The following is a 71,828-nucleotide window of genomic DNA, read 5'->3' as shown; positions in this document are numbered from 1 at the left end:
CCCCGAGGTGTGATTTTTAGCCCATCCCCTTTCTTTCCTCAATCCTCCAGAGACCTTCCCCCATCGTCACATTGTTTAGCCTTTTGGCCCAACAAAAAACTAAAAAGCTTTTGAAGCCCTAGAAAATTCGGTATACATTTTAAAAATGATCTTTAAAGCTTTACTCCAAGAGCTAGGCTCCCACGAAAGTTGGCAGCAGGCAGTTGGTAGGCAGTGACTGTCTTTTAGTTTCATTCTTAGATTTCTCACAAGGAATGTCCAGCATCCACTTCAAAGGCCTAGGGGAGGAGGCCAGAGGGAAAGCAGTATGCACAGAGCCCACAGCTGGATCCATCCAGGTTTTATCTGGAAAGGGTAGCCTTTTCTTAAGTAAGTCAAGGGTCCTTCCTACAGGTCAAGAGTTGTGTAATATGCTCAAAGATTGAGCAAACATTTTTATAGGCTACTTGAGGCGTGAGAGGAGGATGAAAAAGAACACATATGTGTGTGTGTGTGTGTGTTATATAAATGTATAAAACTGTTTAACGTGTGTGTGTGTTATATAAATGTATAAAACTGTTAAACACACAATGACATCTCAGTGGAAATAAGATAGCCTAACCTTGCCGGGCATGGTGGCGCACGTCTTTAATCCCAGCACTCGGGAGGCAGAGGCAGGCGGATTTCTGAGTTCGAGGCCAGCCTGGTCTACAAAGTGAGTTCCAGGACAGCCAGGGCTATACAGAGAAACCCTGTCTCGAAAAACCAAAAAAAAAAAAAAAAAAAAAGATAGCCTAACCTTCAGTGGACCTGTGTTTTAGTTTCTGTTCTGGTTGTTATAATTTAAAAACCTGACAGGCATATCATAGGGTTTATTTCAGCTCAGAGTTTCAGCTTATAGCCCATCACAGCTGGGAAGACACAGCAGTAGAGGCTTGAGGGCCATCCACAGTCAGAAACAGAGAGCAAAGGATGCTTGCTTACTTGTGCTCCATTCATTTTCTCCACTTTTATTCAGGTCATGTACAGGTCTCCTGCCTGGGGAATGGTTCCGCCCACAGTGGGTGGATCTTTTACCCCAATTACCATAATCAAGACAATTCTCCACAGACAGGCCCCTGGGTCAATCTGATCATCTTCTCAGGTGATTTCAGGTTGTGTCAAATTGACAATTCAAACTAACCACAAGAGGGGATAAAAATTGAATTTTCTGAGAAACAACAATCTCACATCAGAGTTTAGAGGAGTGATTCTGTGGCCTAGCACATGCTTAAGATATATGGGTCTCTGGGCTTAAGCACACACACACACACACACACACACACACACACACACACACACACACAACATATACAAATCAATGTAATTAAAAAAAAATTCTATCACCTCCAAAAAACAGTGCCACCAGCTAGAAAACAAAACTTGGGGTAGGGGGAGATTTCCAAACCATAATGTTTGCCTCTAAAAAGGCTCATGTCCATCTCACAATACATAATGCATTCTGCACATCTCCAAGGGGTTCCCTGGTCTTAACGGTTCTGCCCTCTGAGATTCTCACTTCCTCTGAGACTCGAGACCAACCTTTAACTGTGAGCCCCTATAAGAATCAAAAAACCAAAACCAGGTACAGAGGCACATGTTAGTAATACCAGTACTGACTTGGGAATAGTGAGAATTCAAAGCCAGACTAAACAACACAGTGACTCTAAGACCAACCTATCTAATGAGACAATATTCAAAAAAAAAAAAAAAAAAAAAAGAAAAAGAAAAAGAAAAGAAAAAAGGAAAGAAAGAAAGAGAAAGAGAAAGAGAAAGAAAAAGAAAGAAATCAGAAAATGAATGGTGCCCATGAGTTCATATATTTGAGTGCTTAGTCTTCACAGATGTGTGACACTCCTTGAGAAGAGTTAGCAGGTGTGGCCTTGTTGGAGTAGGGGTGGCCCTCTGAGTGTAGGCTTTGAGGATTCAAAGGCCCATGCTGGCCTCAAGCTTTCTCTCACACTCTCTCTGTCTACAAATATGGATGTAACTCTCAGCTGCTGCTCCAGTGCCTGTCCGCATGCTACCATTCATCCCACCATGATGATAATGAACTAAATCTCCAAAAGTGTCAGCGACCCTCCAGTGAAGTGAATATAGAATTAGATCAAAGTAGAACACAACACCTACAGGACAAACATTCAATCCTGTCATTTCACGGCTGGCATCAAGCACACGGCATTGAGACATGGGTCCCAGAGGGCCCTGGGCACACTTATATGGCCTTGGCGTTTGCGGCCCACAAAGAAAGCCTCTCTTAGGCTGACTCTGTTCATTGCTTATGGCTTTTTCCTGGCAGATATTCTACATTCCTAGCATGTCTAACTTCCTGGAGTCTCCATAGCTGTTCAGAATTCACTGTCAGAGCTTCCTACTTCACGGGCGTCCTTTGGAAATCCTGACTCTGCTTTCTGACACTGCTTCAGCCTCTGACACTTCCTTTAAGATCTTGGTCCTGGCCTCCTTGCCCCCGTAACTTGCATTCACCATACACATAAAACCAGCACTAAGTGAGCGATGCCAGGATCTGCCCTCAGCCAACTCAAGCAGCAGCTCGTCCCACTTGAACAATGATTGCTGTGGATTCTAAGCGCTTGAGCGCCTCAAAATGGCGAACTTTTCTAGACATTTCCAGCCAGTGACACTACCCAGAGCTCCCTTCTCCAAGCAGGAATTTGAAGTAAGTTTTAAAACAAATCTTTAAACCTTTGAGCTTGAATTGGGTAGAGTTGGCCAGTTTCAGAGATGCCCTCATTGCATCTTTTCTATTGTTTTTATGCAAAGTACTTGGCTTCTTCTTCTTTTTTTTTTTTTTTTGGTTTTTCGAGACAGGGTTTCTCTGTGTAGCCCTGGCTGTCCTGGCACTCACTTTGTAGACCAGGCTGGCCTCGAACTCAGAAATCCGCCTGCCTCTGCCTCCCGAGTGCTGGGATCAAAGGCGTGCGCCACCACGCCCGGCTGTCTTTTTTTTTTTTTTTAATGTTCCCAGTCTCTTTCATAACCATGACTTCCTTAGCCCCAACTTTACACAGGTTTGTATGTACAAACTATAAATATGTCAAGTCTTTCTGCTCTGTTTTTTGGTTCCTGTTTCTCACTGTAAATCTGGCCCAAACCAGAAAACAATAGCTATGCCGTCCCCCCAATGCTGTAATGCCTTGACATTTATTACATTAGGTTAATTAGTTCATCACCCTTAAATTCAGCCTCCCAAACTTAGGATATGGAAAATGTATAGACAAGTTCTTTGCCAGAATATGACAGGAACAGTCGACTCCCGAGTAGAGTCGCTGTTCTCATCTGAAACCTCACGAGGAAAGTCTTCACTACCAGACTCTCGGTCAGCATGTGGTCTTCTGACCTCCCACCAGCCACATACTTCAAGCTCCATTTACAGCATTCCAGGGTTTCTCTATCATGTGACACTTTCACAGATTCCTCCTGCTGGCCAGTTCCAAAGGCTTCTGACCTTTGGCTCACAACTTCAGAGCTTGCTGTCACAGTCTCTGGCTCTGTTGATTCTGGGTCCCAGGTGAGGCGGACCATCATAGTCATGAGATCACAGGGCAGAGGTGCTCGTGGTGGAACACAAGCAAGAGAAAGGTGGCCAGGGAGAAAGGTAGGAGCCAGGACCAAAATAAGGACCTACTCCAGTGGTCTCATTTCTTCAACTGGGCCTCACCTCCTAAAATGTCTAACATGCCCCAAAATTGTGCCGCCAGCTGTAGATCAAGCCTTCAATTCATGAGCCTTTTTGAAAATATTTCATATCCAAATCATAAAAAAAAAAAAATTTAATTAAAAAAAAGACACAGGCCGGGCGTGGTGGCGCACGCCTTTAATCCCAGCACTCGGGAGGCAGAGGCAGGTGGATTTCTGAGTTCGAGGCCAGCCTGGTCTACAAAGTGAGTTCCAGGACAGCCAGGGCTATCAGAGAAACCCTGTCTCGAAAAACCAAAAAAAAAAAAAAGACACATATAAAGAGCCTGGTAGTATATGTAACATATAGTAGGTATAGTAGGTACATGTAAAAAGGTATAATTGTTTTTTTCTAAGATTTATTTTTTTTTAAGATTTATTTATTATATGTAAGTACACTGTAGCTGTCTTCAGACACTCCAGAAGAGGGCGCCAGATCTCGTTACGGATGGTTGTGAGCCACCATGTGGTTGCTGGGATTTGAACTCTGGACCTTCAGAAGAGCAGTCGGGTGCTCTTACCCACTGAGCCATCTCACCAGCCCAAGATTTATTATTATATATAAGTTCACTGTAGCTGACTTCAGACACACCAGAAGAGGGCGTCAGATCTCATTAAGGATGTTTGTGAGCCACCATGTGGTTGCTGGGATTTGAACTCAGGATCTTCTGAAGAGCAGTCAGTGCCCTTACCCCAGCGCTGAGCCATCTCACCAGCCCGAAATTGTTGTTTCATGGTAAAATAGTGTTATTATAGTTCTACTAGTCAGTTAGAGAAACTTTTCTGATCATGGTTAGGGTAAGGAAAAGGTATGGTGTGAGTTGACTGATGAACTTATGGTTGATCCTGCCTGAACTGGAGGTCTGAAGGACATGGTATTGTAGAAAATAAGCAAATTCTCACACACTGTTGTGATGACCTATTGGAATGCTGGGGGCATGTGAGCAAAAGACATTAAAATCCAGAAAATGAATGCAGTAGCATGCCCACTGTTACAATGTTTAGCATGACTCTCTAGGGAACGGACATGCTCAATAACTATGTAAATACAGGTTTGGACAAACGCTGGTGACTTCTCTTACAAAAAGTGTCCTGCAGGGGTGGTCTGTGTGAATGAAAATGATCTCATCTCCTTACACGAGTTTGAGACCTGGCCTACAGCTGGCGGGATGATTTGGGAAAGAATAAGAAGCATGGTTTGGTTGGAGATGTGTCACTGGGACTAGGCTTGAGGTGTTCAAAGACCCATGCCATTCCCAACGTGCTCTCTGCTCCCTGTTTGTGTACCAAGGCCTGAACTTTTAGGTGCTGCTCCTGTGCTGTGCCTGCCTGTCGGATGCCACATGTCGCTCCTTGTCATGATGGTGATGAATTCCTCTTCCTCTGGAACTGTAAATTCTGATTAACCACCTCCTTTAATAAGTTGCCTTGGTCAGGATATTTTGCCACAGCAGTAGACAAATAGCTAGTACAGCAGGTTTGTGAAATACTAAATGAATGAAAATCAAACCTGAGACCTATGAATGGATTACAGCTAGGGTACACTGTGTTTTTACACACAAGATCTTAGGAGATCACCCCCAACTTTTCAAGCTCACTACAAAGTCCTGAGGCTTACCGAGTTCCGCTTAGGTATTTACCCTTTTTAGCAACCCAGGCAAAAGCATTAAATCAAGTTTCATTTCTGCTCTCCTTCAAGTCCCCATTTAACAAGCCTTTCTGGCCGGGCGTGGTGGCGCACGCCTTTAATCTCAGGAGGCAGAGGCAGGCGGATTTCTGAGTTCGAGGCCAGCCTGGTCTACAAAGTGAGTTCCAGGACAGCCAGGGCTATACAGAGAAACCCTGTCTCGAAAAACCAAAAAAAAAAAAAAAAAAAAAAAAAACCAAAAAAAAAAAAAAAAAAAAAAAACAAGCCTTTCTCACAGAGAAAAGTATGGAATGGGAAAGTCACATGTTGGAGCCTGGAGAGTCCCTAGGAAGGACACAATAATGTCCATGACTAGCACCTTCTAGTTATATGAAGAAGCAAGTTACAGCTGGGTGTGGTCGTGCACACCAATAATCTCAACCCTTCAGAGAATGGGATGGGAGGATTACAGTGAGCTCAAGGCCAGCCTGGGATAACATGCTAAATTCGATGTCAGCATGGGATACATATGAATAGCCTATCAGTTAAAAAAAAAAAAAGGAAGAGAAAGGTAGGAAGGAAGGTAGGTTGAGGACAGTAAAGATCTATTTGTGCAGAACCTACTGAAGTGGCTGAATGACATCAACTGCTAAGTGTCAAGGAAATAAAAACACACCCAGACAGTAAAGGAGCCTCTGGAGAAATTTAATAGATAAAATAAAAGACAGCAGGGAATAAATGTTGAAACCAAAAATACATGGAGAGAGAGAGAGAGAGAGTCAGAGACACAGAGAGAGGAATGATTAGGTACAGGCTGGGTGCTGGCTTTCATTCAAGGTCATTGTTTCAAAAGTAGGAATGATGGCTATTTGGCTAAGAAGAAAGATCATTTTCAAAGACTGAAAAGAATGTGTTTAGTCAGAGACCAGCATCTCTGGCCAAAGGATTACAAATGGAAAACAGATGGAAAGGAGGGGAGGGAACTACCTAGACAGAACTGAGATGGGCTTCCAGGTATGACATCAAAGAGGGTCTGGGAAGTGTTTCAACAGAGAGAGAGAGGTTCTGGGTAATTCTTAAAGATGACTGGGAAAGACATCACAAACAAGCTGTCCACCCTGTTTTTAAGGTCAGGATTTCTCATCAGCCTAGAGCTCGACCATTGGGCTAGGCTCGCTGGCCCAAGAGCCATAGGGATTCTCTATTTTCTGACTCTCCAGCATTGGAATTACAAGGATATACCACAATGCTCGGCTTTTTTACATAGAGTCTAGGGACTGGATCTAGCTCCTCATGGTGATGTGCTAAGCATTTGCTAACACTTCAGCTCCCAATTTTGTGTTTTTGACTTTTTTCCCTTTTTTCTTTGTTCCTTCTTTCTCTCTTTCCTTTTCTATACATATATGTTGATATCTGTCTTCTCTCAGCATTGCCGTGCATCAGTCCTCATGACCCCCTGCATATATAGAAATTTACAGCTGTTCAGACCCTTTGTATGTAGTGGTATACAGTTACCTGTGACCACACCCTCATGTACTGTAGATTATCTCTAGGTTACTTGACACCTAATGCTATGTAAATTCTATGTAAACACTTACTATATTTCCTTGCTTTGGAAATAATAACAAGAAAAAGCACCTCCACATATTCATTAAGGACAACTTTAAAAAAAATTTATTTTATTTTTATGTATAGAGGTGTTTTGCTTGCATGCCTGTGTGTTCAATCCCACACAGGCCAGGAGAGGGTGGTGGATTCCCCAGGATTGGAGTTAACAGTTTTGAGCTGCCATGTGGGTGCTAGGAATTGAATCTAGGTCCTCTAGAATTGTAGCCAGTGCTCTTAACTGCTGAGCCATCTCCCCAGCTCCTTGCAATTATTTTTGATCTACACCTAGATGAATCTGTAGATGTGGAACCACATCTATGGTGATGTCTCTAAAATATAAATTCTCTACAAAGCAGATCAAGACCAGGAAAACACATGAGTGTAAGCAACTTTGGCAAAAATCATCTTATTGTTTGTCACAAGAGTTAAGACTTAGAACAGCCCAGAGTCATGCTAGGACTACAGAGATATCTGTCTATCAACAGAGTTGATTGACTAATTGTCTTTTTCCTATGGGTTTTTCTATATAAGGCTTTTGTGATTTTTCCTAATGGAATCCTAACACCGCCCCCCCCCCCAACACACACACACAAACAATCTGTATGAACAACTTGCATATTTATATTTCCTTTGTCACATGTTAGAAATATTTTAGGTTAGGGACTAGAGACATGGCTCAGTGGTTAAGAACGCTGGCTGTTCCTTCAGAGGGCTGGGTCTACTTACTTCCCAGCACCCACCCACATGGTAGCTCACAACTATCTGTAACTCCTGTACCAGGGGATCTGACGTCCTCACATAGACACATCTGCAGGCAGAAAACAAAAGCACATAAAATAAAAATAAATATATATATATATTTTTTAAAAAGAAACATTGGGCTGGAGAGATGGCTCAGTGGTTAAGAGCACTGACTGCTCTTCTGAAGGTCCTGAGTTCAAATCCCAGCAACCACATGGTGGCTCACAACCATCCGTAACGAGGTCTGGCGCCTTCTTCTGGAGTGTCTGAAGACAGCTACAGTGTACTTACCTATAATAAATAAATAAAATTTAAAAAAGGAAACATTTTAGGTTTGTTTCATTTTTCTGTTTATATTCTTATTTGATAATGAGATAATAAATTTCTGTTTGTTTTGTTTTGTTCTAGGGTTTTGCTGGCCTAAAACCAAGATCATTCTGCCTCAGCCTCTTCAGAGTGCTGGGATTATAGGAGATATGAGCAGTAATAATAATTTTTTGTAGTTAATTATATTCTGGTTTTTAACATTGGGATGTTCGTTGTCAATCGTAAGAAATTTGATAACTATTTGCTAAACCTCCTCTGCTTCTACAGTTTGTTTTTGTTTGTATTTACTAATATGGCTGATGCAATATCAATATTTGCATTACTTTCTTACACCTAGCAGAACAGATTACCTCAAGTCGAATGGAGCACATGATGGTTTGAGTCTGAAATTGCCCCCCCCTCCCCCAGTCTCATGTTCTAAATGCCTGGTCCCAAGCAGATGATGTTATGTTCGAAGAGAAAGAGGAGCTGTGTGTTTTACACTGTTTAGGAACTCATTCCATTCAAAGCTCTCGTGTGTGTGTGTGTGTGTGTGTGTGTGTGTGTGTCTGTGTGTGTTTGCCAAGAAAAAAAATGTGCTTGTACCCCAGCAGTGGTGGCATAAGCCTTTAATCTCAGCACTCAGGAGGCAAAGGCAGGTGGATTTCTGTGACTTCAAGGCCAGCCTGGTCTAAAGAGTGAGTTTCAGGACTGCTAGATCTGAGCAGAGAAACCTTGACTCAAAAAATAAAATAAACCCCAGGCAGCTAAACCTCTAGAGAGCTTTAAAATGCTAATCTAATCACATCTGGTGATAGACTGTCAGTCCCAGAAACCCTTTCTACTCTATTTAAGATAATGAGCAATGAACTAGGGGTCCTGTCCATTTACAAAAATGTATTTTATTTTATTTTATGGACATTGAACTATTACTTTTATGCATCCTCTCTATAACAGCAGTAATACTACCATTCCATTGCCTAGCTGTTCCGGAACAGTCAGGGCTATACAGAGAAACCCTGTCTCAAAAGCAAGCAAACAAACTAACAAAAAGAACACAAGAAATAAAAACAAAAATGTGCTTGTATGTGTGTGAGTGTGCATGATGCAGGTGGGTAAGTATTCAGGCCGCTGTGTGTGTGGGGGGGGGAGGGGGGTCTGAGGACAACTTTGAGGTGTCAATTATCTCTTTCCAACTAACTTTACGTAGATCCCAGAGATTGAAGCAGGTCACCAGACTTGCATGGCAAGTGCATTTACCTGCTGAGCTAATCTTGCTGGCTCCATTGGTTTCTATTTTAATTAAACAACAATGGAAACCATGTTTATCTTATAATAGCTTGAACTTTCAGGGAAGAAACAAAGAAAATGAGGCAGATACAAGTAGACAAGGGAACCATAAACTATAAAACTAATCTCAAAAAAAAAAAAAAAAAAAAAAAAAAAGGGCCGGGTGTGGTGGCTCACGCCTTTAATCCCAGCACTCGGGAGGCAGAGGCAGGCGAATTTCTGAGTTCGAGGCCAGCCTGGTCTACAAAGTGAGTTCCAGGACAGCCAGGGCTACACAGAGAAACCCTGTCTCGAAAAACCAAAAAAAAAAAAAAAAAAAAAAAAAAAAGGGTTGGTAGATTAGTAGATCAAACTGAATGTCAGGCACTTGTAGACTTAAGGCTCTTTTGTCTTTGGTACAAAGCCTAGAGTCACTACTGCTTGTATTAATGGCACCTATTACATACCACACCTGGCCCTGAAGCTGCTCTTAATTCATACAAAGTCGAACAGCTTTGCAAATCACAAGCAAATTCACACTGCAAAAAATACAAATAGCAACATTAGGTCAATAAAAAAGAAACCTGCATTATTCATTTAAAATTTAAAAATAAAATTTTTTAAAGTGCTCTAAAGTTTCTTCCAGGAAGCTACAGTGTTATGTAAAGTTTTCGGAATTTACTTTATGAGAAGATGATATTCTAATTCCAATAGAACATTCAGAACATTCTGCTAACACATAGATTAGATAACCAGCTGTAAAAGGCCAAGAGCTGAAGCAGACACCCACCCCCACTTTCTTAGAGCCCGTCAAGGCTTCCTGGCTTTCTGGAACATTCCTTCATCTCAACATAAAACACAAATCTTTTACTTTTGCTTTGTTTGTTTTGTTTTGTTTTCTCTGCTACACACCTCAGGTAGAGATTCAGAGTACTATCTGATATGGCACCCCACATGCAAATATATCCCAATAAATGATAACAAATTAATTAGCAAATACACATGATTTAAGCAAAAGGCCAGCTGTGGTTTTTTTGGCTAAAGAAAATAAGCCAGGTATATTTAATTTACAGGTAAATTACGTGTCCAAGTCAGCTGTAAGGAAAACTGAGACCCCCTTCTGGAATGAGAAAGAGTGTCGGAGGTTGGGAGCAGAGGGAGGCTGTTTAAACACATTGGACTTTAGCAGACGATCTATTTCACAATGTATTGCCAATAAGTTTTTAACTCTCTTGCAAAACTGATGAGAAAATCAGTTCAAATAAGAAAAAAAAAATGTTGAGTTGTATAAACAGTACTGTTTAAACATTAAAGTGTGTGTGGGGTGGGGTGGGGGGGGTAATGCCAGGCCTTTGCCCCAGTAGCTGCTGCTGCTGCCATGAACAAAACATTTACTATGAGGATTTGTTAATGAAAATCATGCAAAGGGGGCTTGCTTGGTTTTTGTTTGTTTGTTTGTTTGTTTTGTCTTTTGCTTTTTCAAGACAGGGTTTCTCTGTGTAGTCCTGGCTGTCCTGGAACTTACTCTGTAGACCAGGCTGGCCTCAAACTCAGAAATCCACCTGCCTCTGCCTCTCGAGTGCTGGGATTAAAGGCATGCGCCACCACAACCGGCAAGGGCTTGCTTGTTTATAGGACTCTTGTGTTTATCCTTAGGGTTTCATTGTGCCCCGTGGCTATAGGAAGTAGGCATTGGATTCACTGGGATGAGGAAATATAGGGAACTCTATTTCAAATGGGCAGGAGAAGTTTTAAGTCGAACAAAGGCAATGAAATATAACTCGGTTTGAAATAACTTACATCAGGTCTAAAACCATGATAAAACAGCAACTGTGTTAAACTTATCTTGGTTATGTTTCCTATGAAGGAGCATAAGTAAACAATTGCTTCTTTTCAGAAAATGATCAAATCAGATTGTGTATATCATTGTATTTTCAACTGAAACAGTTTTGCCATCTCTGTATCATCTGAGAACAATACATTAAGAGGAGACATTAATTTTAGCTCATGGTTTCAGAGGACTCAGCTTGTGGTCATGTGGCTCTGTGTTCTAGGTCTAGATAGAAGCAGAATAGCATGTTTGCACAAATAGATGGACAGGGGCTGCTCAAATCATGATGAACAAGAAGCAGGGGTGCAGGAAGGAGCCATGGCGGGAATGACCCTACACGATACACCCCTAATGATACTTTTCTTCTATCCAGATCCTAGCTCCTAGAGTGTACACCACTTCAAAACAGAACCACCAGCCCAGGTCCAAGCATTCAACATGTAAGTCCTTGGAGGACATTTCAAATTTTAAGCTGTAACATTCTGCTACGAACCTCCAAAGGCTCATGGATATATACATACATAATAAAAATCTATTTAGTCATCTCCAGGAGTCTCCAGATTCTTTTCTTAGTTGGTTGGTTGGTTTGGTTTTTAAAGACAGGGTTTGAGAATTCCTGCCTGTCCTAGAACTTGCTCTGTAGACCTTAAACTCACAAAGATCCACCTGCCTCTGCCTCTAAAGTGCTAGGATTAAACCATGTGCCATCACCGCCCGGCAAGTCTCCAAAGTCATAAGAAGTCAACTGTTGAAGAGTTTATGTCTCAATACTCAAAAAGAAAGAGAAAGAAGAAGAAAAAAATTACATTTGTACCAAGGCTCATGGGCTAGAGAAGTAGCTCAACTGGCAGACATTTGCCTAGCATGCATGAATCCCTGGGGTCTAACACAATCACCACATAAACTGGGTATGGTGGTGTGTGTCTGTAAACCCCTGGAGTTTAGGGTCCTCTTCTACAACATAGCAAGTTCAGTGCTAGCCTAGACTATATGCAACTCTGTCTCAATATATATAAAACAAGACACAACCATACAAAGTAAATAATAACTTTTAAAAAAAGGAAACAATGATGACACAGACAGAAGAATTAGGACAAAACAAGATGCAAATCTAGCAAGGCAATCATGCAATTTTGTAGCTCTGTATTCAACATCTATGACATATGAAAGAATGGTGTAAGCTCTTACAGGCTGGGGCAGCCTTATCCTTATGGTCTTGCCATTTACAGCCCACATAGACGTTGTCATAGACTGACTGGTGCAGAATACATGACCACACTGTGAACCCCTAGAATGTATTATTTACTGAAAAAACCTGATTCTTAGTTGTGGTATGGCTCAGCCCTAGCACACATCTTTAAAACAAGCTCTTTCTGTTTATTGTAAACAGGGCTGAATAAAGTCAACCTTAGGTCTAGAGGTGGAGCATGCAACCAGTTGAAGGGGAGTGAACATAGAAAAAAAAGCACAGAGAGTCAGGAGTCAGGAGGGCAGAGAGATGAACAGGAAGTAGAAGGGAGGAACACTTAGTTTGAGGAGTTTTTGAGGTGGAGTGGAAAGAAGAGCTTGCTTCTCCATTTGGGACACTGGATGAGGAGGAAGGTCAGCTTGCTTTCTCTGCTTCTCTGAGCTAGCAGGCTTTTACCACAGCATTTGGCTTCCAAGTCTTTTTTGGTAAAATCAAACATTTGAGAGTCTGGTAACAACCACAGTTGACTCTATTCATTGACTACAGCCTTCATGACAGACATGCCATGTTCTGGGGGGGGGGGGGGGTGCTTCACTGTGTCTTAGGCTTCATCTTCGCAGATCTGTATGCCAGACTGTCAGCACTTCCTTCAGAGATGTTGGTTTGCAATACGTTGCTTGATTTGGCACGCCTTCCTTTGAAAGGCAGATAGCAGCTTCCATGACCCTGTGGCTCTTGCACTCTATATGCTTGAAAAACTAGCACCACTTGGATGGTGCCCAGATTGCAGCCATCTTGAGCAGTAGCCAGGCCTCCTGAAACCAACACAGGAGTGACCTCTAAGTACTTGGATGGCTGAATACTGTTAAATATTTACCTGTATGCCCCTGTGTCCCTGGGTGTCTTGGTTAGGGTTTACATTGCTGTGAAAAAACACCATGACCAAGGCAACTCTTATACAGGACAACATTTCATTGGGGCTGGCTTACTGGTTCTGAGGTTCATCATCATGGAGGGAAGCATGGCAGCGTCCTCGCAGACACTGTGCTAGAGGAGCCGAGAGCTCTACATCTTGTTCCAAAGGCAGACAGAAGGCTGTTATCTTCCAGGCAACCAGTAGGAAGATCTCAATGCCAACCCCACAGTGTCACATTTCCTCCAACAAAGCCTCACCTACTCTAACAAGGCCTCCCAGTAGTGCCACTCCCTGCATTAAGAATATTTAAACCACCATACTGGATGAACTCTCTTCAGAAAAACAAGTCTTGCCTGGCGTGGTGGCGCATGCCTTTAATCCCAGCACTCAGGAGGCAGAGGCAGGCAGATTTCTGAGTTCGAGGTCAGCCTGGTCTACAAAGTGAGTTCCAGGACAGCCAGGGCTGCACAGAGAAACCCTGTCTCGAAAAAAACCAAAGGAAAAAAAAAAAAAAAGAAAAAGAAAAGAAAAGAAAAGAAAAGAAAGAAAGAAGCAGTCTTCTCTGGCTTACCTGCACGCCCCCAACTGCCCAATCCCAAAATTTATGCTCTGCATTTTGCTTCTAATTCTCACTGTAAAGCTGGCCTCCAAAAGCCAGCAATATCCATGCCAAAGCCTAAAGGCTATGCTGTCTTAAAATTTCCTCTGCCAAACAATCCCTGTGTGATTTATTTATTATATGTAAGTACACTGTAGCTGTCTTCAGACACTCCAGAAGAGGGCGCCAGATCTTGTTACGGATGGTTGTGAGCCACCATGTGGTTGCTGGGATTTGAACTCTGGACCTTCAGAAGAGCAGTCGGGTGCTCTTACCCACTGAGCCATCTCACCAGCCCCCCTGTGTGATTTAGATTCAACATTCTGCAAAACCCTCAGAAGCCAGGTGAGCTACTGTTGCTGGGGCGCACCAGGTGTCCCACAAACCACACAAACACTGTTCTCAGACAGACAGGGTATTTTATTGAACACACACCCTAACGCTGATTGATAGATCAGGGCCCTAGCTCAGAATTCTGGGGCTGAGCCACAGCATTCAACATCTTTCTCTGTCATCTTATAAAGGAAAAGAAAAAAAAAGAAGAAAACCACAAAAACTATAGTGAGCTCATATGCAGGTGCAGGAAGTGGAGCCCAGTGGTCAGCTCTGACTCAAGTCGTTTTAAACATAACAGACCTTTAATTTGATGGGTTCTACATAAAGCTTTGTGGAATTTAAGATTAACAAACCTCACACAGAGCATAACAGGATATGTGACCAGCATGTCCTGGCTCTGAGTTGAGTTCTTTTCTGTGTCAATGACTGGCAGGCATATTACAGCAGTGATATGAAACAGCTGGCAGGTATAGAATAAGATGGGTAGCATGGCTACAGCTATGCTAAGGTGGGTAGACCTCAACACTATAAAAGGGCCTCCTATCTCTTGAGGCTTCAATACTTGGGGAGGGACTGGAACATGGCCAGAACATATGTAGAACATATTCCCTCTCCTGAGCAAGGCTGATCCTTTCCACCGGCTTCTGTAGCAAATGCGTGCTCACGCTCATCTGATGAGTTGCATACCTTTTGTTTTTAGCTTCTCTGATTTATCCAATACATACTTTTTAATCCTACTAGAATACAAATTTCTGAAAGGTGGTTTAGTCTCCCTTCCATCCCCGAAGCCAGAACAGTTCCTGGCATGAAGAAATTATAAAAACTGAGCCAGGCCTGGTGCTACACACCTTTCAATCCCAACACTCAGGAGGCAGAAGCAGGTGGACCTCTTGTGAGTTCCAAGCCAGCTTGCTCTACAAAGTGAGTTCCAGGATAGCCAGGGATACAAAAGGGGGGGGGGAGAAGGAAGTGGGGGAGGGAGAAGGAAGGGGGGGAGGGAGAAGGAAGGGGGGAAGGAGGGAGGGGGGAAGGGAGAAGGAAGCGGGGAGGGGGGGGGAGGAACTGTCACGGGAGTAAATTTTTTTTCAAGCCTGACACTTTCATCCTGGTACTAAAAGGCAGAGGAAAAAATGAGGGACTCGGAGAAAGAGTAGAGCCTTACGTTTTTATCTTTTCAGACTGTTAACTTGTACAATGCACTCCATAAACCATCAATAATCTTGTTTAGTAAAGAAGCTTAGATTAAAAAAGAAGCATACCAAAACATCTCACTTAGTCTTTGAAATCCTTTCACTATTGTCACTACTAAACCTCTTCAGATTTTAGACGGCTATTGTTAAAACACTTAGGAGGTCATTCTTGGGGTACAGTTATATAGTTCAGTGGTAGAATGCTTGTGAAACATGCCTAGGCCCTAGGGTCAATCTTTACTAGAGCAAATGATTGTTTAAAAAAAAAATGTTTCAAGCCAGGCATGGTTAATCCCAGCACTCGGGAGGCAGAGGCAGGTGGATTTCTGAGTTCGAGGCCAGCCTGGTCTACAAAGTGAGTTCCAGGACAGCCAGGGCTACACAGAGAAACCCTGTCTGGAAAAACCAAAAAAAAAAAAAAAAAAAAAAAAAAGTAAAAAAATGTTTCTCTCTCCCCCTTTCCTTAATGCTTAAATCTCCATTGAAACTTGTTTTTGTTTTAGGCAGGGTCTCACTTTGTAACTCTGGCTTTCCTTGGACTTGCTGTAGATCAGGCTGGCCTTGAATCAACAGACATGGCCTGCCTCCACCTCCTGAGCACTGGGACTGAAGGTATGCTCCAGGGTCACTACACCCAACTAGAGTATTTCCTAACAGGCTCCTGCTTTGCTTTATACGCTTCACTCAGAGCCCCTTGGACCTCACTGACAGTGCTTTAGGTACAATTCGAATGCGTCTCACAAAGGTTCTTATGTTGTCATTTACTTCCCAGTTTGAGGCATTATTTAAAAGGGAGAAAACGACTTCAAGTATATTCATACTTACTTTTGTTTTTGAGACAGGGTCTTGCCTGCTGCTTAGCCCAGGCTGGCTTGGAGCTCAAGATCCACTTCCTCAGCTTCCCAGGTGGATAAGAGATGTGCACCCTACCAATGAGCAGGACCTCGGGGCCTTAGGGTGGGGCCTCCATGGGATATTAATGGCTTTATATAAAAAGAAACAGCAGAGACACAGAAACACACACCCACTCATTGATTTCAGTGATGCCTTGTACTACTCCCAACTTGACCAGTAGGAAAATCATCGCTAGATGAAGTATTTAGACCTTCTGTTTGTATAAATCAGAGCCAAAAAACAAACACAACAACAAAAACTTTAAAGAAAGCTAATTTCCAAGCCTCAAGCATTTCATTACAGTAATGGCAAAGTAGACTAACACACCAGCATATCTTATTATTAATTCTATTCTCTGAAACCATTTGAGTGGTTTCCAAAACTGACAGTGGTAAGGTATTGGTGGTATAGAGGCACCATAGCTGCCTTCTGAGAATGCTAGTAAAACCCCCTGCACCTTGGTGGCCTTGCCTTTGTTTCAGCCTGGTAACTGCAGAACCTACCTGAGCCTTTGCTGACTGATATTTCCCCTTTACAGCCTTTCTGTTATGCATAAAGATGACATTTTACTATCTAGCATGGGAACTATGGTACCAAATTCCATGTTCCAACATGGAAGCAGTTTTATGAAGTGTGTATACCTTTACAGAACTGAGGAAGTCATAGACCATGACAAGTTTAAGATACATTAAGATACATCAAGAGGCAGGGACAATGAGATGGGGAAGCTCATCTATAGGTGTCACCCATCATGTGAAGGCGTTCTTAGGTTTTGGATTGGGACATGCTAGTTACCTCCTAAGTGAATAGATTCTAAAAGGCTTTTATTTGTTCTGAGGTGTTAGTAAGAACCCACAAAGGGACAAGGAGAAGCTGTTCTGGAGGGGTAGAACCAGGCTGAAGTAAGGCAAAAACCTCTGGGCCTCTGCACAGCCCTGAGATTCTAATCAGCTGCTCTCTGCAGACACAAGAGCCCTTTCCTGACTCTGCCTTCACAGCCAGATGCAGCTTCTCTTCCAAGTTTTGGAGTACAGTAATATGTAGTTTCTCCAGAAACAAAAGAATTACTCAATTCACACACAAAACCTTTCCCAGTACACCACTTAGGCTGCTGAGGCATTAGCACGGCAGCCATTAGCCTGGCTCCAGAGTTTCTCTCAAAACCACAGCAAGGAGCTACAGAGTTGGCTCAGCAGGGAAGAGCATTTGCTACTCTTCCAGAAGACATGGGCTTAGTTCCCAGCATCCATGTTGGACAGTTCACAATGGCCTGTCACACCAGCTCCATGAAATCTGTCACCCTCTTCTGGACTCTGAAGTCACCCACACACATGTGGCATCTACTTTGACAAATAAAAATATTATTTATTTATTTGTTTATTTAGAGACAGGGTCTCTCTGTGTAGCCCTGGCTGTCCTAGAACTCTCTTTGTAGACCTGGCTGGCCTCCCAGAACTCAGAAATCCTCCTGCCTTTTTCTTCCCAAGTGCTGGGATTAAAGGCCCTCACCACCACTGCCCAGCCTAAAGAATAAAACTCTTTCCCAGCACTCGGGAGGCAGAGGCAGGCGTATTTCTGAGTTCGAGGCCAGCCTGGTCTACAGAGTGAGTTCCAGGACAGCCAAGGCTACACAGAGAAACTCTGTCTTGAAAAACCAAAATAAATAAATAAATAAATAAATAAATAAATAAATAAATAAATAAAATAAAACTCTTAGAAAAGAACTAATGACAAAAACTAGAGAAAAATCTGAAAAAATGAAAAATAGTCATTTAACTATTAGGAAAGATAGAGTTTCAGGCTGAAGAAACCTCATGCACAGAGGCCCAGAGGACAAAACCAGGTGTTTGAGATGATGAAGGAAAGATGGCCCGAGGATAGCAATGAATAGCAGGGAGACAGAAGAAAAGGCACAAGCTCAGAGGATTTGGTAAGAGTCAGATGATGAGGGTTCTCCAAGGCCAGGGAGAGTTTGCATTTTAATCCAATGTACAACTAGGTATTGTTAGTGTTTGGCTCTTAAATGTCTCACAAAGGCTTGTGTGGTAAAGGTCAGGCTGCCAGCAAGTAGAGCTATGTGAGGTGGAAGTTATGTTGCCAGGGGTGCTCTTGAAGGGAGTTGGAGACGCCCGTTTCTTCCCTCTCTTAGCTTCTGGGTACCACAAAGCAAGCAGCTCTATGACCATGCCTTCCTGATACAACATACTGTGTGGCCATAGGCCCAAACCATGAACAAGTATGCCCGGACTTAGACCTCTGAAACCATGAGCTAAAAGAGACCTTTCCTCTTACGTTGATCACTGTGACATTTTGTCACGCATGGAAGTAAAACGCAAATATCAAGAATGCGACATGGTGCAGGGCGTGGTGGCACACGCCTTTAATCCCAGCACTTGGGAGGCAGAGGCAGTCGGGTCTCTGAGTTCGAGGCCAGCATGGTCTACAAAGTGAGTTCCAGGACAGCCAGGGCTGCACAGAGAAACCCTGTCTCGAAAAAACAAAAAAAAAAAGAAAAAAAGAAAAAAAAAAGCAGAATAAAAGAATGCGACATGGTTTATGTTTTCAAAAGAAAACTTTGATCTAGGGATAGTGGTACACACCTGTAATCTCAGCACTCAAGAGGGCTGAGGCAGGAGAATTGCAAGTTTCAGTTCTGCTTGGGCTATATAGTTGAGACCTTGTCATAAGAAACAAAATCAACGGGGCCTAGCAAACACAGGAGTGGATGCTCACAGTCAGCTATTGGATGTATCACAGGGCTCCCAATGGAGAAGCTAGAGAAAGTACCCAAGGAGCTAAAGGGATCTGCAACCCTATAGTTGGAACAACATGATGAACTAACCAGTACCCCGGAGCTCTTGTCTCTAGCTGCATATGTATCGAAAGATGGCCTAGTCGGCCATCACTGGAAAGAGAGGCCCATTGGACTTGCAAACTTTATATGCCTCAATATAGGGGAATGCCAGGGCCAAAAGAATGGGAATGGGTGGGTAGGGAAGTGGGGGGCGGTATGGGGGACGTTTGGGATAGCATTGGAAATGTAATTGAGGAAAATATGTAATAAAAAATATTAAAAATTAAAAAAAAGAAACAAAATCAAAACTAAAGCCCCCAGTTTAACATATTGGGTGCTTTGGCTGCTGGACTGTTGTGGGATTGGATGTGAAGTCTCCTTAGAAGACAGCCACTGCCGGGCGTGGTGGCGCACGCCTTTAATCCCAGCACTCGGGAGGCAGAGGCAGGCGGATTTCTGAGTTCGAGGCCAGCCTGGTCTACAAAGTGAGTTCCAGGACAGCCAGGGCTATACAGAGAAACCCTGTCTCGAAAAACCAAAAAAAAAAAAAAAAAAAAAAGAAGACAGCCACTGCTGATGGTTGTAGACATGGAAATCATGGGGGGGGAAGTGGCTAAACTTGTGGGTACAGAGTGGTGAGTAAACGTGATAAGATCTGACCCTGGTTTGGATGTGGTGGCTAGGCAGCAGGAGTCAGGGAAGAAAGGACTTAAGGATGATGACGATGTTTGGATCTGAGTACCTAAGAGGTGGAATGTCATGAGTTAGGGGAGAAATGACTTGAAGAGAAAGCCCATAAGGAAGTCAGTTGCTACCTTTGCCCATGTTTTTTTCCAGCATCTGGTTACGCTGAAAACAGTAATACTGCTTTGCCTTTGGCTGACCCTACAGCTAAAGGGAGAGATCCCAGCTGTCAGTTTTTCAGAGCAAAAGTTGAGCATACCTGGTGACTAAGACTAGTTCCACAGGAAGACAGCCCAGCCGGCAGAGAATTCGATATTTATCATAGTTCAGGGACATACCTTGTTGGTGGAGAGGGAGCTTGATTAGGGAAAGTTCCACGAAAAAATTATATCCTAGCTTCTGGAATCATGAAAATCCAAATAGCGATAATCATTGATGGTGCTGGCTCAGGGACGGGGGATGCTCATAATTGTCCTCAGTGTGGTCTGATGGTAACTGCTTTTTATTCTTTTTAAGTCTAACAGGGGTCACTGCACTATTAAGAGGCAGCATACAGACAAGCTGTGGTCTGCACTCTGGTCTTATCGCTGTGTAAATAATCATACAGCTACAGCCAAGCACTTAACTTTGTGTTCCTGACTCTAAGACTTACATGCATTATCCCACTCTCTCAACCACCAATTAGCTGAGTGACATCTCACCCTTACTGCCAAGGAACCAGAAGCACGTCTACCTATTTTTCTAATATTTACCTTGTATTACAACGTGCTAGGCTTATTCTGTAGGTTTTGGGGGCACAACGTGGGCAAAACAAAATGCATGCCTGTGTAGCCTCAACCTGGGGACCAGTAAAAGAAGAGAAGACACACACGCTAAATACACATAGTGTAGAATACCCAGAAGGTGATGAATGGTTACTGAGACAAGTGGAGCTGGATAATGGGATCCGAATAAGATACTTTAAGTCGGGTACGCAGGATAGAATTCAAGAAGGCGACATTTGAGCAAAGATTAAAAGGGTCCACGTGCAAAGGAAAGCAGCGCTTGGGGTGAGACGGGGGGGGGGGGGCAGGGAGGCAACCGCCTAATATCTACCACCAACACCTAAACGAAGCAAAACGATGGAGGGAAAGGTGTGACATAACTAGGCCTCCTTCTTAAATCCGCCTTTCTTTACAGGTGGGAGGTCCCAAGGCTGGTGAGAGAACGCAAGACTCGCAAGCAAGCAGTCCACGGCTGGAGTCAGGCTCAGAATCAGGGAAGCAACCGGCATTACACACGCTCCTCTGGCGACGTGCGCCCCTCCTGGGCGGGCCCTCGGCAATCCTTGCACTAAGGCTCCGCCCGCTCCACCGCCCTCAAGGTTCCGCGCTTGCTGAGCCGCAGCTACTGAGCCGGGACTCCACGTATCCGTTCCCCGGCTACGGGTTGCGCAACTCGCGCCGCTGGGCGGAGCCTGGACGTAGGCGGAGCCACTGCAGGACCCGGGAGCGGACCAGGCCTTCGAGAGCGCCGCTGCTTGCGACGTGCGCCTGCGCACGCCGGCGCCGCGCCGCACGATATTCCAGCCCCACCCATCGCCCCGCCTCCAATTCCCGGGCGGAGTTCCTGTTGACGCCTGCGCACTGCGTCGCCGCACCCTGCGCCTGCTCAGATCGCCTGAGTCTGGCCCCATCCTCCGGGTTTTTTCTGGTGGGGGAGGGGTCACGTCTCGGCGAGTCACGGTGATGGCGGCCACCATCCTGTGGTGAGGTAGCGGATTCTCTGCGTCTCTCGGGGAGTCCCTCGCGCCACTTGCGGGCCCAGTGGCTGGCGCGTGAGGAAGCACCGTGGGTCGAGCTTACGGGGAGAGCCGCGGGAGCGAGCGGCGGTGCGGCCCGGGGAGACGCGGGGCCCGGGGTGAGTGCGACTCCGGGCGAATGTGACAAGCCCCCCCACCCCCACCGCCTTCCTCCCGAGAGCGCGAGGATCGCGGCCACTCCGGGGCGGCCAGGCCCCGGCTTAGGCACCATGCAGGTCACCCTGAAGACCCTTCAGCAGCAGACCTTCAAGATCGACATCGACCCGGAGGAGACGGTATGCGCCGCCGGGTTAGGGGAGCGCGGGCCCGAGTCGGGGCGGCGCGGGCGGGCCCCAGAGGGGCGTCGGGTCACCGCCGGCTTTGTGGCGGACAACGAGGAAGGCCCGGGGGCAGGTGGCGTGGAGCAGCTCCGGCCCGCGTGGGCGCTGGTGGCCGCGGCCCGGAGCGCGTGGTCGTGGGGACGGAGGGGGAGGGGAGGCCTGGCGGCCTGGGCGCTGGAGCCGGGCCTGAAGTGCACAGGTGGGGGAGGGAGGGAGACCCAGGCGAAGCCACCACCCTCCGGCGACATGGCTAGGTGCAGAGGTCTAAGGGGCCGGTTACCCAAGACGGTGGGCCTTAAACGCGCCTAGTTTTGTCTGCAGCCGGGAGGGATGGTGGGGAAAAATGAATTTTTTGGCCTCTCAGAAGGACCCCTTTTATTTGTGTATTTTGGATTAGTTTTTACGATCCTTCCCCTCGCAGCCACCGAACCCACACCCACAGGTGGATTACGCTCAGAGGCCACGTTGGTGGTGAAGAATTTTGCATTAGAAACCTTCAGATACGGATTTAAATGCGTTCTCTCGGTCGTCTTGGGAACCTGAACGCTCCTCGGACTCCCAGAATAGTAGTATTTGAAGGGAGGGAGAAAAATATAAAAACTTGGTGTTCTACAGTTAAAAAGCCGACTACTACACTTAACGAGTTCACATGATAAATTCTAATGCAGTGGTCTCCGGTTTTGCCTGTAAAAAGATCTGTGTTAACTTTAATACAACTTTATGTCAGGAATCTTAAAAAATGTCATGCGAGTAGATTTTCTCACGTGGAATTATGACGCTATGCTAAGATTGTCGTAAGCCAATAGATTACTGCATATTTGTGTGTGGGGGGTTCCTTTTTTTTTTTTTTTTAAATGACTGATTGAATTTGTAATTGAAAGAACCAGGACGTGGTGTTAATTAAATAGACCGGAGACCCGAATTCTATTTGTGGCTCTATAACTCGTTTTCTACAGCGGGGACAAACTACCCTGTTTGATTTTCTGAAATGGGAACTGTACCAGCTGAGATGGTGAGGATTAAACGGCATTTAGTTGATTTCTAAATAAGGCCTACTATGTAATCAATATATGTTTGTGTGAAGACATGGTGTTCTGTTTTACCTAACACATCTAATATTCTAAAGTCTCCTTCAATCTTTAATAAGAAGCCAAGAATTCCCAACCTTTTTGAAATTGTGGCACAAAATGATTTTATTTATTCTTAGTTATTTAATTTCCAGACATCTGCAATAATTCTTGAAGGTATAGAAAAACATTTACGTGAGAACTCTGCAATCTTCTCAGAAGCAGTTGTTAACAATTAGTGGACAGAGGCCCTGTAGAATCAAATTTCTTCCTCACCCCCACCCCCCTTTTTTTTTTCTTTAGGTTTTTTTTTTTTTTTTTTTGGTTTTTGAGACAGGGTTTCTCTGTGTAGCCCTGGCTGTCCTGGCACTCACTTTGTAGACCAGGCTGGCCTCGAACTCAGAAATCCGCCTGCCTCTGCCTCCCAAGTGCTGGGATTAAAGGCGTGCGCCACCACGCCCGGCTTTCTTTAGGTTTTTGAGACAGGGTTTTTCTTTGTATCCCTGGCTGTCCTGGAACTCAACTCTAGCCCTGGATGACCTCAAACTCAGAGATCAGCCCGCCTCTGCCTCCTGAGTGCTGGGATTAAGGGAGTGCGCCACCATTTTCTTCTACTAATTAGAGTACAGGGCTGGGATATCAGACACGTGTGAGACCCTGAGCTCATCTCCAGCACGTTCTAAAGGAGTCTCACCTCTTAAGTGATGATATGCAAATATGTAAAATGCCTCTTTGGCATTTGGCTCAATGCAGGTGATAAATGATGAGATAAATTGTCCTTACTCTTTGGGCTTATAATATTAATTTATCCCAGAAGCACTAAAACATGGAGAAACATGTTTTGCTTTATTTCTTTAATATGTGAATGTGTTAGAGTTGTTCAGTAACTTCACACTACTGAAACACACACACACACGTCTGCTGTTATTTAGAGCCAATGCTTCCTAACTGCACTTATTATTTATAAGTTTACAATTATTTACAGGGGGTGTAATAGTTTACATTTTTAGAAATACATGTTTGGTCTTTTGTTACTAGAACAAATGTAATTTGTTGCTATTACTGTAATATTAAAACTAGTATTGTGAAATGTTTTGATTCTATATTCCATGCCTCCCTTTTCACCTGGCTGGGGAATCCAGGACAGGGACTGCGGGCTTTGCATACATAGACAAGCTTTGTACCAGCGCTTACACCATAGCCCCTTTATTTACATCTGTAGTGAGTCTGATTAGTGTATAAGCACACACATCATCATACATCTTCTCATTCATTCGAGACAAGTTTTCACTGATCTGGAATTCACAGAAACCACCTGCCTCTGCTTCCCCTGTGTAGGGTTAAAGCTGTGGCCACTGCCCAGTAGAGTTTAGGTTAATTGATAATTTTTTTGACCCAGTGCTTTAGAGTTCCAGTAAAAAGAAAAAGCAGATGATACGAAATATTTTCTAATTTGTTATAAAAAGTAACTAGGGGTTTTAGAAGTAGATCAGTTTGGGAATTTGTAAGTGAGTCAGCAGATAACAGTTCATGTCACTAAGCCTGATGACTTAAATTCAGTTCCCTGGACCTGCATGATGGGAGAGAACTGAGTCCAGAAGGTTGTCTGGACATGAGTGAATAAATGCATGAATTTTTATTTATTTATTTATGTTTTAAAGTAGATTTTAAAGTAGATTTAAAGTTAGGATTTTAGGAATGCCTGCAATTTATAGACTTTGTCTTTGGGAAATTTTGTGGTTTCGGGTTTGCTTTTAACTGGTTTTTTACTTGAAGGGACTGAGGAAGTTAAGTGACTTAAGCTACCTTGTGTAGAAACTCTTTGGGACGTAACATACACATGAGCTAAGGGCAGCTCATTGCTGGACCTGCTGGGTGCAGAGGTGGCTCTGCTGGTGGTGCCGAGCATAGGAACATGGAAGCAATGGTTTGGGGTTTCTGGGAGCCTTATCACTTAGTTGAGGCCCAGTGGCTAAAGGGCAAGAGCATGTTTTGTTTGCTCTTGTTTTTTGAAAGCTGAAAGTTTGCCTCTCTGCTTTTTAAAATGGCAAGATTTAAAAACAAAAACAGTATTATATTTTGCTTGAGTGTTTTTTTTTTATAGTGTTGTAAGTAGATGATTACTGTTAAAACGCTAAAGCAAATGTAAGCAGCTTATATCACATGCTAATTAAATTTGAAATTTCTATTATAAATTTTCGTTATATTTTTGGCATGGTTGGTTTTGTGTTTTTAGGGTCTGTAGTAACTGTATAGACCAGACAGGCTTGGCCTCAGCTTAAGGCTTTTGACCCCCTTTTGGGGTGATGGTGGGGGTCAAACAACCCTTTCACAAGGGTTGTATATCAGATATCCTGCTTATCCGATTCATAACAGTGGCATAATTACAGTTATAAAGTAGAAATGAAAATAATTTTATGGTTGGGGTAACCACACTATAAGGAACTGTATTAACAAAGTGTCAAAGTATTAGGAGGGTTGAAAACCATTGCTTTAAAATTTTGCAGTTTGGTGTCAGTGAACATTTTGTAGGAGATAGAACAAAGTTTTTAATCCAAGTTCCTGAGTTGATTCAAAAGTCTTGCTGTTGATTAAAACTGTTAAGAGCAGGGCCAGGGAAGAGAGAGCTCAGGGATTGAGAGAGCTGGCTAGTCTTCCAAAGGACCCAGACTCAATACCCAACACCCGTATGGCAGCCCAGAACTGTCTATAACTCCAGTTTCAGAGATTCTAAGACCCTCACAGACACATATGCAGGCTAAACACCTAAATGCATTTTTTATAAATCTCTTAAGAACAGGCAAATTAAAGAAAATCACTTAATGGTAAGTGCTTGTGTAGAAACTGAAATAGGGTGAAATGGTGTGATAGTCCTTGACTGGATGGCACTTTGGAGGCCAGAACGGCTTTTCTAGAGAGCACTTGAGGCTTGAACATAAAAGCACATAGCAAGGTAAGGAGTCTTTTCTGTGGGGAACCTTTACAGTACAGACTTTAGGATTTTAATAGTGTGTTTGGGGAATCTATAAGCCCAGTATTTCTGGGTTAATGTGAGGAACTTAGGGCTTGAGGCGGGCAGGCTGTAAACGGGTAGTTTTTCAAAAATGGATGAGAAGCCTTTTGTAACATTATTTGTGTGCATGCTCTTTGTGTCTGTCTGTCTGTCTGTCTGTATCTCTTTCTCTCTGAGCCTATGTCCTACTCTGTAGTTTTGGCTGACCTCAAACCTATGGCAGTCCTATTCTACCTGAGTTCTGTCTGGGATTATAGTCATGAGCTACCTGCCTAACTTACTTATGATCTTTTTACTAAAGGGTACCTGATCTTGTATGGGGAAAATAGACAAGAAAGCAAGCAGGGAGTTTAGCTAGGGCTTATGCAACAATTTTAAGCAGTTAAACCTTTGGCCAGGGTTGGATATGGAATTGAGATATATTTTTGCAAAGTAGAATTGTGAGGCTTTTTTTTGTTGGGTAAGCATTGTTAATTTGATAATGTAAATTTGTGAATACTTATATTCTTCCTAGGGATGTGAAAGACTGAAAACAGGATTGGGGGTTGGAGTAGGAACATTGCTATTTGTTAAGTCTGGATTACAGAGAATGCTAGATTGGAGATTATATGGAGATGTGAAAATAGCGAATATTCTTCTTACTTTAATTCACGTGAGTGGATAAGGTCTGTGTCAGTCCTTTCAGGGCCTGGTCTTTGAGAAATATGAGCAGTATCATTTGGCTTCATTTGGCTATACTTTGTAAGTCATTTAACTTGTGTATGTTGGTGATTGGGGCTGTGGTAGTAGTAGTAGCAGCGTGAGACTTGGGGTAGGCTAGGATCCTAGAATGCTCTCATGTGTGCAGGAACAAAGGTCAGTCAAGGAGCAGGCTATGAGACGGGGATAATCCAAGGGAAGTTTCAAGGAAAAAAAAGGGGGTCAGTTAGATCTGATGCTTCAGAGGTGTAAAGGACTAAAAAACCACACCTGATAGTTAGTTTGGGTGGCTTATAGGTCATTATTGACCCTATGAGTAGTATACTAGTAGAAATGGAGCCAGAAGCTGGATTGAAGTGAATGGCATGTGCAGAAGTAGAATAGTAGCTATGGATAGCTAGTATTCATTATCTTTCTTTTCTTATTTGTGGTTTTAAAAATAAGTTGAGTGTAGTACTTCTCAGCTTTATAACCTTGGAGGATTTATTGTTTAAAAAGGAACATTATATTCCAAAAAAAGAGATTAATATATGTCTTAAAAAGAAGGAAAGAAAAGTAAATGACCTTAGTTTCCTTATCTATGAAAGATGGTTTTGCCTGTATCTTTCCTTTGTTTGTTTGTTTGTTTGTTTGTTTATTGTACACAGTGATCTTTATTCTGTCTCAGCTTCCGTCCCATTATTAGAAGTTAGTTCTCAGTATTACTGGTGACTGCCTGCTCCCCCAACTCCAGTGTATTAGTTACTTTCTGCTACTGAGACAAGACACTCATGACTAAGAGCAGCTTATGGAAGAAAGTGTATTTGGCATATGGTTCTAGAGGGTGAATTCATAGTGGCCACAGAAACAGCATCAGAAGACCAGAGCAGGAAAATGAAAGACCACAGTTCATACACTTGCAGGAAGCTGAGAGTGAACTGGAACTATAGTGAGGCTATAAACTTTTTTTGTTGTTACTGTTATTTATTTGTTATGTAAATACACTGTAGCTGTCTTCAGACACACCAGAATAGGGCATCAGATCTTGTTACAGATGGTTGTGAGCCACCATGTGGTTGCTGGGATTTGAACTCGGGACCTTTGGAAGAGCAGTCAGTGCTCTTACCCACTGAGCCATCCCACCAGCCCCTGGTTTTGTTTTTTGAGACTGGGTTCACTGTATAACAGCCCTGGCTGTCCTGAAACTCCCTTTGTAGACCAGGTTGGCTTCCAACTCAAAGAGATCGGCTTGCCTCTACCTCACCTCCCAAGTGCTGGGGTTAAAGGTATGTGCCCTAAAGACTGGTGAGGCTATAAACTTTTTTTTTTTAATGATTTATGTTTTGTATATGAGTACACTGTTGCTCTGAGGGCATTGGATCCCATTACAGATGGTTGTGAGCCACCATGTGGTGGCTGGGAATTGAACTCAAGACCTCTGGAAGAGCAGTCGGTGCTCCTAACCACCAAGCCATTTCTCAAGTCCCAGGCTATAAACTCTTTAAGCCCATCCCCACATATGGATTTCCTCCTCAAGGTTCTGCTTCCTAAAGATTCCATAACCTCCACAAACTGCCACCAGTGGGGACCAAGTATTCAACTATGTGAGCCAATGGGCATCTCTCTCTCTCTCTTTTGATTTTTCGAGACAGGGTTTCTCTGTGCAGCCCTAGCTGTCCTGGAACTCACTCTGTAGACCAGGCTGGCCTCAAACTCAGAATCTGCCTCCCAAGTGCTGGGATTAAAGGCGTGCACTATCACCGCCCAGCAGGGCATTTTTCTTTTAAAACACTACACTCAGTAATGTTTTTTAGCTTTCTGCTTTCAATTTCTGATTCCAACTCTATTGAGATTTTTTTTTTTTTTTTTTTTTTGGTTTTTGAGACAGGGTTTCTCTGTGTAGCCCTGGCTGTCCTGGCACTCACTTTGTAGACCAGGCTGGCCTCGAACTCAGAAATCCGCCTGCCTCTGAGATTTTTTTTTTTAAGGCATTTATTTGATAACAATTTCCCTTTCACTCTCATTTCTTGTCACTTCTAAGTTTGCCTCTCGAGAGTAGTAGGGTCCGGGAATACTCACATGCCTAAAGCCAGACTGCCTGAGTCAGTCCTGCCCAAATAGCTGATTTGTGACCTTGGGCAGGTTACCCAGCCAGGGCTGTGTCTTCATCACAGTGTGGGGGAAGTGTTACAAGATAGCCTTTTTGAAGACTTGAAGATTATGTGTGTCTGAAATAATATGTACATAGAATTTGATGTCAACAGTGCTTGGCAGCATGGCCTCATTCCTGTTTTCAATTGGGAATCCCTGGAAGCTGTAAGACTCACCTTGATATTTCTACTTGTAGCAGTCAGGCAAATACTTTGTTGCATGGAATTGTCTCAGACTCATGCCTGCCTGTTTATGGATGTACCATGTTTTCACTCTTACCCATCTCCTGTCTTCTGACAGGGTGATCCACACCACCTGCTTACCTATGTTAGTCACCTTGTGTAGCTGTGACTAATAGATCCAAGAGAGTGACATAATGTGTGGGCAGTGCTGTTTCCTTCCAGGGTTCAGAGGAGTCACCCCTTAGTTGCCTGGCCTTATGTACTTGGGTAGAAGAACATGATGGCAGCTGGAGCTAGTGCAGGGAGGAAGCTGTTCACCTCATGGAATCAGGAAGCAGAGAATAGAAATTACAGGTTGGACTTTAAAAGGAATGCCCCCACTGACTTACTTCTGAGAGTTTTCAGAATCTCCCTAAATAGTGCTACTAGTAGCAGACTGATTCTAACACATGAACCTGCTGACCCCAGTATCTCTGCCTCTTTGGTTTCCAGTTTTAGAGTATGCAAATGTTGGCCCCCATATTACCCCGTATAAAACCCTCCTTCCTCTTGAATTATGGTTTTGTTTCTTGGTTCCACCTTACAGTAAAACTAAAAGAACATTTTTTTTGTTTCACTCTTTTCTGTGTCTCTCTCCCTTCCAAGTGCCCTAGACAGTGTTAGTAGAGGTGTCTCTCACCCCTGCTTTCTGTGTGTCCACTTGTCTTTGGTCCTCGAGCTCAGTGTTTTTAACATCTCTTTAGTTTAGAAAGAGCATATCATATACGTTACCTGCTTGCTTTAAATAAAGTTGATGTGAAAAATCAGGTAATTTGGTGCATACAAGTATATAGTGAATTGTGGAAGAAATTGTGCTGTTTTTAAAATCAAAATCCAATTTTCATTTTGGCTTGAAAAATTGGATTTTATCTATCCATCAGTCCACCCTTCTCCCCCTGCACTGCTTGGATAGGTAATGTATGCACTTTGCTTTTTAAAGAAATGTGCTAAACTTAAATGTGCTATAGCAGAGTGTGTCCTGCCAAATGATGTTGTGCCATGTGTTCTTTATAAACACCTGGGCAGTGAAGCCAGTCTCACTTCAACATCATATAAGCTCATTCAGGCAGTGGAAGTAGATCTGCTGCTGCAAATGACTGTGATCAAATCTTAGGTGCTCAACAGTGAGGAAGACTATTTCTCATCCCCTGCTTTGGTGGGTTCCCACACAATAAAATGGGTTATTGTTGTTCTTCTCTAACCTTTAAAAGCTCTTAGATAGTGTGGGATTCACCTTCCATTTCTGTCTGCTTTGATCTTGTTAAGATCATACATAACATCTGAAATGCTTTTTTTTGTTTTGTTTTTCGAGACAGGGTTTCTCTGTGTAGCCCTGGTTGTACTGGAACTCACTTTGTAGACCAGGCTGACCACGAACTCAGAAATCCGCCTGCCTCCGCCTCCCAAGTGCTGGGATTAAAGGCAAGCGCCACCACGCACGGCTGAAATGCATTTTAAAAGCAATTAAATTGATGTATATAGGTTTACTTAGGAACATTTTACATAGTTTCTGTGGGAAAAATAATAGATTGCCGATTTAAACTAATAGCTTTTGGGTAATAATGCCAGTGAAGATTGCCTTTTAAAATAATTACATTTATTTATTTGTCTACAAATACCAAAGCTTTGTGTGGGGGTCAGAAGGCAGTCTGTAGGAATTGGCTCTCTCCTACTGTCTGTCGCCTTGTGGTCTTGGGGATCCAGCTTTAGGTTGCCCTGCTTGGTAGCAGAACCTTCTATAGCCTGAGCATTGATTACCTTTGTTTACTGTATCTTACTTGAGTTTAGTGGTGCAGTTTTCCTGATTTCTTGGCACAGTTGGTAGACCTCCCACCCCAACTCCACCCATACACACAAAACCAGGTTTTTTGTGTAGCCCTAGCTATTCTGGAACTCAGTCTGTAAACCAGGCTGACCTGTGCCTCCCAAGTGCTGGGATTAAAGTTGTGTACCACCGCTGCCCAGCAGTAAAAACCTTATAATCAGTTTTGTTTATATAATTAGAGTCTGCTTTAGAAGAGAAATTTAGAAAAATGCTCATTGGTGCCTATGTCAAGTTTTTCAGATTCCAGGGGTACTACCCAAAGAAATTTGGGTAAATTTGAAGTCTTTGATAAATATATTTGACTTTGGAAATTCTTTTCTGTGTATGTGTGTGTATTTTGGACATCATGAGCATGCCATGGTGTTTATTGGAGATCAGTGGATAGCTTACTCTCTCTCCTTCCTTATGAGTCTCTGAGATCTAACCCAAGTCCTCAGGATTGACCACTGCACCTTCCCCCCTCACCACCTCCCACCCCCCACCCCCACCCCCGTTTCTCGTATAGCCCTGGCTGTCCTGGAACTCACTTTGTGGCCTTGAATTCAGAAATCCGCCTGCCTCTACCTCCTGAGTGCTGGAATTGAAGGCGTGCACCACCACGCCCGGCTTTTTTTTTTTTTTTTTTAAAGATTTATTTATTGTATGTAGAGTACACTGTCGCTGTCTTCAGACACACCAGAAGAGGGCACCAGATCCCATTACAGATGGTTGAAAGCATCATGTGGTTGCTGGGATTTGAACTCAGGACCTCTAGAAGAACAGTCAGTGCTCTTAACTGCTGAGCCATCTCTCTAGCCCTGACCACTGCACCTTTACTTGCTGAGCCATGTTTCTGTCCCAGGCAGGGTTCCCTGCTGTTTGCAGATGTGTTTCACTCAGGTTAGCTGGCCTGGGAGTACTTGTGTGCGTGTGTAGTTTCCTTTCTCCCTTTGTACAGATGTGCTGGCATAACAGGAAGGTTCTACCGTGTATAATTGGCATTCCAGGAATCCAAATTCACATTGTCAGGTTTGAATTGAGGTTACCATGCTTGCTTGTGCTTTTACTCTTTGAGCCATCTTCCCAGACTGCTATTTTAATTTTTAATTTAGATTATACAGTTGTCCCCTTTGCCTACTTCCTCTTTTTAATTAAAAATGCAATTTGCTTGTATATTGCTAATAAGTGTTGAGTGATAAAAACATTTTATTTCAAACTCTAGTTTTCTCTTTAGTTAAGTAACCTAGGTTTGTTATGGTAAAGTGGAAGCTTTGTCCTTAGTTGAGTAACCTCTTTAGACTCTGGCTTAATAGGTTTGTTTTAAAAAATAAATAATAACTAGGGTTTTTTCCTTTCATGATTTTGTAAATATTTCATTCATTCACTCACTAATACTGCACAATTTTCAAATGAATGTTTGTGCAATAATTACTATCCCAGCTTGATGAGTGTTTAAGTTTGTTTTCAGGTTTTAATGTTAAATGTGTGTATATCTGCCTTGGAAAGACAATGGGTGTATCTCATTTGAGTTGAAGTACTGGCTCATTGAACATTGCTTTTAAAATGTCTGCATCAGTGATTGTAAGTATTAACAGCATGTTCACAGATAACTTTTATATGACCAGTGTTGTGTGTTGGAGGAGAATTCCTTCTAAAGTGTCTCCCTTGGTGCTTGTTGTTGAGCAGAAACTTCTTTCCCATATCCCATACAAATCTCTCCTGAGCTGCTTGGGTATCTCCAGGATGAAGTGCCTGGCATCCAGGTAGCATATCTCATGCAGGTGTAATGTGGGTGAGAAGTAATTGCAGCCTATCTTGTTATATGTATAACATTTCCAAAAACCTTCCATGCATACAGTTCACAGTATCCCTGTATTGTAAATCTTTTCTAGGTTACCTGGATACCCAGTGTAATGTAAATGTTATGTATATAGTGAGTATACTTTTCCTCTCAGACTAGAAACTAGTATCTCAGTCATTGTTGAATCTTTTTTCTTTTCTTTTCTTTTCTTTTTTTGGTTTTTTGAGACGGTTTCTCTGTATAGCCCGGGCTGTCCTGGAACTCACTCTGTAGACCAGGCTGGCCTTGAACTCAGAAATCTGCCTGCCTCTGCCTCCCAAGTGCTGGGATTAAAGGCTTGCACCACCACGCCTGGCTCATTGTTGAATTTTTTAATGTGCAACCTGCAGATGTAAATGGCTGCCACGTTATGAAGCTCACTCTTTCCTGAAACATGGCAGGTTTACCACTAGTTAACCAAATTATCTGCTCCTATCATTTTACTGTTTTACTGTAGGTGCAAGACTATATTGTACTGCTTTTTTTTATTTCATTTGCATTTCTTGTTCCTGTTTGAGTTGCATGCTCAGATAATCAGTTTTTCTTTGTTTAATAATGAATGTGTTTAGTATTACTCTTATTCTTTAGCCAAATGGTATATTTATACCTAGAACTTTCAGTGTTAGACTCTTAATTTTTCTTTTTTTTTTTTTTTCGAGACAGGGTTTTTCTGTGTAGCCCTGGCTGTCCTGGAACTCACTTTGCAAACCAGGCTGGCCTTGAACTCAGAAATCCGCTTGCCTCTGCCTCCCAAGTGCTGGGATTAAAGGCGTGCGCACCACTGCCCAGCTCTTGATATTTCTTAATTATAGTTTTAATTTCTTTTAAGCATGAGTCGTAGAGCAGTAAATAATTGAGCCTCTTGGTCTGCATACATTTTTGTTGTAATTCACAAGGGTTTCTGTTTGTTCTTCCTTTGATATACAAAATTAGAAAGTGATTTGTTAGCCTTTAAAATAAAATACATTGCTCTAAATTTTTAAAAAACATTGCGTTTATGAGAAATAAAAGGGCTAATGAGAAGAATCAGTGAGTTAAGAGTTTGTCTTAGGGTTATCAAGTTAGGGTTGTCATAGCTGTGATGAAGTATCACTTCAAAAAACAGCCTGGGGAAGAAAGGGTTTATTTGGCTTGCTTATCCACACCACTGCAAATCTTTCAATGGAAGTCAGGACAGGGACCTGGAGGCAGGAGCTGAACCACACTCCATGGAGGAGTATCCTTTAGTTTATTAGCTCCTCATGGCTTGCTCAGCCTGCTTTCTCAGAAAACTCAGAACCACCAGTCCAGGGGTAGCATATCTCACAACTGGCTGATCCCTCCCTAGTCAGGCTGGAGAGATGGCTCAGAGGTTAAGAGCACTGACTGCTCTCCCAAAGGTCCTGAGTTCAAATCCCAGCAACCACATGGCGGCTCACAACCATCCGCAGTGACATCTGATGCCCTCCACTTATCTGTAATAAGACCTAATACCCTCTTCTGGTATGTCTGAAGAGAGCTACAGTGTACTTACACATAAAAATAGATCTTTATGGGGCTGGTGAGATGGCTCAGTGGGTAAGAGCACCCAACTGCTCTTCCGAAGGTCCGGAGTTCAAATCCCAGCAACCACATGGTGGCTCACAACCATCTATAACAAGATCTGACGCCCTCTTCTGGAGTGTCTGAAGACAGCTGCAGTGTACTTACATATAATAAATAAATAGATCTTTTTAAAAAATAGATCTTTATGAAAATTTTGCCTACAGCCCAGGCTTAAGGAGGCATTTTCTTAGTTGAGGCTTTTTTGTCTTTGATGACTCTTGTGTCAAGATGACATAAAACTAGCCAGTACAGTGCTGATAGCAGAAGCATGAGGACCCTCTTTAGCATGCAGATGCCAGGAGAGTGTGGTAACTGTTGACACTAACCCTAGTACTCAGGAGGTGGAGATGGGGGGATCCCTGGAGCTACCTGGCTAGACTAGCCACATCTTTAAGCAACCCTGCATCAGTATGTAAGGTAATTGAACAAGATGCTCAATGTCAAGTTGTGGATTTCACATAGTCATAATATATACATGCATATGCACAAAAATCAAAAGTTTTTTTTTTTAATTGCTAATGTTAGGTGACTATGCATGTTAAGTTTTCCCTCCCCCCACCCTTTTTTTCTCCTCAGCATAAATTGTCAGGAATAAGATTCCTGCTTTGTTTTACTATTTTCCTGTTTCTTTTTCTTCACATATTGCTGCATAATATTCTATAATAAATATAATAATATAAAGTAATATAATCATTCAGTGGTAGTTGATCACTCATTCAAAAGCACTATGTACTATTTTAAAAACTGAGTTCACTCAGTGACACATAATTTATAATTCATTTGTGGAATAATTATACTTGCAAATAGAATCTCTTAATCTATAAGTGTGTTTGGAAGGAAACTTAACCTCTGTATTAGTTACTTTTCTGTGGCTGTGATAAACACCATTACCAAAAGCAGCTTTTGAAAGTGTTTATTTGGCCGGGCATGGTGGCGCACGCCTTTAATCCCAGCACTTGGGAGGCAGAGGCAGGTGGATTTCTGTTCCAGGACAGCCAGGGCTATACAGAGAAATCCTGTCTCGAAAAACCAAAAAAAAAAAAAAAAGTGTTTATTTTAGCTCATGGTTCCAGAGGCAAGAGCTGGGAAGGAAGGCATGGCATGTCAGGCGGCTGGAACAGGGGGCTGGCAGTTTGCACAGGAAGCCAAGGGGAAAGCAGGAAGTAAGACTCTAGTGCTTCAGAGCTCCATACCAGTGGTCTACTTCCTCCAGCAAGGATACACTTGGGATAGGTTTCATACCTCCCCAGACAGCATCCCCATTGGGGGACCAAATATTCAGCTACACAGGCGGACTTAGTGGGGCATGCTTCATTCAGAGCACCCCTCCATCCAACAGCATGCTGGCTGTTCTCAGCTTTCTCATCTAGCTGGCTTTGGGCAAGTAATTCAGCATGTTAAATGCTAGTTCTCAAACTTTATGGCTACCATATGAGCCTCTGTACCATGCCTGGCTGTTTTCCCAAAGCAGTCTATGTCAGTACATCACAGTACACTCAGTGTTTTCTATGGCACTATTCACAAAAGCTGAGTTAGGGAGCCATATGGGGGCTGCCTGTCAACAGGTATGTGTAAAAGAATTTCATAAACGTATACCCAATAATTTTTTGTCAGCTATAAAAGAACAACTATATTGTTTGCATGACAATGGTACAACTCAAGACAATAGTATATAAATGAATTAAGTCAGTTTCAGCAATGCTTATAGTACAGGTTTTCTCTCATTTGTGGTTTCTAAATTTGTTGACGATAAATCATATATGTATATAGGGCATGGAAGTGGAGGTGAAGCTGTCTAAATTTTTAAAAAAGACAGGAGGAAAGAGGTGTCCCAAAAGGGAAGAGATGAGGGAATGTGTCCTAAGTGAACTGTATGCCTGTATGGAAATGTCCTAGTACCATGTGCACTGAATATATGCCAATGGGGAAAAAGTGAAAATTAAATTTTCTCATAAGAAGTAGTAACTTAGCATAGATCTAAGTTGTTAAAGAGGTTGTAGACTGAAAAATTAAGACCTATGCTTAGGTTTTATATCACGGGGAAGGTATATTAAATTGGTTAATGACTTGTAATTTATGAGTTTATTGATGCTGAGATTATTGCCTGAGAATTTTTTCTTTTAATGGTGGATTTTAGAACAGAGTTTTGTGATGTTGGGTTACATCAGAATAGCATTTAAGGCGGGCGTGGTGGCGCACGCCTTTAATCCCAGCACTCGGGAGGCAGAGGCAGGCGGATTTCTTAGTTCGAGGCCAGCCTGGTCTACAAAGTGAGTGCCAGGACAGCCAGGGCTACACAGAGAAACCCTGTCTAGAAAAACCAAAAAAAAAAAAAAAAAAAAAGAATAGCATTTAAGGAAGTGAATGTGACACTGGCAACCGAGAGTGTTTCTAGAATGCACTAAAGCTTAGAGTCTTGGGGAACCACTTTGGGTTCCAGCTAACTGAGAGTAAGTAGTGTGTCGTCCGCCATAGGGCGGACAATTTAATCACCCTTTGCATTTTCACTTCCTCACTTGTAAAACTGAATGGTGTTTTAAGTATTGCATTCATGTTGGTACAGTTACATCAACACTCCAGTCTTTCATTTTGGAAAGAACATCACTATTCACTCATTTTGGGAAACAGTCTTGCTATGTAGACCAGGTTAGCCTGTGGCTCTCTGTGAATACTTTGTAGCCCAGGTCAGTCTCAAACAGTTCCCTTGAGTGTTGATATTACAGGTGTCCACCTCTGTGCCTGGCTATGACATCACTTCTCTTACACAGAGAGGACTGGAGAGATGGCTCAGCAGTAAAGAACCCTGGCTGGTCTTTCAGAAGACTGGTATTAGATTCCCAGCATCCCCTAGGTGGTTCATAGCTATAACTTCTATCCCCTAAGGACTCTACTCTGGTGCCCTCTTCTGGCCTCTGCAAGTACTGTATGCACATGGTGCACAGATAATACATGCAGATGAAGCACCCATATGCATAAAAATAAATTGCACAAAGAAACTCTTATCTCTTTTTCTCAGCTAAGTTTTCTCGAAAAGCATAGGACCTCTCGGCCTAGACAGTTTCCAGAGGTCTTCTAGGAAATTGAAGAGAATGGAATTTTCCAGTTGATCGTGTCCTTGATTTTTGTGAGTTTAAAGTAATAAGAGTTCCATTAAGATAGGAGGGGGAGCCATGTCTGTCTTTTCAAGTCATAAGTCTCTCTACTTTCTTGTCAGGTCAAGGAGTAGATTAGACTCATTTTCTAATTCTTTATCATGAGCCTGTTATCACGTTGTTTTAGGAATTGAAATGCCATGAAGGTCATCCATTCCAGCCCTCCATTATAGATGAGACTGATGGTGAGAGAGGCTGAGTCACTTGTTGAGAATCATTTCAGTGACCGAGTAGCTCTCAGCCTGTGCTGAACTTGGAACTGCCTTGTGAGATGGGCTTAAAAACACTGCTGGCTAAATGGAATTATGTCATTGGTCTTCTGATTGGTTATAATAAAGCATTATAATAAAATTGCCTTTAGCATTGATGTATTTTATTTCTTAGAATGCTTAACTTAAAAGGCTTTTGTTTTTTTTTTCATTTAAAAATGCTTTATTATAAGTTTTTGAGATCATAACATAATTACATCACTTCCTGCTTCCTTTTTTCATTCAGTCCCTTCCATTTATTACTCTTTTTTTTTTATTAGATATTTTCTTTATATACATTTGAAATGCTGTCCCAAAAGAGGCTTTTGTTTTCAACTGCACTTATTTTGTGTTCTTGTATGTGTGTTTGTCATGGAGTTAGAGAACAACTTACGGAAGTCCTGTCTCCTCCTCCCACCTGTGTCCTGGGGATTTCACCCAGGTCCCAGGTCCTCAGGTTTAGCTGCAAGTACCTTTACTTACTAAGCCACTGTGCTAACCTCAGAAAGCATGTTCTTTTGCTCTGCTCATTCGAGTGTGCTTTCTCTAAATTAAAAGAAGGGCTTTATTTTGTAACTCCACTATATATTTCACTATGTATACATAGAGCAGGCTTGAGTAGGGTTTTTAGTGCTATGATGAAACACCATGACCAAAAGCAAGTTGGGGAGGAAAGTGTTTCTTTTCTTTGGCTTACACTTTCACATTGTAGTCTATCATCAAACAAAATCAGGGCGGGAACTCAAGCAGGAAGGAACTTGAAGGTAGGAGCTGATACAGAGTCCACAGAGGGATGCTACTTACTGGCTTGCTCCTCCTGGCATCCTTATAGAAACCAAGACTACCAGCCCAGGGGTGACACCATCCGCATTTCTCCCTTTGAATCTCTCAGAGAGTCTTTTTCTCCTCATTAATTTATCCACTTTACATGCAGCTCTCTCCCTCCAGGTTACCCCCCCCCCTTTCACCCCCATCCTGGCACATCAAGGTGCATCTTCTCCCACTGAGGCCAGACAAGGCCCTTCAGTTAGGGGAACCAGATCCACAGGCAGGCAACAGGTTGAGTGACAGCCTTTTCTCTAGTAGTTGGGGGACCTACTGAGGGACCTAAATTGAAGTTCCTCCTTTCAGATAGTTCTAGCTTGTGTCAAGTTGGCATAAAGCGTACCAGCTCAAGCTCCTAAAGAAAGATCCACCTGCCTCCAAAGTGCTGAGATTAAAGGCATGCACTTCCATGCCATACGAGGATGCTTTTCTTTCTTTCTTTCTTTCTTTCTTTCTTTCTTTCTTTCTTTCTTTCTTTTTATTTTTGTTTTGTGTTTCTTGAGACAGGGTTTTATTGTGTAATAGCCACCCAGCTAGAAGGCATTTCTTAATCTGAGTGATAAGTTCATAAATTTTATAAAATCTTTAAATTTTGAAATTTTTATTTTGAAATGATTAAGTCAAAAAATAAAATTTTTTGTTAGACGTTTGTCTGTGGTGCTGAAGATTGAATCCAGGCCTCATGCATGCTTTAGATCTATGTAAGTGCACAATAAAGCTTACAGCAGAGGTACCTAATGATCCAAGGAGGGTCTCTGAGGAAAATTAGGAAGACAAGATCTTCGAAGTGCTTGGAGCATGAATTAAAATACACTAGAATTTTGATCTTGCATTCTGTTTTCAGTATATATTGTAATTTTTTGTTTGTTTAGGTTTAATTTTCTTGTTATTTTTAACTTTTCCTATAGGTAAAGGCATTGAAAGAGAAGATTGAATCTGAAAAGGGGAAAGATGCCTTTCCGGTAGCAGGTCAGAAGTTAATTTATGCAGGTATGAATTCAATTCTGAAATGAATTGCCATGACTCGCCTATTGTCTTAGTTTTAGAAATGTTGTCTTAGAAAAGACAGTAACAAGTCAGAAACAAGACTGCATAGATAACAGGAGTGGAAACAGGTATTTATGGTTTAATACTCAGTCTTCTCTTTACACATTTTCCTTGTGGTCCATGGAGTGATGTTCCTTAGTCTGTGAGCATTGTGACTGACTTCTGTGCCATTCAGAAACTGAACATCATTATTTTAGTCTATTAGTAAAGTATGTACTAGTTCACTAATGTGCATGAGATTGTTCCTGTCAAAGAAAATCAGTATGTATTTCTAAACTACCAAAGTAAAAGAATGAAAGTTTGTTGTATTTCAGACACCAAAAGACCTTCATGGTAGTATCAAAAACAAAAAGACCCAAACAAACAAACAAATTATATAGAATACGTTGAAATTAATAATTAAAAGAGGCCCAAATAGAAAAATGCCCAAGAGTTTGACTAGGAAATTGCAAATTTAATTAGCATCACTGATAACCCAGGAAAATAGACTTGATAGCCTCTTGCTGGGCATGGTGGCACATGCCTTTAATCCCAGCACTTTGGAGGCAGGTGGATCTGATCTCTAAGTGTGTCCTTGAGAGTCTTCCCCTTTCTTACGTATTATGCTTTTTTTCTGCAAGGTTTTGTTTGCTCACTTGGCTTGTTTTGTTTATAAGTATTTTGCTTATACAACATTGGAACATCTCTGCTTCATCAAGTGTTTGATATTTGAAAATAAGTTGTTCATTCCTTCTATCAGGGAAAAAAATACTTATTTCCCAAAGGTGCCTAGGCAATTGAAATGTTTAATTTTCTTTGCCTTTAAGATATCCTTGTTTTCAGGACTTACTTAAAATTTGTCTAGTAAATCTTTAATACATACAGTTAGTTAATAAATTAAAAACTAAATCAATTGGTGTTTTATATACTGAAGATATTAGACATCTTGTAAGACATCTGTGCTTTTAAAGTAGTATATGTCTGTTTATATATTTATCTTATCTGGTTGTTAAAGATTTTTTTAGAAGTTTTACTTGGTAGAATTAATGTTGCCAATAAAGTAAGAGCAGTTTCTTTGTAAGAAGAAACTTAATAAGTCTTTAACATTTTTCTCCCCTGAATTATTAGGCAAAATCCTCAGTGATGATACTGCTCTCAAAGAATATAAAATTGATGAGAAAAACTTTGTGGTGGTTATGGTGACAAAAGTAAGTTTCATGCTACTTCTGTATCTTTATGCTTGTGAATCATCTCAAAAGCAATGACCAATCCACAATAGATAAAGTTTAAGCATTTCTACAGTGCGCAAAGCATATGTAATAAATAGCATGGTAAACTTACCTGTTTTCCAAAAGGAGGTAGGTTTCCCATGGTCCACTATAAAGATATTTAGATATTTGTAGCCATAAAGTTGTCTTTATGTAAGATAAAACAAAGTGTCATATTTTTAAAAGGCCATTTCTCCCTTGACACCCCCTTAAGAGTTTCTTACTTTTCCTCAATCTGTCTTTACTGCTTTAAAAAAAGGTGCTAGAATAGTTAAGTCACCATGTGTTTATTTTAAAATAATCAAGTTAATGGCTTTTGTTGTGTAGCTTTTAATATGTAGCCTTTCGGGTTCTAGAAAAGGTACGTGTTAGATTTAACAAGTTCAGAGCCAAAAAAATAAAAAGGCATGAAATGAGTGCAAGTTTAGTTTTCCTTTTTATTTATTTATTTATTTATTTATTTATTTATTTATTATATGTAAGTACACTGTAGCTGTCTTCAGACACACCAGAAGAGGGCGTCAGATCTCATTACAGATGGTTGTGAGCCACCATGTGGTTGCTGGGATTTGAACTCTGGTCCTCTGGAAGAGCAGTCGGGTGCTCTTACCCACTGAGCCATCTCACCAGCCCGCAAGTTTAGTTTTCAATCAAGAGATAAGAGTTTTATAAAATAAAAAAGGAAAAGTCAACTAAAAACTAATGGAATGACTTAGGTTGAACTTCATTAAATATGTTAGGTAATTTTATGAAAATAAACATTTTTTCTAAAGTACAGCTTGAGGGCTGGGAAAGCTCAGCAGTAAAGATAAAGTAAAGCTTGCCTTGCAAGCCCACGAACCTGAGTTCTGTCCTCCAGAACCTTCATTAAACGGATGCTCACACGCTGCTGTAAACTCAGTACTGGGAGACATACGGGCTCCAGGCCACTGAGAGATTTTCTTTTTAAAGGTGATGGCCCTTGAGAGTTGACGAACTTCAGCATTGATTCCTTAAAGAGACTGATTGTATATGTGGTTAAAGATGGATACTCTAAGGAAGAGTAGTATAGTAGTCATCTTTGCTGTAGTAAAATATCCAAGGTGGAAGTGTAAAGTAGAAAAAGGTTTACTATTAGGTCACAAGGTTTGGAGAATGGAAGTCCAAGCAGCATGGCGAAGACTGCACAAGAACACCTTGTAGCATGTTGTCACTGTGGTGATACCTACCTGTATTTCTGTCAGTGTGTAGGGTTCTCTGTGTGTGTGTGTGTCCTTATAAAGCCACTGGAATTATTCATGGAGGCTCTGCTGTAATGTAATCTAAAAGACCCTACCTTTAATACCACAGATAAAATTTCTTCCTTCCTCATATTGGTTTATCATAAGACTTTAGGGTCTATGCCAGATTTGGTGGTACGTGCCATTAATCCCAGCACTTTGTAGGCAGAGCTGACTACTTAAGTGAGACCCTGTCTGAAAACAATAACAAAGACTTTAGGGTTTCAGTGCCTGAGTTTGGGAGGGATCAAACACCAAAAGCACTCTTTTGGTAACAATGAAAATGAGTTAAGTGGATGATTGAAGTTGCTTCATCAAACTAGTCAGTAGTGGAATAAGTGGGAGTTTTCTCCAAAGTCACAGAATAACAATAGCAATAGGAAATGGTGAAATGGATGATGAAAATTAAGTATAGATAAAACAGGATATTATTCAGCTCTAGAGAAAAATGAAATCACAAAATTTTAAGAAAAATAGACTTAGAATTAAGTTATGCTGAGCTCACTCAGTCTCAGGAAGGAAAAAAGTATGCTCTCCCTCAGGGATGCAAGCCTGGTTATCTCCACATTAGCACATGGCAGCATGCACGTCCTTAGCACCCGGTGCTTTACAGTGAGCAGGAGAGGTTTCCTCCTAAGATACAGAGCGTTTGGAATGTTCGAAGGCAGCCTACTTCAATCCCAAAAAGTTAGTTTGCTAATGCTTTTAAGTGGCAATATAATCTTTATAAAGTTACAATTAAGATACATACATAAAGATTTGTAGAGAATTATATGGTACTTTTGGGTATGTGTATTCTATATTTAAAACGGTGACTTCTTTGGATTCTTTTCATATTGAATTGTGAAGACTGAAATAAGAGTCTAATGCTAATTGCAGTTGATAGTTAAGATATTAAATTATCATAGGTACTTAAACAGAGATGTTCAGTTTACTGGTTGATTGTGTTGATTGTGTGGCTGTCGGATGACTTATTTACTTTGCTGTTTAACACATCCAGCCCAAAGCAGTGACAACAGCAGTGCCAGCTACAACCCAGCCATCAAGTACTCCCAGCCCCACTACAGTCAGTTCTTCCCCAGCAGTGACTGCGGCCCAGGCTCCAGCTCCCACCCCTGCTCTGGCTCCCACTTCCACTCCTGCCTCCACTACTCCAGCCCCAACTACAGCATCTTCTGAACCCGCACCTGCTGGTGCCACTCAGCCTGAGAAACCTGCAGAAAAGCCAGCCCAGACACCAGTGCTTACTAGCCCAGCACCAGCTGACAGGTAAGGGCTACAGTTTAAGAATGACATCAAAAGTAGCCATATTTTTTAATTTTTAAGAATCAAACCTCTTCCATTTCTAAATGAAATCTGAATCATGCACTTGTGTCTGTTTTTCATGTTTGTGCTTGTATATATGCACACTTGTGTGTAGGATACAGGTTGATGTAATATGTCTCCCTCTATTGTTCTCCACCTTACTTTTTTTTTTTTTTTGGTTTTTTGAGACAGGGTTTCAGGGTTTCTCTGTGTAGCCCTGGCTGTCCTGGAATTCACTCTGTAGACCAGGCTGGCCTCAAACTCAGAAATTTGCCTGCCTCTGCCTCCCAAGTGCTGGGATCAAAGGCTTGCACCACGACTGCCCGGTGTTCTCTACCTTACTTAAGACAGGGTCTTTGGCTAAATCCAAAGCTTGCCATGCCAGTTCAGTTAGGCTGTCCAGTTAATCTTTGAGATCCACCACTTACCACCCTCACAGTACTGGAATTACAGGGGCATGCCTTTGCACTCTACTTGTCATGGCTTTGGGGAGGAGGGGGGATCTGAAATCAATTTCTTATGACTACATAGCAGGCTATCTTCTCAGCCAGCTTGTGTCTGTTTTGATGGTTTACTATTAATAACCTAGGCGTACGTTTTTTAATGTAGATTTCTATTATCTTTGATATTTTAAAAAATGTTTAATTGAAAGCTACTACTTATTTTGACTAGAGATGTTTAAGAAATATATAATAAAAGTAATGACTATAAAGCAGCCAGTCATTATAACAAATAAACAGTTATTTGTTATGATTGTGGCCGCTGTTCTGTGAACAGAAGCATCCTTCCATATCAGTGAATAATCCAGATATTCATTGCACTATTTTGGTTCTGACGTTTGTTAACTGTGATAAGGTTAGAATGATATAGTTAAGATCTTTGGTGTTTTCCTCATCTTTAAAATGTGGGTCAAAGTCAGACAGTCTAAAGCAGGTGGGAAGTGGCACGTGTGCACAGAGACTGCTGGGGAAGAGTGTGCAGTGTAGCTGTTTCCTCTGACACCTTTTGTTGAGCCAACAGCTAGCTGTGAACAATGCGGACTCAATTATTCAGGAGCTGACTGGCACCTGTAGCTTGTGTATAATAACACTCTTTGCCAGCACCTCCTCGACAGAGCTGCTTCCTCACTACTGCCAAAGTGACTGCTCCCTGAAACCTGGTGAGTCAGATGAGAGGGCGTGGGGGGATCGCAGGGAAGATTACTGAGCAGCTTGTTTTGGACAGGATTGTGGGTCTTGTTTTTTGTTTATTTGCTTGCAGGCAGTGCTTGGTTGTTTTTTACTGATAATGGTAATAGCCAAGGCAAATGGTTCTGGCACAGTAATTTGCCTAAAAATCATAGAAGGGATTTCCTGCTTTATCTAAAATATGACTTCTATTACTGCTACCCTGAAACTGGCATTAAGCTATTTTTTGTTTTCTGACTTAGTACAACTTGTAACACCAGTAGCAGGAGCTGTGTGAACTTCAGTCACAGTGGAAAATGGGCAGTAGTTGGAAATGCTTTGAAAGCAAATATTTATGGTATTCATGACAATATACACATGTTTGCCCCTTATACAAAGATGTGTTCCAGATGTCCAGTGGGTATGTTTTTTTCCTTAAACAAACATGCTCCTGATAAAGTGATCAGGCATACTAAGACATTCGTGACTAATGATACTAGAACAATTAAGACATTACTGGAATAAAAGTTGCATGTGGGCCAGCTATTGTAGCCTATGACTAATGAGGGCGTCCAGAGGCTGAAGCACAAGGATTGCCAGTTCAGACAGCGTGGGCTTACAAAGCCAGTTCTGTCTCAAAGAGAAAGCTTGTCTGAGGTGGGCATAGTTGCGCACACCTTTAATCCCAGCACCTGGGAGGCAGAGGCAGGTGGATCTCTGTGAATTCCAAGGCCACCAGAGCTGTGTAGAGAGACCCTGTCTCCAGAAAATAAGTACTTTGAAAAGTGTTCTCAGGGGGCTGGAGAGATGGCTCAGTGGTTAACAGCACTGACTGCTCTTCTGAAGGTCCTGAGTTCAGATCCCAGCAACCACATAGTGGCTCACAACTATCCATAATGAGATCTGATGCCTTCTTCTGGGGTGTCTAAAGTCAGCTACAGTGTGCTTAAATAAGTAGATCTTTTGAAAAAAGAGGAGGAAGGAAGAAGAAAAGGGTTTTCTTAAAATGTCTTATGGAAGCCGGGTGTGGTGGCACACGCCTTTAATCCTAGCACTTGGGAGGCAGAGGCAGGCAGATTTCTGAGTTCGAGGCCAGCCTGGTCTACAAAGTGAGTTCCAGGACAGCCAGGGCTATACAGAGAAACCCTGTCTCGAAAAACCAAAAAAAAAAAAAAAAAAAAAAAAAGTCTGATGGTGGTCCTGTAGATTTGTCAGTCTGTATCTCTTCCATCCCCAGTTCCATTGAGAACATTTATCCCAGCACTTACAGGAGGCTGCTCTGGTGGATTTCATTCCTTAGCATCACTACTCTTGCCTTTGGGGCCGTTATTAAATAAAGGTTTCCTAAACAGGATGATACTGTGGCACCTTAGCGGTAGCTTTGGTAATTGAGACTGCAGGTGGCATATATAGTATAGTTACAATGGACAAAAGGTGTTCCTGCAGGTAGAAGCTGGCAGGACAGTATTTCATCATGCTGCTCAGAATGGCACACAGCTTGAAACAGTTTATGAATTGCTTCTTCCTGGAGGTATTAGTAGTTTGAGAAAATGGTTTGACATGGGTTATGGAACACCTTTGTTTTAAATGATCTACTCCCAAATGTGGCTCCAATGTCTGTCCCAGTCAACTGTGTTTTGGAAGAGTCTAGAATTTCCTGTTTGTTGCTGAGAAAATAGCACAATGCTTAAGAAATATAATTTTTGTGTGTGTATTAACTAGAATACTTTTCTTTCAGCATCTGTGGCACCATTGCCTAACTTAAACCCATTTCCCAATATATAGCTAGGATGCATTCTGTTCTCTTGTTAAACCATTTCATCAAAGTCTGTGTTCAGAAAGGAATTTAGCAATTTGACAAATTGGTTACCCCCAAAATCTAGATACAAATTTAATGTCTTTAGTCAGTAGTACAGTGACTTTCTTAATATATTTGCAAAGATCACAGTATGAACATCTTATATCTGAACAGAACATTAATGTGCTAATTAGATTAATTTTTGCATAAACTCAAGCCATTTATCATTCCAAACTGGGTGGGAGGTGGTCATGTGGCCCACCTCTAGTTGCGGAGTTACTGGCAGGAGATGGTTGCTGGGGAAAGGAGTCATTTTTCTATGGGTAGGAGGCACTTATAGCCACAGATGGGTGGTCCAAGCCCTAATGGATGGCATCACACCCAGGTGCATATAGGCAGTACTGTTAGACTCAGAGGGTCATTTTTAAAAAGGGGTTGGGGGGGGGGTTTGAGGGACAGGTAATAGCTGAGAGTTGGGTAGATATGATCAAGATACATTAAACATATGTTATATATTTATTAAATACATACATGCATACAGTTTCCAAAGAGTAAAATTTTAAGTTAATATTTTTAATTCTCCTACAAGTTATGTAAATTAGGAAAGGATCACTAGTGATCTAGGAAAGCAGACTGTAGACTTTTTTTTTTTTTTTTTTTTTTTTTTGGTTTTTTCGAGACAGGGTTTCTCTGTATAGCCCTGGCTGTCCTGGAACTCACTTTGTAGACCAGGCTGGCCTCGAACTCAGAAACCCACCTGCCTCTGCCTCCCAAGTGCTGGGATTAAAGGCGTGCGCCACCACGCCCGGCGACTGTAGACTTTTTTGTTTGGATTTTTGAGACAGTTTTTCTCTGTGTAGCCTTGATTATCCTGGAACTCACTATATAGAGCAGTCTGGCTAGAACTCAAAAGATACCTTCCTGCTTCTGCTTCTCAAGAGCTGGCACTAAAGGTGTGCTTCTCTCTATGCCTTTTTTTTTTTTTTTAAGATTTATTTATTTATTTATTTATTATATGTAAGTACACTGTAGCTGTCTTCAGATGCACCAGAAGAGGGCGTCAGATCTCAGTACGGATGGTTGTGAGCCACCATGTGGTTGCTGGGATTTGAACTCTGGACCTTCGGAAGAGCAGTCGGGTGCTCTTACCCACTGAGCCATCTCGCCAGCCCCTCTCTATGCCTCTTAACACTAGCTACTTGAGTGTCATCATTGTTCAGGGGTTTTTATTATATGTGCTACTGAAACAAGCCCTTCACTTCGCTACTTAGTCTTTTTTCTTAATTGTGTATCTGCAAGGGAGTATGACAGGAAGTCTAGAAAACAGGATTTAAAGTACAACACTTGGTCAGTAGGCATCAGGAGCTACACTGGAGACTTCCTCTCCATCACTGCTGGCTAGACATTTTTTTTTCCTATGGTTTGCTTTGTTCAGGTTAGTTTTGTTCTTCAAAAGCTACCTGTTAGCAAAGCAATATAGATTGTGGTGTTGATCACTGCCATTAAGAAACTGCACTTGTAGCTGGGCGTGGTGGCACACGCCTTTAATCCCAGCATTTGGGAGGCAGAGGCAGGCGGATTTCTGAGTTCGAGGCCAGTCTGGTCTGCAGAGTGAGTTCCAGGATAGCCAGGGCTATATAGAGAAACCCTGTCTCAGAAAAACAAAAACAAACAACAACAACAAAAAAACAACGAACATAAAATACAAATAATAAATTTAAAAGAAACTGCACTTGTGGGCTGGAGAGATGTCTCAGTGAGAGGACCTGGGTTCAATTTCATCTTCTACACAGTGGCTCTTCAATCTTCTGTTGCTCTAGTCTTAGGGCACCAGGCACACCTGTAGTGGTGCATAGCAGTATATGAAGGCAAAATACATTAGATCTCAAAAGAAAGAAGGGGAGGAAGGAGGAGAGAAAAGTTAATTTCACTTGTGCTTTATGAGGTCATTATTGATGGTCAAGGACACAATTAGAGTCAACCCAAAATTGATCTTCCCATTCTGCTGGCGAGGTAGGAGCAGGTCTCCTGGGTGCTGAGAGTACAGCAGTGATCCACCACACCCAGTCAGTACTTTCTGACATGGAAAGTGCTCGTGGAACATAAGCCAAGCATTGTAGAGCAGCGGTGGATATTTTCTAGGAGCATGTCTTTCACAATTTTTATTGCATTTTTTGTATGTGTGTATGAACGTCCATGGCATACATGTAGAATTCAGAGTACAGCTTGTGGCAGTTGGTTCTCTGATCCCAGGGTTCCAACTCAAGTCCTCTGGCTTAGGAGGGTGAGGGGGAGTCTTTCTCATCTGGACACGTTTATTAATGTATGGTCTGATACATTCAGTAATGAGTGATTGACTGTCTTTATAGTTAGGAAGAAGCAGTGAGACTGAATCAAGATTGAGGAATAGTGTTTTACGTACACCTCAGTTTAAAGTCCTTAAAGAGATAATTCATCCTACCAGGTTCTAAACTGTATCATGCACTGTGGCGACTAAGAGTTAGAGTAGCTTGACATCAGCATTTGTTGGATTGCTTGGTGGGATACACACTGTAGACATGCACCTAAGTAGAACTTAATGTAAAGATAGATTAATAATGTGATACTCTGTGGGGGAAATACTGTTGATAAATGCTTCGTCATCTGGAGGTGGAAAACATGGATTCCACATTGTATACTAACAAGAATCAATTCTAGCAGTACAGGGATTTTATGTAAGGTAAAGTTAGAAACTAGTAAAGGATGAGGGGGGAAATGTTAGACACCAACTACACCGGAGCTTGTTTGAGCTTGTTTGACCCACTAGATAGACGAGTATGCATTTGTAAGAAAATGTTCACATAGACCTGGGCATATTGACATGGAATAAATCTTTTTGTTTTTTTTTTTTTTTTGTTTTTTTTTGTTTTTTTGAGACAGGGTTTCTCTGTATAGCTCTGGCTGTCCTGGAACTCACTTTGTAGACCAGGCTGGCCTCGAACTCAGAAATCCGCCTGCCTCTGCCTCCCGAGTGCTGGGATTAAAGGCGTGCGCCACCATGCCCGGCTGGAATAAATCTTAAGTTAAACTTTAGGAACTAGTTGGGAGGGTTTGTGTAGTGGTACATGATTAGAGTTCTAGCACTTTGGAGGCTAAGACAGGAAGATCATGAGTTCAAGGCCAGCCTAGGCAATATAGAAAACAAAAACCCTATACAAGCAAAACTAAGATATAGTTATTCTTGAAAGTAGAAACTGGTATATTTGTGATTGTCTTGGTGGGGTAAAAGCCTTGGGCAGGGAAATTACTTGGTTTTTATATATTCTTTTGAAATCTTTCCTCCTTTACATACTTACTGTTTTAAGTAGAAATTGTAAATGTTACATAGCAGGCTTGGTTTAGCTGTGATAATCACTGTGCTTGAGTACATCGCTTCTGTTCTTAACGTTGGAAGAGGGATGCTGAGATGGCTCAGTGGGAGAGCCACTAGATTGCAAACCAGACAGCCTGAGTTTGATTTCCTTGACCAAGCCTAGAGGGTAGAAGAGGAGCCAGCTATGATTATATTAATTGTGGTTATATTAGAAACAACCAGTAACCCCCCCCCCCCCCCCCCAGCTCATGTCTCTAGCTGCATATGTATCAGAAGATGGCCTAGTCGGCCATCAGTGGAAAGAGAGGCCCATTGGTCGTGCAAACTTTATATGTCTCAGTACAGGGGAATGCCAGGGCCAAGAAGTGGGAGTGGGTGGGGGAGTGGGTGTGGGAGGGTGTGGGGGACTTTTGGGATAGCATTGGAAATGTAAATGAAGAAAATACCTAATTAAAAAGAAAAAGAAACACAAACATTGAATGCGTCTCTCAGTAGTTCTTATATATTGCACTGTTATATAGAATTATGCATACATATACATAGGATGTTTAAATGTAATTGTCTATTAAAGTAAAAAATAAGAGCAAGAAAAAGAAAGATAGAGATTATGGGAAAAATATTCATATTGTACACAATGCACTTTTATGAAAATTCTAAACATATATAGAACTGATATATTTACTTTACAGAATTAAAAAAAAAAAGAGGAGCCAGCTGCTGCTCATTGTCCTTTGCCCACTGTGTACTGTGCCTATAACAGATACACCTATGAACACACATGCATTTAACTCAAAAACTGAAATTAGAAAGAAGTATAAATGTATGGAGTGCATGTGATAATTTATTCTTTCTATCACTTTAAAATTTGTAGTAGTGCAGCTGGTGAAATGGCCTAGCAATTATAAGCACTAGTTGCTCTGGCAGAGGACCTGGGATTCAGTTCCCAGCACCTACATGGTGGCTCACGATTGTCTGTAACTCCAGGCCCAGGAAATCGAATGCCTCTTCTGACTTTGAAGGCACTATACCTATGGTGCACATACCTACACTCTGGATACTAAAATTGTAATTGTTATTTATGCTCAGTGTACAATACTTATTATATTCCACCTTCCCTTTCATTGCTCTTCTTCATTCCTCCAGATAGCTGAATTTCTACTTTGTTATGTATATAATACGATCATATATATCCATGTCTGCATTTCCATGGTGTTTTATAATCTTGTTTGTCAGCCTTTTATTTTGAACTTCATTTTCTCAACAGAACAGAAATGTCTGCATGCATGGTTTTGCTGCTTAACCTATTACCTTATGCCTAAAATTGGTTTTCTTTAGGTTAGCATAGGTTCTATACCCTCACCTACCTTTTTGTGTATGCTGTATAACTTGTATGCCTTCTTTCCCCATTCATTGTTGAAAGCTTTCATAGAAAACCTCACTGAAAGACTTGGCCACCTGTTTGCTTTCTGTATGTGTGCTACATTTTTATCATGTACTACTTTTGATGTTTCTTCTGCTGTGACTTGATTAGGTACTCTAACTGCAGTGCTGTTTTCATACTTAGAGCAAGGTTTTTTAAGGGTGTTGTATTTATAGCCCTTTGATGTTTACAATGATGAAATCTCAGAAGTCTAAGATTGAAAATTTTTCCTTAACTATTAATCCTGCAGGTACAGCTTTGGACATAGCCTCTTAACAGACTGGCTTACCCATACAGTTTAATATTTGAAGTGTTCTTTAGAAATTAGTTACTGAAAAATGAATTTTGCATACTTTTTGAAATGATTTTTCTAAAAATTCTTTACAGTACACCAGGAGATTCTTCTCGGTCAAATCTTTTTGAAGATGCAACAAGTGCCCTTGGTGAGTTTCTTAACATAGAAAACACGTCCGGTGTGCGGTGTCATCTTGTAGATCACACTGACAATGTCATCTTCATGATCACTTACAGTTAGGCTTCAGAATGATTTATTTATATCGTTAGTGCTAGAGACTTTGGTGTGTTCCACTGAATTCTTTAAAATCTCTTACAGTTAAGTACATCCTTTGAAGCAAATTATTTTCCCAATGTGAACATTATGTGGTCTTAACAGGTTTGGTCTGTGGATGGCCTATTATAGAAGAGCCTTTGGAAGGCCTTACTGTTTTCTTTTGTGTACCTCATATTTGTTTGTTCACCTCCAGTTTTCATCCACTGTACTGTCTTTCTAGATTTCCAGCTGCATCCTGTTGCTTATATGGGCACATAATGAAAAGGTCTCCTTGCCCCGATCTTTGATTTGACCTGTTTTAATAAAGTCTTTCCCTTTCCCTTCATCTCTAAACTGTCAGCTTTTCCCTCCCATGATTAAACCCCTGATGTGTACAGTTCATGTTTTTATTGTTCATTGGCTAAACCATTCTGTGGGTTCAGAGCTAGAGCCAGCTGGCACCTGTCACAGTGTTACTAAAAGGTTCTGTTGTTACCAGTATCCCCACAATAGAATGCTTTGGTATTGTTGATCAGGAGCCAAGTAGATGGTGCTTTTTGCTGCTGCTGCTACTGCATCTAAACCTCAGCTGCTGGTGGTGATGTTTTTACTTATACACTTTTTAAGAAGCGGCATATTTTGCTCATGTTTTAGTCTATAGGAAGCAGGACAATTTATGACTTAGTCAAGGAGCCAACAAAATAGATAGGGATAGTACCCCTTATATTTATATCTGTATGTCACTGGATCATTCTACCTCAGCTTTATAATCCCAGGGTCTCTGCTCTGTTGAATCCCTGCTTCTTTAATTTCCCATTTGGCTTTTGTGACACCATTCTTGTTCTATGTATACCTCAAACCATTCTTCTCAAGCACTCTAGTAAAATACCATTCCTGACTCTTAATTATGTGCTTTCTGTGGTTCTGGTTTAGGCCATAGTTAAACATTTAAATTTTGGGAATGGCTGAATACCATGCATATGATGTAGGGGTTCCCCACATGAATTGTGTTTTGCATGCAGACTTATTTAAACTTCCAAGGGGAAATCTGCAGCCTCCCAAGTCTTTGTTCACTTACTTGCTTGCACCAGTATGCTTGCTGTTTTCATAGATGACATTATGACTGCTGGTCACTTAAACTAGAGGGCAGAGTTGGAGTGGAAAAGGGAGGTCATAACCAGTCTGAGGTGGCAAGAAATGCAGTGTGGTGCCCAGAACACAAGTGGGAAAGAAAATCGTTTACACAGAGCTGAGTTGAGAGTGGGGTCAGCTTTCATTCAGGCAAGCTCCTATCCATCTGGGAAGATTGGAGATAGCCTGTCCATCACTGCTCAGGCAATACTTGTAACTCCATGCCTGGTACGAAATTGTAACTTTCCTAACCTCTTTTCCATCAATTTGAAAAAAAAAAAAAGGTGTCAAAAGAAGAAGCTAAAACACAGTCTTAATGCACCAGAAGTGATTGTTTGAAATATGTACAGCGGTGGACTTGGTCTTTTGTGCCATAGCATTTGTCTTTATGTCTCATGCTGTCCTTGGACTTGTGTAGATAACACTGGCCTTCAAATGGGATTATAAGAACGATCCACAGGTGTGGGCTCCCTGCTCTCTTAATAACAGGTTGCCTCTCCTGACCTGTAAATTCTTTCTTATATTTGTACCTGGTATTCCTACTAGTTTTCTGTTAATTTTGTAAGTTACCACAAAGCTAGTGTGGTATAAAACAATTTGTTACCTGGCCATTTTTGTAGGTCAGAATCTTTGACATAGATCTTGCTGACTGATACCAAGGAATCTGCAAGACTGTATGTTATTTGGAGACTTGGGAGAGCGTAGTTCCTTATTACTTCTAGAAGCTGTCAGTCCTTTTCTCCGCCTCCCAAAAAAAACAACAGCAGAACTCTGGTCCTGCTTTTGTCGTTATTGTCTCTAACCTGTTTCTGTCTCACTTTTAAGGACCCGGACCCTTGTTGATGACATTGGGTCTATCTGGAAGGTCACTTCCCTTTGTCATACATATTTATAGGTTAGGTAGGTTCTAGGGGTTAGAACATGGACTTTGACTTCTTACATTGTATATTGTCTTTGCCTAGCCTAGCAGTCTATGAACCATAGACATTATGCAGTCAAGAACTATGCAGAGAATGTTTGTTGACTGTTCCTGTACTTTTTTCTCCCTTGTCCCCCACACACCTGTTTAGTGACAGGTCAGTCTTATGAGAATATGGTAACTGAGATCATGTCAATGGGCTATGAACGAGAACAAGTAATTGCAGCCCTGAGAGCCAGTTTCAACAACCCTGACAGAGCTGTGGAATATCTTCTAATGGTGAGAAGTGTGTTTTACTTGTCTCTTTCAGACTCTTGCAGAAATTAAGATTTTAATAGATGAGTTAACAATCCAGTGGACAGCATCATGCTAGAAAGTTCCCACCCAATGGTAACATTTTGTGTTGTAAAATGGAACCTTCTGGGAAAGATTCTGAAATGATTTATTAGAAAATGATGTGAGGTGATTTATGAAGCGGTTCTTCTTTGGAGTGGTGCCTTTCGCACCAGTGAGGCTCTGCTGAAGGCGACTTTGTTTTTGTTTGTTTGTTTGTTTTTCGAGACAGGGTTTCTCTGTGTAGCCCTTGCTGTCCTGGCACTCACTTTGTAGACCAGGCTGGCCTCGAACTCAGAAATCCGCCTGCCTTTGTAATAACAGACCTTACATCTGTTAGGGATTACTTAGGGCAGAATTTTAGTTCTCCTCTGTGAGGAGGCAGCATGAACTTTTTGTGTTTGAGAATTTGATGGACATTCTGGACCCTGAATCTGCTAATAGTCTTGTAATTCCATGTGAAAAATAGCTGTTTTGAGTGCTTTAGTGTAGCCCCCATTAGCCACTGCTTTTTCTTCTTTAAGTGAATTTGGCTTTGGTTTAATAGGAGATGAACTCATTACCATCTGTTAAAGTATAAGAATCTGATGGATTTTTTTTTTTTTTTTTTTTTTTTTTTTTTTTTCTTTTTCGAGACAGGGAGTTTCAGACTTGGCTGTTCTGGAACTCACTCTGTAGACCAGGTTGGCCTCAAACTCAGAAATCCACCTGCCTCTGCCTCCCAAGTGCTGGGACTAAAGGCGTGCGCCACCACGCCCAGCAAGAATTTGATGGATTTTTAAATGGGTATAACTGCCATTTGTTTAAATCTTCTGCATCAAAGTAGAAACTTTGTGTATCTTTTAAATTGTAATAATTTCAAGATGTGCTTGAAACATAAGAAGAGCATCATTTGAAATGTAAACTATTAACATTACACACCATTTTGTCCATTTGTTTATTTTTAATGTGTGACATTTTCTAGGTGATACTTGTTTAGAAGCACTAGGTCAGTAGAGGAGACTTGGTTGCTTGTCCATCAGTTGCCTGATTCATGTAAACACAGTTCTTTGTGGAACTGTGCAATTCACAGTGGAATGTCAGATTATGAAAACCTCTGCAGCAGAAGTCACCTGGAACTCATGGGCATTGAACACCTTACTTACTGATACTCTTAGAGTTTAAGTAGACATGGGTTGTGGCTGTTACTGGATAGTGCATCTGTCTGTCACTGGGAAATTTTGTTGACCAATGCTACCTTGTAATGTAAATGCTACAGTGCATTGTATCTGGGCCACTTGTAAGATTTCATAAGCAGGCATCTATTGTACATAGACAATGTTCAATAAGCTACAGATGTTTTGCTGTTTCTAATGTGTGTGTGTGTGTGTGTGTGTGTGTGTTGTAGGAGGGAGGGGGGAGAGCGAGAGAAAGGGAGATCTTAAAATTTGGAAATTGTGTTGGCAGGGAATCCCTGGAGATAGAGAAAGTCAGGCTGTGGTTGACCCTCCTCCTCAGGCTGTGAGTACTGGAACTCCTCAGTCTCCAGCAGTAGCTGCAGCTGCAGCAACCACGACAGCAACTACAACCACCACTTCTGGAGGTAAAGTGACTATCAAATGACAAATGGTCTTGAGTTTTTAGTGTAAGATTATTTAATATGAAATACTTCAGTGGTTTAGCTTCATTCCCAGAACGCTTGGATAAACCTTAAGGATGTTTTTTTTCTTTCTTTCTTTCTTTCTTTCTTTCTTTCTTTCTTTCTTTCTTTCTTTCTTTCTTTTTTTTAAAGATTCATTTATTTATTATATGTAAGTACACTGTAGCTGTCTTCAGACACTCCAGAAGAGGGCATCAGATTTCGTTTCAGATGGTTGTGAGCCACCATGTGGTTGCTGGGATTTGAACTCGGGACCTTTGGAAGAACAGTTGGCGCTCTTAACCACTGAGCCATCTCACCAGCCCCCTTTTTTTTCTTTACTCACAGTAAAGAGAGTCTCTGGCTTTTAGTGTTGTCAAAGCTACACTACTAGTTCACTCTTAGAAACGCCTATTCACAGTTTGAAGTCAGTGTCCGTTGTATATGGATGTCTCACCTTGCTAAGAATGTATCATTTCAGGCATGGTGTAGAGGCACACTCCTTTAATCCTAGCATTGGGAAGCAACGGCACACACATATCTCAGCTTGAGGGAACATTCTCTACGCAGCAGAGTTCTCAAACAGCCAGGGTACATAGAGGGAGAGAGAGACACTGTCTCAAAAAACGGCAGCGGTGGTGATGGTGATGGTTGAGCTGCTAATTTCGAAAAGGCTGGGGTTTGATAGCCTCTTGCTCATTTTGGCAAACAGTTGGGACTCATGAGAAAGAGGAGGCGTTGCTCTGGCTCAGATTTTAGTATTTCCTATTCACCACCTACTAGGTAATTTTGGTCCCTGAGTCTCACTTTATTATTACACATAATTATAGGACTAAATATCCACAAACATGCATATGTTTCTTATTTGAGAGCACCTGCAATAACATGACAACCTTTTATTTTGATATAGGACACCATTTTTTGTGTGGTGGTTCACAGGGCATTGTGGGTGGGCTAGCCTCTCAGTATTCTATCCTTTGCTAGTATTAGTATAACTTGTCTAGAGCAAAGGTGGCAGGCACATTGGGGTTTGGAGAGTCTGTGACTTGCTTTCTCTATAACACTCCAAGGCAGGTCCTTTTCATATATAATGTTTTCTGTCCAAATGGTTTAGCTACCTGCTGTTACATGTATTTACTGCTATTGTTTTGAAATGTTGTGTGTATTTCAGGCCACCCCCTTGAATTTTTACGGAATCAGCCTCAGTTTCAACAGATGAGACAAATTATCCAGCAGAATCCTTCTTTGCTGCCAGCCTTGCTACAGCAGATAGGTCGGGAGAACCCTCAGCTGCTGCAGGTGACTGACCCACGTTAATTTGGAAAATGGCATTGAAATGTTTTACTTTGTATTACAGTTAAACCCAGAGCCTGTGTTCTACGTAGGCATAGTGAAGAACGAATTGAGATAGAAAAATTGATCAGCTTACATAGGTTAACTAATTTAGTTTGGGAAAGGCTTACTTCCTCTTTCAGATTTCCCGGGTACATTAATTAATGTATTAGAGAATCTGAGATGGTGTTTAACTTTGGAAATTGATTTTCATAAGATTGCTCTGAATGGAACATTGCCTCTTAGAAACTTACCTATGGGCATACTTCATGCTCAGACCAGAAAACAGTTGAGTTTTATACAGCATAGAATAGCCTATTAGTGTGGAAAATACAATATATACATGAAGAGTAAGTTCTCTACTTAGGTCCATGGTAGCTTTCTTTTTTTTTTTTTTTTTTTTGTTTTGTTTTGTTTTTAAAGATAGATTTATTATATTTATATGAGTACACTGTAGCTGTCTTCAAACACACCAGAAGAGGGCATCATCGGATCCCATTACAGGTGGTTGTGAGCCACCATGTGGTTACTAGGATTTGAACTCAGGACCTCTGGAAGAGCAGTCAGTGCTCTTAACTGCTGAGCCATCTCTCCAGCCCCCATGGTAGCTTTTCTTTTCTTTTCTTTTCTTTTCTTTTCTTTTCTTTTCTTTTCTTTTCTTTTCTTTTCTTTTCTTTTCTTCTCTCTCTCTCTCTTTCTTCCTTTCTTTCTCTTTTTTAAGATTTATTTATTTTATATATATATATATATATATATAAAATATATATATATATATATATATATATAGAGAGAGAGAGAGAGAGAGAGAGAATACTGTAGGTGTACAGATGGTTGTGAGCCTTCATGTGGTTGTTGGGAATTGAATTTAGGACCTCTGCTTGCTCCGGTCAACCCTGCTTGCTCCAGTCTGGCCTAGTCAGGCCCGTTCACTCTGGCCCAAAGATGTATTTACTATTATAAATAAGTACACTGTAGCCGTCTCCAGACAGCACCAGAAGAGGGCATCAGATCTCATTAAGGATGGTTGTGAGCCACCATGTGGTTGCTGGGATTTGAACTCAGGACCTTCAGAAGTCAGTGTACTTACTCACTGACCCATCTCACCGCCCCCACACCACCACCCCCAGCTCTGTTTGTTTGTTTGTTTTTTCTAGACAGGGTTTCTCTATGTAGCCCTGGCTGGCCTGGAACTCAGAAATCCGCCTGCCTCTGCCTCCAGAGTGCTGGGATTAAAGGTGTCCCGTCCCACCCCCACCCCCGTAGCTCTTTAATGTTGTTTTTGGGAGTGGAATATTTTTGGAAGAATTTGTATTTTCTCCATCATTTACCTTTCAGAACTGTTGTGTTTTTTTTTAATAATAATATAAGAAATCACTTAAAACTTTCTTTCTGACTCTTAGATAGAGCTGGTCTGAAATTCAATTTACTATATGACTCACCCATACCTAAGATGATCCTCTGCCTTCCCAGTGCTGGAATTAAAGTGTGATTCCCCATGCCTGGCTTATCTTTTTCTTGTTTTTATTTAGGATTGTTTTTTTTTCTACGGACAGTAATTATGTGTTATTTCTTCCTTTTTTTTTTACATCACTACAGCAAATTAGCCAACACCAGGAGCATTTTATTCAGATGCTGAATGAACCCGTTCAGGAAGCAGGTGGTCAAGGTGGAGGAGGAGGTGGCGGAGGAGGTGGTGGAGGTGGAGGCGGCGGAGGAATTGCAGAAGCTGGAAGTGGGCACATGAATTACATTCAAGTAACACCTCAGGAGAAAGAAGCTATAGAACGGGTGAGTTTAGGGACAGTTGGGCTTCCTTGGTCACCCTAGCACCTGGGCTAGTGGCTCCTGCTACCATGCAGCTGTGGCATTTCTTTCCTTTGTCCCAGGGACTGCAGTAGAGATTGTTTCTCTTAGCCACATCCCGTGCTTTTTGTCCTTTCTTGGCCCCAGTAACAGTGAAGTCCCTTAAAGTACTTCAAGTGTGACTAAATCAAGTGTGACTAAATCAAGTGTGACTAGAGCACTAAACAGCCCAACAAATTCAAAATCCCTCATTTCCCATACTTTAAATTCTACTTTGTTACTGTCCCCAAAATGTCAATATGTATATAAGTTACATGTGAGTGGTGTACAATAAACACAAGACATCACCCATCTCTCTTTGTCGTAACAAGTGGACTGGTACAGCCTTGGGCCCTGCAGCAGCCTATGTCCTGTGTGTAGTGCTGTGATCAGTAATTCCATTTCTCCCTCACTTTTTACATTGTTTCACATTGTTCTGAAGTGTTGGAGATGGTAATCAGATAGAGCGCTGTGTTCACAGAGATCTCTGCTCTCTTGCTGAGATAAAGATGTGCTTGCCCATGTCTGGCTTTAATTTTCTTCTGTACTTAGGCTTCAATTGGTTTCTCATTGTAGCTTTTTTTCTTTTCTGTTTTTCTGTGATTATTATTATTATTATTATTATTATTATTATTATTATTTTTTGGTCTGTTTTCTTGGTGTTATATAGAACATTGCTTAATCCACGTGAAAGTCAGGTTCAGGTTTCCAGTTCTTTCAAAGAGTTCACAGATCGCTCTTATGTGTAGGGCTGTGATCCATCCTGCGTTCTTGTGGTAAGGGGTAACTGCCGTTTTGCCTGTGGATATCCATGTACCCCAACTGAAGTTACAGGTTCCTGTAAAAAGTCAGTGGTGCATGGATGTGTCAGGGTTATTTTGGGGCTCAGTTTTAATCCTTTGATTTATGTTTATCCATAGCCATCGAGGCCAGTCCCTCATTCCCCACCACCTTTACTGTACATTTCCAGGAAGGTTTCAGGCTTCAGACAAGTGGTATTTGTCTGAAGTGAAGTGCATATTTAACATACCAATGTGTACCAGGCCTCTAGTTTCTCTCAGCATCCCTCAGTCCCTACCTGTTACAGGCCATGACTGGTGTACCCCACTATGCATGCTGAACCTTACAACCCATGGGCTGGGCTTCCTCTCACCCAGCAGCTATTCACTATATAACCCAGACATTTTCGTTCCCTCCCCTCCTCTCTTCTTCTCTTCCCCTGTTCTCCTCTCCGAATTCTCCCCTCCAATGCCCCAAATCAATATTTGCCCTCCTTCTGTCTCCCTGTCTGCGTGTCAGCTTCACTCCTGTAAGGTTGGTGAACTAACCCCAGAACTTCCCCCAATTTCGCTTGAATTGATTCATTTCTCCCGCAGAGAGTAACTGATAGCAAGTGTGAAATCAGAGGGTGTGGAGTGCTGCAATTTTGTTTACAAAATAATTGTGGCTATTTCAGATCCTCATTCATTCTTCTGTGTAAGCCTCAGAATCTTGTCCAGTTTCAGGGGTGAGCTTTTGGCTGAGTGTAGAGCCCTTATTATGCTTACTCTGGAAATGAATTTGAGAAGTGTCCTCTATCTCCCCCCCCCCCTTTTGGTTTTTGGGCTTGTCATTTGAGCAATCTTGATATAGTAGCATATGGTGGCTTTCAGCTTGGTATGTAGGTGAGGATAACCTTGAAGTCTTGATTCTTCTGCCATCATTTAGCAAGCACTGGGATTGCAGCATGCATTACCCGGGAAGTGCAGTCTTGAGATTGTAGTAAGATCACTTCAAAACAAAGAAAACAACTTAATTCTTACCAAGGCATGTTCAGTAGTATACTGTAGCTGTAGTAATTAAAAATTAAAATTTTAGGCCGGGCATGGTGGTGCATGCCTTTAATCCCAGCACTTGGGAGGCAGAGGCAGGCGGATTTCTGAGTTCGAGGCCAGCCTGGTGAGTTCCAGGACAGCCAGGGCTACACAGAGAGACCCTGTCTCGAAAAAAAGCAAAAAAACAAAAAATTAAAATTTTGTATTACTTTTGAGTTTATTTCCTAAGAACTATTCTTTTTGATGCTGTTAGGAATTGTTCTTTTTATTTTCAAAATGTTCATTGTTAGTTGCAGAGAAGTTCAGTTTGGTTTTGTGTGGTGATCTTATATTCCCCAAAATCTTGCTGAACTCATTGTTAGTTTATTCCCATGGAGCTTGCTGGTTAGGGAAGTTCCCCTGAAACTTCAGTGTCAGGGTGTGAAGATTTTGTCATAACAAGTTAAATACTTTTTCTAAGTTTATCAAAGGATCATCTTTCATTCTTACAAGTAGTTTATACTATATAGAAGCAACATTTGCATACCTGGGATAAAGCCCACTGTCTGTTTTATAACAACTGTTACTTTGTAGTTTCCTGGTGGTGGATATCTTGTTTCAGTATTGGGGAATTGTGGCCTCACAGAAGGAGTAGAGGGTAGTTTTGGAAGAATTTAAGAATTGGTCTTGATTGTTTAAGGAGCTGGCAGACTTTATTAGTTGCCATCTGGGCCTAGTTTTCCTTTGGGAAAGTTTTGTTACTCTTACTTCATTACACTTTTCATTTGTCAAAAGGAATGTTTCTAAATATTATTTCTTTGCAATTTGAATCTTTAGTTTTCTATTTTTCCATGATCATCTTAAATGTTTGTCAGTTAATGATTTTTGTGTGTGTTTAAAATGTGCTTGTTTTTGTCTTTTATCATTGAAATATTGGTATTTTCTCTTACAATACATCCTGAAGTTTCCCCTGCCTCCACTGCTCCCAGCCCAACTCTTTTCAGCTTTTGTTTTGTTTTGTTTTAATGTTACTGGTTTTCTTGTTAATATTAAGTGGTTAGTTTTTGTCTTATTAAGGTAGATTCAATCATTAAAGAAACACACGTTTGCTTGTACTTGCTGCATATATGAGGCAGTAATATGTTCTTATTAAACATTTTCCTGCTGTCAAGACCAGTTGCCTTACAGAGCTGGTTACTCTCTTTGCTTTCCTTGTTGGTGCTCTGTATGATCGTACGCTATGACTGACAGTGGTGGCATTGCAGTCTTCAGGTACAGCAGTATTGCTGATTTTTCTTTTTTTTTTTTTTTTGTTTGGTAGTTTTTGGTCCCTTGTTATATATGTCTATCGTGTTTTCGTGGTTCCCTTTCTTTAAGTCGTAAAAATGTCCATCTCTGGTAACAGTTTTGTCTAGAACTAAAGCGACTCTAGTTGTCTTTTGGTTATTGTGTGCATGATGTTGTCTTTATATTTTTAACATCTTTGTGACTTTAAGTCAGTGTGTCATTGAATTGCCCCAACTCTTCTCTATTACTTCAGCTACCTACCCCAATTTCAATTTGGACACAATTTAGATAACAAATTCATTTTTGGAGTTTTTCTATTTTTAATTTATAAATAGCTTCTTTTGCTGAATTGGGGTTGGGTTTCTTTGTTTTCTTGTTGTTTCCAGTTCTTAATAGTCTTTTCTGTAGTGTGCAATAGAAAGTTTTTGAGACAGTTGAGGGGGGCATTCATCTGACTGAGAAGTTATAATTCTGTAAAGTAGTCAGTCTACTTGAGAGTTTAAAGGCTTTAAAAGCAGTGTTAGATCTTAAGTAATTTTAATAGTTTTTAAATGAGATTAACTGATTGGTGATTCAAATATGCTATAAATTTAATAACCACAGTCATCTTCATTTCATAATACATCATTGTACTTTTCTATTATAAAGTGTTGACTAAGGCAAGGAACTGAAGAGCAACATAGAAAGGCAAGCTATGTTAAAAAATAAAACATTGATATTGGGATATAAAGTAATTTTAAAAAAGAAATGAATCCTTTGCTTTTACAACAAAAGTTGCTGTGCAAGTTAAGGTATTTATTTCCACATGCTCTCTCCCTTTCTTAACCCTCCTGTCACTAAAGCCACTTGATACCCATATTTGTGCGCATTTACTTTGAAATCAGGTCAGTTAACTACAGGTTTTTAGTGTAGAAACCAGAACGTACTGTAACAGAAGAGTGCCTGTTAACTATCTCCTTAACTAAGAACATTTCAAAACCCATCTTTTGGATGGTTGTAAACATCCTCTCCACCCTGAGTGTTGAACAGTGAAGGCTGACCTTGTGAAGTAAGTGTCCAGGGGCAGTGTCACAATCCCTAGGATATAAAGCAGACTTAAATCACCATATCACCATAATTGATGAATTGAATTTAATTGCTTCCCTTTTTTTCCAGTTAAAGGCATTAGGATTTCCCGAAGGACTTGTGATTCAAGCATATTTTGCTTGTGAGAAGAATGAGAATCTGGCTGCCAACTTCCTTCTACAGCAGAACTTTGATGAAGACTGAAGGGACTCTTTTGTACCTCACACTCACACCAGTGCATTACACTAACCTTGTTCACTGGATTGTCTGGGGTGACTTGGGCTCATATCCACAATATTTGGTATACGGTAGTAGGTTGGTTGGGGTGGGGGTGGGGAGCTAGGATATAGGGCAGGGAAACATACAGTTGCATGTCTGCTTCAATTAGCAGATGCTGCAGATCCACACAGTGTAAAATACTATACAACCAAACATCCGCCTTTACAGGTCGTTATTCTTCTAAGCAGTAGGTAACTTTTCCTGGGTTTCATTCTTTCTAGTGTACTAGATCCAGAAATTTAGTGTGATGCCCTGCGTTCTCTTTTCTTTGACTTAACATTTGTTTCTGAAAGAATCTTTGCTACCTAGAACCTGCAGTCTGTTTTATGGCAACACTGGATAATGGCTTTTTGAAATTGAGGGGGAAAAATTGGAGCATCTGTAAACAGAAACGCCAAATTATTGATAGTCATCGTTGCTGCTTCACATTAGTATGAGACTGATGCAGAGGAAGCCCATTCTTCGTGTTCAGTGCTGGGGATGGGGTGGGGAGGGTAGAAAGGGCGCTTTTTCTTAAAACGAAAATAATTACTGCTATTTTAAAATTTCCTGATTATTGAATGTGAGGCCCTCTAACAATGATTTGAGAAGCTGTACACATAGGCAGAGTTATTTTCCTGTTTACATTGTTTGTTTGTTTGTTTGGGGGAAATTGGTAGGTGTCTACTGTTCACTTCATTGTTGTATTGCAGTAAAAGATTTAAAACAACCATTGCATGTTTGCTTTTGATGTATCCCTTTGTGAAATCAGCACTTCTGGGGCCAATGAAGAAACTGCAGCACTCACCGCCCCCCCCCCCCCTTCCTCCATAGAGATGTGTTTGATCAGCAAGTCAGGAGTCAAACTGCTGCCTTTAAAAAAAAACACACAAAAAGCTGATTCAGTTCAAAATTAATGCAAATCTTTCAAAACTGGGTTTCTGATACTTGTGGATGTTTTTCTTTATTAGATAAGAATGTATTACCATTAAATCCATTAGTATTACATTGCTTTCAAAGAGAAGGTGGGTGGAACTATAATCCAGCATCTTTTACTGCATTTAAAGATGGGAGCAAACTTTTGTATGGTTGGGAGATGTGGCTGGAAAGTACTTTGGAAAATATACAATCAAGATATTTCGTCTCATATTAAAAGAGAAATCTCAATCACAGTGTTGCCTTTTATTTGGGTTTTGCTCATCTCGGTCTTTGTTTGGAAACACCCTCATTGGCATTGCTATTGGATTGTAAAGAGGGGCCCTCTATCAGTTTGTTGAATTTGTTAAATCTTTTCCTGGACGTAAATGAGACTATTGAAGGAAGTAACATCCCACTGTCGTGATGCTGTGAGAAAAGATGGCTTTGCAGACCTCCTGCACAGTCTCTTGCACTATGTTCATCACCTCTTGGTGATGACTCTTAAACTCTCTCCTCATATGCTTATATTATACCCTGTCCCATGAAAATAAATGAGACCATGATTTTCCTTCATGATGTACCATGTTTAACTTTCATGTATTATTGTGCAAACTTGGTAGGCTGTTGGATGTTATATTGCCCGTGTGCTTTACAGTGGGCCATGTGAGATGTCTCAGAATGAAACAGAGTGCATCATTCTTTCAGGGCAGAAGAGCAGTGGGTTGGGGAGAGGGGTAAGGTCCAGTGACGTGGGGGAATGCTTCCATTTGTTCTGCCCTCCCTTACTGCCCAGAATGTTAGCATAAGACAACACAGGAAGCTGATAAGAATAGCAGCTGTTGTTTCTCTTTGGAAAGTGACAGCAGAAGTTGGTGACATGGGACTTTTGTCCTTGGACACAAACCTGCAGATCCTAGGAGTAATGGTTTCCCAGAGGACAGCCCAGCCCATGGACCACTTCTTCCTCAGCGGAGACACCACACATGAGTGGAGACACCACACATGAGTGGAGAGATAAGTTAGATAGCTTTGGTAAATATCTTTAATAGAGGCGACTATTGAACTGTTGAATCTTGCATTTGCACAGTGCAAGATGTAACTCGCATCTTTAGTATTTTTATTGTTTTGCTGCTCTATAGGAAATATGAGGAGGCTGAATTTATATTTGTAAAATTATTTTGCCATCTTTAAGTCAAATATTTTTGTTTCATTGTTTAAAAGTACTGAAATGTTCCACTCTGTTATGTTTTCCTGTACTAGATGGCTAGGATTCCAGAGAATTACTATAAAGTATTTTCAACACACCTGACATTGCATTTCTCATTTTTTAAGATTTTTTTTTTTAATTTTTAATGATGAAAACAAGAATATACCTAAAAGTGAAGCTTCGGAAAAACCATTTGTTCTTCCTTATCTTGTATCACTCCTCAAATTTGATGTTGGCCTCCCGATTGGCCTTGTGTTTCAAAGCTGGGTCCCTGAACACACCCTTGTTGACAACGGTCTTGTCCAAGGGGATAATATCCAGAGTACCTTGTGGGCATGAAGTGTGTGGTTATAAACTTCCACAAAGGACTTGATCTTGTATGGCTTGGCAGTTTTCTTCTTGCCCATGGCAGCTGTCACTTTGCAAGGATAGCGGTCAATTCCAGCTACCAGGTCATGGCTATAAGGGTGGTCTGAGGTGCCATTGTCAATGTTCTTCACGATGACGGCTTTGCGTCCGGAGTAGCGTCCAGCCAGGACCAGCACCACTTTCCCGGGTTTCATGAACTTGCCCATTTCGACAGCAAGCAGCCGGCACGCAGCAGAAAGAAAGGACACTTCGACTTAAGGAGGTGATGTTGCTTCCATCACCAGTACTTGGCCTGGATAGAAGTTGGTTGCTATATCATTTAGGAGGTCAGCTTCAGGGTCCTGGTTCTCAGCTAACACGTGGACTCAACGGTGAAATACCTGACAGGCTATAAAGGTATTTAATAGGTGGCACAGAATTACCAAGTCCTGTTTCTTAGTACCCAACCCAACACATCTAACAAGAGGTTGGACACTTACTGATTACATCCACCTCCCACCTCCACCCCCAAATCAGGCTGGAAAGCAGTGCTCATTACCACTCAAGCTGCAAATGGTATTTACCTTTTTTTTTTTTTTTTTTTTAAGACAGTTTATCTGTAACCTTGGCTGTTCTGGAATTCACTGTGTATATCAGGTCAGGCTGTCCTGGAAATCCTCCTGCCTCAGCCTCCCAAGTGCTGGGATTAAAGGCATGCACCACCGCTGCTGGGCCAGTCTTCTTTTTTTTTGTTTGTTTTTCGAGACAGGGTTTCTCTGTATAGCACTGGCTGTCCTGGAACTCACTTTGAAGACCAGGCTGGCCTCCAACTCAGAAATCCGCCTGTCTCTGCCTTCTGAGTGCTAGGACTAAAGGCGTGTGCCACCACGCCTGGCCAGTCTTCATATTTTTAAATGATACATCAGGTTCTGTGGGGTGGAGAAGAGCACATGTCACTGGCCCTCTAGTTTTGCGCATGCTTACACAGGCTCATTTAGCTATTAAGTCCTTGTGAGGTTTGCTGGGGATTACTTGGAATAACTGGAACAAAGCCCAAATAGCTCCTAATTCGTCACAGAAAATGTTCAACCTTACCTGTTCTCTGGCTGTGCGTTGGTTCCTACCTTGCCACGCTGGGATGTGACTTCAGGTCTTCACTTAGTTTGGTTCTCATGTGGCTATCACAAGCTCCTAAACCCTTGGCATCTCCACTGGGAGCATCTTGTGTCTGGTATGTTAACCTTCTGGCTTTGGACTGCTTCCAAGTTTCCCCATTGCTTTACAGTTCTTGTTCTCGGAGTAGGATGGTGAGACTTAGTCCAGAGCACACTGGCATTAGTAGGTGCATCTGTAGATCGGAGGCCTGCAATCACAGTGCGGGATGAGAGGCAAGAGAAGAGCGGTTTGACTGGTTTGATTGGGTTTCGGGGTCTTTTACTGCTATTGATTTGCAGAGGAAATGGGAAGGGCAGTGATGTGGGGCCGTGACTTGGACTTGTCAAGGAAGCATTCAGTAATGAGAGCTGCACGGAGGCTCAGGAATCTATTGCAGAGAGCCTTCCCTATCAACAGAGTTTATATAACTGGTCTCAGATCATGTTCTCACTCCCCAGGGGATGAGACCAAAGAGTGTAGGATGGTCTTTGCCATCCTAACATCCTCCAGAAACAGATGGAAAAGCTGTCGTCCAGACTTGTGCCTCCTGCCACAGTCAAGCTGTTTCCTGTTTAACTGCCTTTAAATGGCCTTGTTTTCAGGGCTTCTCTCCTTGGATCTGCAATGATGGTATTTCCTCATGTGTTGCACAAGTCTTTACTTGATAAGCATAGCAAGTTGCTTCTAGGATCTCTCCACTCCAAGGACTCCGAAGTCTTTAGATGCCTAAGCCACTCACAGCAGCCCCTCACATAAAATGTGTATAACCTGTTCAGTTCCCATGCTTTATTTACAAATAACTTGCAATACTCATTATGAAGGCGTTTGAATAGTTCTTATACTGTTCTTTTAGGTGAGACCAAAAGTGCATGGTCAACACAGGTGCAGCTTTAGATAGATAGGAGGAATGAGCCTGTACCTCTCTACATGGCTCTGGTTGGCCTGTTATATGGCATGTAATCTTTTGTGGCTTTGTCTCCATTCCTGCTCCAGCCCCTTGAGTGGGATTCCAGGTGTACCACCACTCCTGGCTTCAAACACTTGGTCTGCTCTTGGGTGTGTGGATGAGAACTTGGGAGCACCTTGGTCTAAAGATTGGGAAACTCCATCCTCATTTCTCATTAGCTCTTAACAGGATTCGTGCTGAGTCAGCATTCCCCAGAAGCATGGGACCAATAAGAGACTTAGACTTCAGTATGAAAAAGGCCGGAGAATTGGGAAAGTTAGTGGTGATTCAGTCCAAGGCCAGAGGGCTGAAAAGGCAGGACTGTTGGGGTGGGATGATGCTGGTGCCCAAGGAGGCACAGTGAGCTATGCTGGTAGTCAAAGGCTTCTGTTCAGGCCCTCCTCCCAAGGGTCATGTTGCACACTTGGAATCCCAGCACTTACGTATCAGGAGGATCTGGAGTTCGAGCCTTGGCTGCATAGCAAATTCAAGGCCAGCCTGGGCTAAAAAAAAAAAACCCAACCAACCAACCAAACAAAAAGAACAAAAACCCTTCTGTAATTAAAAGCAAAAACAGACTGTGGTAGCCATGCACATTGGTGAGAGCAGTCAGCTTTACACATAAGTCTTCAGATTGAAATTCTAATTGCCTAGGCCAGTGGGTTGGATATCATATATCCTGCATATCAGATATTCACATTATGATTCATAACTAGCAGAATTGCAGTTAGGAAGTAAAAACGTAAATCAGACGAGGAACTCTATTAAGGGTCTCAGCAAGAGGAAGGCTGAGACCCTCTCAGAGCATGGACACAGATGACCCTGGGTCGCAGCTCAGGTAACTCCACCACAGATTGCTTTCTATTCACAGCCCTCCATACTTAACATGGGTCCTTAGAACTCAAATGGCTACTTAAAAGACTGAAGCAGTGTCTGATTGGATGCCTGATTAGGTTTTCAACAGCATCCACTCCTACATCAAACTCCCGAAATTAATTGAAAACTGATTTTAAGGTGTTGAGTTGTGTAGTCACAGAAATTGTTTGCACATGACAGCACTTGATGCATCACCTCAAAACTGAAAAAAAAGGAAGTTTACTGGGGAAGTAATGCTTACAGTGATTTAGATGGGGGAGGGGGCGGGGGGAGCCTGTGTATTTGGTTGTTTGGTGAGCCTGGAGTAACATCTGTAACCTCTCAGCATTTTGATGTATAGTTTTTTTTTTTGTTTGTTTTGTTTTGGTTTTGGTTTTGGTTTTTTTTTTTTTTTTTTTTTTTTTTTTGGTTTTTTTTTTCCGAGACAGGGTTTCTCTGTGTACCCCTGGCTGTCCTGGAACTCACTTTGTAGACCATGTTTTTGGTTTTTCGAGACAGGGTTTCTCTGTATAGCCCTGGCTGTCCTGGAACTCACTTTGTAGACCAGGCTGGCCTCGAACTCAGAAATCCGCCTGCCTCTGCCTCGAGTGCTGGGATGAAAGGCGTGCGCCACCACTGCCTGGCTTGATGTATAGTTTTAAGTGTATAGTCTGGAACTTACTATGTAAGTCACAGAGATCCGTTAGCATCTCCTCATGGGCATTTGGACTAAAGGCATGCACCACCATGCCCAGTGACTCCTACTTGTTCTGAAATACTGCAATTCAATGTGGCTTTTATAATTCTGCACCGTGCCAGGCAGTGGTGGCGCACGCCTTTGATCCCAGCACTTGGGAGGCAGAGGCAGGTGGATTTCTGAGTTCCAGGCCAGCCTGGTCTACAGAGTGAGTTCCAGGACAGCCAGGGCTACACAGAGAAACCCTGTCTCAAACAAAACAAAACAAAACAAACAATTTTGCACCGTTTTTTCAAATGTAGTACCATATATAATATAATAAGTAGATAATATTTAATTTGCAGAAAAACATGGAACTAAACAAAGAGCTTCCATAATCTCTGAGAACCCCTTTCAGCTTTGCAGCTGTCCCAGCCAGTTACTAAGCTGCCTTTAGTTTGTCTCAGTGCTGGCCCGTTCTTTGATCTTGACTTTGCTGCTTCATATTCCCAGGCAAAGCTGCCAGAAAGTGTTGCTCCTCACTGGACTTGGGCACAAACCTATTGGGAAAAAAATGAGGATTGTTACTGTGAAGTGAGCAGTTTATTTCTCCTGATGTTTCTTTGCTTGAAGGGGGTGGCCCTGCCAGGCTTCTGCCCTCCAAAGCTAACCTGTGTCATAGCTAACAAGTTAATTGGGAGTCAAGTTAACATTTTATAAATACCTTGTTTGTCACCTACTCGCTTTAGTGTCTAATGATGCCTCTGTATTGGTTATTACTGTCATGGTTGCCGTGGGGGATTTTCAGACCTATTGAATTTGTGAGTTACTGTCCTGTATCTTTCATCGTCCTCCTAGTAATCTATACTGTTCAAGCCTTGGCCTCCTGTTGTGTTCCTTAGTATATAATTTGTTACTATCCTTATTCCAGGGGTGGACTTGTCAGGCTTCAGAATGTGGGCTGTGCCAATCTGACTGGTTCCTCGCTCCCTGGCATGCCTCTACCCTCCTTGCTACTTTGACCACTATTGCTGGAATAGGAGCTTTCTAAAATGTGAAATGAGGACTACTTGTCTCCGTGTCCGTGAAGTCCAAAGTCAGAACACTATGAATCCATGAGCTGTTTTCAGCTGCACTCATAGCTTATTTAGCACATTTCACATAGGGTAGATGAGCTGATGCCATAGCCCCTGAGCAGACCAAAAGAAATGAGACTCCAGCCATCCTTGGTGGAACCAGAAGGCACAGAGATTGGCAAAGCTCCAATATGATGAATGACATTCTTCTCTCTGATTATTTGAAAGATGTTTATAAAAAGATTTGTTCTTATACTTTTTGGTTTTTTTCAAGACAAGGTTTCTCTGTGTAGCTCTGGCTGTCCTGGAACTCACTCTGTAGACCAGGCTGGCCTCGAACTCAGAAATCCGCCTGCCTCTGCCTCCCAAGTGCTGGGATTAAAGGCATGCGCCACCACGCCCGGCTTTGTTCTTATGGTTTTTTTAAATTATGTATATGTGACTGGGCTGCCAGTGCTTGAGAAAGCTGGAAGACTGGGATCTCCTTGGAGTTCAAGTGACAGCAGTTGTGAGCCACCCTGGGAACCAATCTTGGGTCCTCTGTAAGAGCAGTGTACATTCTTTACCATGGAGGTATCTCTTCAACCCCTGCAAAAAGATGTTATTAAAAATTCATGTGGTGGCGCACGCCTTTAATCCCAGCACTTGGAAGGCAGAGGCAGGTGAATTTCTGAGTTTGAGGCCAGCCTGGTCTACAGAGTAAGTTTCAGGACAGCCAGGGCTACACAGAGAAACCCTGTCTCGAAAAACCAAAAAAAGAAAAAGAAATTCATGTGATTAATTTTAGGTAAATATTAAAAAAAACACACACAAAACTTTTTGGAGCTGGTAGCACTGGCCTCCAAACCCAGTACTTGGGAAGCTGAGGCAGGAGAACCATGAGTTCCAAGTCAGCCTGAACTCTTGTTTCAAAACAAGGCAACAAGGTGTCTTGACATTTAATGTAGGTCAGTGGAAAGTGACACAAGCTGAGACCTTGAGGTTTTTGGAAGGGAAAGGAGTTCCTTGGACCCATAAATTAGAGTGTTGCCATGGCAGATGGCAGGTTTTCCCTTTCACACTTAAGTGACTCAGGAAAATGAGGTGTTACCTCCTGTCTGCAGGAGCCTGCTGGGAGAGCCCCTGGGATGCTCATGGGACTGCAGGAACACCACCACCCCTTTCCCAGGTGCAGGAAACCCCTCAAAACTGCTCCACCTGGCTCCCTGACACAAATTCATTTTCTTTGCTTTTTAAAGAAATGTTGGGCGGAGGGGCCGGGCAACTGGAGAGATGGCTCAGCAGTTAAGAGCACTGGCTGCACTTCCAGAGGTCCTGAGTTCAACTCCCAGCAACCACATGGTGGCTCACAACCATCTGCAATGAGAGCTGGCGCCCTCTTCTGACCTGTTGCCATACATACAGGCAGAACACAGTATACATAATAAATATATCTTACAAAAAAAAAAAAAAAAGAAAAGAAAACAATTTAATATCTCATCTTCCTTAGCCAGTCTCTCCTGGTTCCCTTCTGAACATGAC

At 41.8% G+C, this 71,828-nt stretch overlaps 1 protein-coding gene and 1 pseudogene across 2 annotated transcripts; one reads left to right on the top strand and one right to left on the bottom strand.

Moving 5' to 3' along the window:
• The first annotated feature begins 21,377 nt into the window (after positions 1-21,377).
• On the top strand, positions 21,378-64,617 carry Rad23b (RAD23 nucleotide excision repair protein B). Of its 2 annotated transcripts, none has more exons than XM_085839280.1 (10): positions 21,378-21,599; positions 39,313-39,394; positions 40,559-40,638; positions 42,958-43,226; positions 51,386-51,441; positions 53,750-53,877; positions 55,378-55,513; positions 56,721-56,848; positions 58,478-58,669; positions 62,959-64,617. In XM_085839280.1, exons 3-10 carry the CDS (start codon positions 40,627-40,629, stop codon positions 63,070-63,072), a joined length of 1,035 nt encoding a protein of 344 aa, XP_085695406.1. In that variant the 5' UTR covers positions 21,378-21,599; positions 39,313-39,394; positions 40,559-40,626; the 3' UTR covers positions 63,073-64,617. The 2 variants fall into 2 exon arrangements, with proteins under 2 accessions (XP_085695406.1, XP_085695405.1); XM_085839279.1 differs by having other exon boundaries at positions 21,378-21,776.
• A 795-nt stretch (positions 64,618-65,412) lies between these two features.
• LOC110293315 (large ribosomal subunit protein eL27 pseudogene) lies at positions 65,413-65,826 on the bottom strand (annotated as a pseudogene).
• Between the last annotated feature and the right edge of the window lie 6,002 nt (positions 65,827-71,828).

This window comes from Mus caroli, unplaced genomic scaffold (assembly GCF_978045245.1).
Source record: "Mus caroli unplaced genomic scaffold, Mus_caroli_1 scaffold_6, whole genome shotgun sequence".
NCBI lineage: Eukaryota > Metazoa > Chordata > Mammalia > Rodentia > Muridae > Mus > Mus caroli.
Note: the sequence above shows the minus strand (reverse complement) of the source record. Positions and strands in the feature narration are given on the sequence as shown.

Bases quoted from the DNA above. Each gene is read 5' to 3' on its own strand.
- Rad23b (XM_085839279.1), top strand. From the start codon at position 21,711: ATGCAGGTCACCCTGAAGACCCTTCAGCAGCAGACCTTCAAGATCGAC. The intron at 53,878-55,377 runs GTGAGAAGTGTG...TTGTGTTGGCAG, and splicing joins CTGTGGAATATCTTCTAATG to GGAATCCCTGGAGATAGAGA. The intron at 56,849-58,477 runs GTGACTGACCCA...ACATCACTACAG, and splicing joins AGAACCCTCAGCTGCTGCAG to CAAATTAGCCAACACCAGGA.